The following is a 72,089-nucleotide window of genomic DNA, read 5'->3' on the forward strand; positions in this document are numbered from 1 at the left end:
TGCCGAGCCTGATACTGTGCGGATAACTCGGCCTCCCTGCGCGCTCGAGCCCGGTCCACCACTTCCTGAGCGTTATCAGCACCACCCGCCGGGTTGTTGCCACGGGGTGCTCCACGTCGTTCATTACTTGATACTGCCGGTTCATCCATATGCCTGCTATAGCTCTGGCTTGGACGAGGGGTCGAGTGGATCCGGTCGCGGCTGTACGAGTATGCTTCCTGTTGGACCAAAGCTGTCCTAAGAAGCTCCTTGACCCGTCGCGTCTCTACCGCCTGCGGCGAGTCACCTTCAATTGGAATGGCCTCCAGCCGTGCAGCAGCGGCAACGAGATTGTCCATTGGGTTGGAGTAGTGACCCGGAGGTGTTGAAACAGCCTGAGGTATAACAGTGTTTCGACGAGGCAGATCCATCAGACGGGGCTGAACCGGCGGGCCGGTCCCAGGAGCTTCTGCCCGGTTTACCTCCAGCGGATTACCGGTTCCTGCTCCTGGGGTGTTGAAAAGGTCTCTGGCCTCGAAAACCGAAGGCAAACGGGATCGGTACTTCCTCTTCATGACTTCATGCGACGCGTTCTGGTCCAACATGAGCCTGTAGGCTTGTGCGTCTAAAGCGGCCCGCTCCGTGGTCATCCTGGCATACTCAGCTACCAGGTCCGCCTTGGCCTGGGTGATTTGTTCCCTCACCTTTGCAATCTCCGCGTTGTGGACTTCCTGATCCGCCGGGTTAGCTTCTGCCATAAGCACAACCAATGCATCAAATAGATCTGATAGAACTTGAGCCGGCGGGCGTACAGAGCCTCCTGCCCCGGCAGCCGTCACCGCTACTGAACCGGAGGTTACTGGCGCAGCGTTCGAAGAATGAAGCGCTGCTTGTGTGCCGTCCATGAATATTCCAACTCGGTTGGGTAGATCAGAGGGGTTCGGAATACTATCGCCATCGGAACAGCCCCCAATTCGGCCATCTTGTAGCTGATATAGAGATTCGGTTTCTCCGGTTGATGACTCGTCGCCGGAATAAACGACGGTCTCGCCGCGAGATTCCGATCCATCCTCATAGCTTCCTCCATGGATGACTCCCACCAAGGCACGCTTCACGGCCGGTTTAACCCGGGCGGATCGCGCACGCTGAGCCGTTTCGACGGGGTCGGTGCAGATGTCCGGCTCAGGGCCCGGTTCACCGATCTTGCCGATGAAGACGTGTATGCCACCAAAGGGGACCCGGTACCCGTACTCAACTGAGCCGGCCTCGGGGCCCCAGCCTGCATCGTTGATGTAGATCTTGCCGCGACGACTCTTATCATCCGGCCCACAGCGTAGCCCTCGAGTCCTTCAAAGCGGCCCTCCAAGAACTTGAAACCATCGTGCGATAGCCCCACGGTGGGCGCCAACTGTCGTGGTTTTGTCACGGCAGATGTCCTAGAGAAAGGACTTAGTCGTGGAGCCATCGCAACGGGTTAGCTTGAAGGGGTTAAAGCGGACACAGGGACGCAAGAGAGTTTATACTAGTTCGGCCCCTTCGATGAAGGTAAAAGCCTACGTCTAGTTGTGATGGAATTGATGGGGTTTCGATGACTAGGGAGCAAACAAGCTTCGCCTAAGTCTCGAGTTGTTGTCTGTTGTCCTTGAACCGCCGCCGGGTCGTCCCCTTATATACACGGGTGACGCCCGTCGATTCACAGAGTCCCAATACCGGCTCATAGATGTGTCCGGTTTGGTCTCTACTTATTCCTAACTTACAATACAAGTTACATACCAACGCCGGTTTACGGCTACAGGCCTTGAACCAACTATGGGCCTTGAGCCCTCATCTGCCTTCTTGGGTTTTAACATAGTTAACTACTGACGAAGTTAACCCGGCCCAGATAGGCCGGTTTACGCCCAGTAGTGATATCCCCAACAAGCAGGTTGCCTCGTCATCCCTGGACACCGTCGTCGCCTGCAAGGGATTCCTCTCCTCCAACGGCGTCGCCTTCACCTGCACCACCAGCCGGAGTTGCGGGATCGGTAGCACCGCCGGTCGGCGGTGCGGGAGCGAAGGCGTGGAACCTCTTCAGCAGGGCCTCCACTGACCCTTCACAGCTGCAGTAGCGGCCTCGTAATGCTCGTCTTTCACATGCTCCAGCAGCTCGTCAAGGCAGGCAGCGGGATCGCGAAGGTGGAGGTGGCTAAAGACGCGCGTCACCGTAGTTGAGGAGAGAACGTGGGGTTCTCCCTCCGCCATGGGACCGATGCCGCTCATGACGTCCTCAAGCGCATCAACCAGAAAAGGAACCAGCTAGTTGGGGCCCTCGTCATCAGCAACCAGCGGCTCCTCCAAGCCCTTCTCATAGAGCGACTTCATCGCCGTTCGAGCCTTCTCTTCAAGGAGCTCGAAGGCCGCACGGTCCTCAGTCAGGACCTTCGCCTTGGCGTCAAGCTCGGCCTTCTCCGCCTTCAGCTTCTGCTCCAGCTCTTCCAGCCGGTCGCGCTTCGTGGCCTGCGCCTTCGCCAAGTGCTCCAGTTCGGCGTCATGATCCTTGACGGCGTCCTCTTGGGCTTTCATCTTCTCCTCCTCCGCCTTGCGGTCTCGGGCTTCCTTCACGTGCCCCCTCTGCACGATCTCCAGCTCGTCCACCAGCGATCCTGGGTGGCTTCGGCATCCTTCAGCCCCACCTCACGGGCGGCCACAGCTTGGGCAACGGCCTCCCTGTCCTTCCCGAAGTCAGCAGCAACTTGGCTCAGTGCCACCCGGACGGATGCGTCGGAATGCAGCCAGCCGGAAACCAGTTCCAGGCGTCCGGCCACCAGGCAACGGTCGGAGCCCTGAAGGTCTTCTTGCAGCAGGGCCATCACAGAAAGAGCCCGCTCCAGGACGTCAGGAGAGGCGTGATACGTCTCCAACATATCTATAATTTTTGATTGTTTCATGCTATAATATTATCAACCTTGGATGTTTTATATGCATTTATATGCTATTTTATATGATTTTTGGGACTAACCTATTAACCCAGAACCCAGTGCCAGTTTCCGTTTTTCCCTTGTTTCAGTGTTTCACAGAGAAAGAATATCAAACGGAGTCCAAACGGAATGAAACCTTCGGAAAAGTTATTTTTGGAAAGAAAGCAATATAGGAGACTTGGAGTGCATGTCAGGGGATCAACAAGGAGAGCACGAGGCAAGGGGGCACACCCACCCCCCTGGGCGCACCCTCCACCCTCGTGGTCCCCTCGTGGCTCCACTGATGTATTTCTTCCGCCTATATATATCCATATACCCTAAAACTATCGACGACGAGAATATATCGGGAGTTTCGCCGTCAGAAGCCTCCGTAGCCATCGAAAGCCAATCTAGACCCGTTCCGGCACCCTGCCGGAGGGGGAATCCCTCTCTGGTGGCCATCTTCATCATCCCGATGCTCTCCATGACAAGGAGGGAGTAGTTCTCCCTCGGGGCTGACGGTATGTACGAGTAGCTATGTGTTTGATCTCTCTCTCTCGTGTTCTTGAGGTGATACGATCTTGATGTATCGCGAGCTTTGCTATTATAGTTGTATCTTATAATGTTTCTCCCCCTCTACTCTCTTGTAATGGATTGAGTTTTCCCTTTGAAGTTATCTTATCGGATTGAGTCTTTAAGGATTTGAGAACACTTGATGTATGTCTTGCGTGGGATACCCGTGGTGACAATGGGGTATTCTATTGATCCACTTGATGTATGTTTTGGTGATCAACTTGCGGGTTCCACCCATGAACCTATGCATAGGGGTTGGCACACATTTTCGTCTTGACTCTCCGGTAGAAACTTTGGGGCACTCTTTGAGGTTCTATGTGTTGGTTGAATAGATGAATATGAGATTGTGTGATGCATATCGTATAATCATACCCACGGATACTTGAGGTGACATTGGAGTATCTAGGTGACATTAGGGTTTTGGTTGATTTGTGTCTTAAGGTGTTATTCTAGTACGAACTCTAGGGCTATTTGTGACACTTATAGGAATAGCCCAACGGATTGATTGGAAAGAATAACTTTGAGGTGGTTTCGTACCCTACCGTAATCTCTTCGTTTGTTCTCCGCTATTAGTGACTTTGGAGTGACTCTTTGTTGCATGTTGAGGGATAGTTATATGATCAAATTATGTTATTATTGTTGAGAGGACTTGGACTAGTGAAAGTATGAACCCTAGGCCTTGTTTCAACGCATTGCAATACCGTTTACGCTCACTTTTATCATTAGTTACCTGGCTGTTTTTATATTTTCAGATTACAAAAACCTATATCTATTATCCATATTGCACTTGTATCACCATCTCTTCGCCGAACTAGTGCACCTATACAATTTACTATTGTATTGGGTGTGTTGGGGACACAAGAGACTCTTTGTTATTTGGTTGCAGGGTTGCTTGAGAGAGACCATCTTCATCCTAAGCCTCCTACGGATTGATAAACCTTAGGTCATCCACTTGAGGGAAATTTGCTACTGTCCTATAAACCTCTGCACTTGGAGGCCCAACAACGTCTACAAGAAGAAGGTTGTGTAGTAGACATCAAGCTCTTTTCTGGCGCCTTTGCCGGGGAGGTTAGCGCTTGAAGATATATCTTTAGATCTTGCAATCGAATATTTTTGTTTCTTGTTTTATCACTAGTTTAGTTTATAAAAGAAGATTATAAAAAAATATGGAATTATGGGTACCTCATATGCTTCATCTTTTTAATATCTATCGTCAGTATAAGGATTCCGATAATTGTGGTCAAGTGCTAGAAGAAGAATGCATTAGAATGTTTGGCACTAAATTTTGAATGATGAGCATGATTGCAATGTTGTTAGTATGAATTCCTTGAATATCCATGATGCTAATGATATGCAAAGCCACAAGCTTGGGGAAGCTATGTTTGATGAAGATGATATTTTTTGTCCCCCAAGTTTTGATGAGCAAATTTATTATGATGAAAGCATGCCTCCTATTTATGATGATTATATTGATGAAAGTTGTTTCGGAGAGGTCATGACTTTATTTAGTGATGAATCCACTATTTTGGAAGAGGTCCAATTGATTATGAGAACAAAGTTGCTATCTATGATGATTATTGTGATGACATGTATGCTATAAAGAACAATGATATCCATGAAACTTGTCATCATGATTTTAGTTTTCAATTGGATTATGCCTCACATGATAATTATTTTGTTGGGTTTGCTCCCACTATTATTCATGAGAAGAATTTTGCTTGTGTGGAGAGTAATAAAATGTATGCTTGTAGATCATGAAAAGAATGCTTTAGGTGCTGGTTATATTGTTGAATTCATTCATGATGCTACTGAAAATTATTATGAGGGAGGAATATATACTTGTAGGAATTGCAATAATATCAAATTTCCTCCCTATGTGCTTAAAGTTTCAAAGTTATGCTTGTTTTGCCTTCCTATGCTAGTTGGTTATCGTCCCCATAAATTTTTTGCTCACAAAATTCCTATGCATAGGAAGTGGGTTAGACTTAAATGCTATTCATATTCTTCATGATGCTCTCTTTATGTTTCAATTCTTATCCTTTATGTGAGCATCATTGAAATCATCATGCCTAGCTAGGGGTGTTAAACGTTAGCGCTTGTTGGGAGGTAACCCAATTTTATTTTTGTTCCTTGCATTTTGTTCCTGTTTAGTAATAAATAATTCATCTAGCCTCTGTTTAGATGTGGTTTTATATTTTAATTAGTGTTTGTGCCAAGTAGAACATTTGGGAAGACTTGGGGAAAGTCTTTGCGATCATGCTGTAAAAAACAGAAACTTTAGCGCTCACGAGATTTGCTGCCATTTTTTATTGGAGAGTGATATTTAGTTAATTATTTTTGCAGATGATTAATAGATAAATTCCTCACGTCCAGAAATTTATTTTAGAATTTTTGGGGTTTCATAAGTATATGTTTGATCCAGATTACTGTAGACTGTTCTGTTTTTGACAGATTCTGTTTTCTATGTGTTGTTTGCTTATTTTGGTGAATCTATGAGTAGTATCGGAGGGTATGAACCATAGAGGAGTTGGAATACAGTAGATATTAAACCAATATGAATTTATAATGAGTTCACAACAGTACCTAAGTGGTGATTTATTTTCTTATACTAACGGAGCTTACGAGTTTTCTGTTAAGTTTTGTGTTGTGAAGTTTTCAAGTTTTGGGTAAAGATTCGACGGACTATGGAATAAGGAGTGGAAAGAGCCTAAGCTTGGGGATGCCCAAGGCACACCAAGGTAATATTAAAGGACAACCAAGAGCCTAAGCTTGGGGATGCCCCGGAAGGCATCCCCTCTTTCGTCTTAGTTCATAGGTAACTTTACTTGGAGCTATATTTTTATTTACCACATGATATGTGTTTTGCTTGGAGCGTCATTTTATTTTATTTAGTTTTGCTTGATGTTTGAATAAAATACCAAGATCCGAAATTCTTAAATGTTAGAGAGTCTTCACATAGTTTCATAATTATTCGACTACTCATTGATCTTCACTTATATCTTTTGGAGTAGTTTGTCATTTGCTCTAGGGCTTCACTTATATCTTTCTAGAGCACGGTGGTGGTTTTATTTTATAGAAATAGATGAACTCTCGTGGCTCACTTATATTATTTTGAGAGTCTTTTAGAACAGCATGATAATTTGCTTTGGTTATGAAACTAGTGCTAATATGATGGGCATCCAAGAGGGATATAATAAAAACTTTCATATAAGTGCATTGAATACTAAGAGAAGTTTGATACTTGATGATTGTTTTGAGATATGGATATAGTGATATCAAAGTTGTGCTAGTTGGGTAGTTGTGAATTTGAGAAATACTTGTGTTGAAGTTTGCAAGTCCCGTAGCATGCACGTATGGTAAACGTTATGTAACAAATTTGAAACATGAGGTGTTATTTGATCGTCTTCCTTATGAGTGGCGGTCAGGGATGAGCGATGGTCTTTTCCTACCAATCTATCCCCCTAGGAGCATGCGCGTAATGCTTGGTTTTTGATGACTTGTAGATTTTTGCAATAAGTATGTGAGTTCTTTATGACTAATGTTGAGTCCATGGATTATACGCACTCTCACCCTTCCATCATTGCTAGCCTCTTCGGTACCGTGCATTGCCCTTTATCACCTTGAGAGTTGGTGCAAACTTCGCCGGTGCATACAAACCCCGTGATATGATACGCTCTATCACACATAAACCTCCTTATATCTTCCTCAAAACAGCCACCATACCTACCTATTATGGCATTTCCATAGCCATTCCGAGATATATTGCCATGCAACTTTCCACCGTTCCGTTTATTACGACACGCATCATCATTGTCATATTGCTTTGCATGATCATGTAGTCGACATCGTATTTGTGGCAAAGCCACCGTTCATATTTTTTCATACATGTCACTCTTGATTCATTGCTATCCCGGTATACCGCCGTAGGCATTCATATAGAGTCGTACTTTGTTCTAGTATCGAGTTGTAATCATTGAGTTGTAAATAAATAGATGTGTGATGATCATCATTCATAGAGCATTGTCCCAAAAAAAGGCAAAAAAAGAAAGTCCAAATAAAAAAAGGTGAAAGGCCAAATAAAAAAATAAAAAAATAAAAGGGACAATGCTACTATCCTTTTTCTACACTTGTGCTTCAAAGTAGCACCATGATCTTTATGATAGAGAGTCTATTGTTTTGTCACTTCCATATACTAGTGGGAATTTTTCATTATAGAACTTGGCTTGTATATTCCAACAATGGGCCTCCTCAAGTGCCCTAGGTCTTCGTGAGCAAGCAAGTTGGATGCACACCCACTTAGTTTCTTTTGTTGAGCTTTCATACATTTATAGCTCTAGTGCATCCGTTGCATGTCAATCCCTACTCCTTGCATTGACATCACTTGATGGGAATCTCCCTAGACCATTGATTAGCCGCGTTGATGTGAGACTTTCTCCTTTTTGTCTTCTCCACATAACCCCCATCATTATATTCTATTCCACCCATAGTGCTATATCCATGGCTCATGCTCATGTATTGCATGAAAGTTGAAAAAAGTTTGAGATTACTAAAGTATGAAACAATTGCTTGGCTTGCCATCAGGGTTGTGCATGATGAGAGCATTCTTGTGTGATGAAAATGGAGCATGACCAAACTATATTATTTTATAGGGATGAACTTTCTTTGGCCATGTTATTTTGAGAAGACATGATTGCTTAGTTAGTATGCTTAAAGTATTATTATTTTTATGTCAATATTAAACTTTTGTCTTGAATCTTATGGATCTGAATATTCTTGCTACAATAAAGAGAAATAGATGATGAATATGTTAGGTAGCATTCCACATCAAAAATTCTGTTTTTATCATTTACCTACTCGAGGACGAGCAGGAATTAAGCTTGGGGATGCTGATACGTCTCCAACATATCTATAATCTTTTATTGTTCCATGCTATTATATTATCAACCTTGGATGTTTTATATGCATTTATATGCTATTTTATAAGATTTTTAGGACTAACCTATTAACCCAGAGCCCAGTGCCAGTTTCTGTTTTTTCCCTTGTTTCAGTGTTTCACAGAAAAGGAATATCAAACGGAGTCCAAACAGAATGAAACCTTCAGAAAAGTTATTTTTGGAAAGAAAGCAATACAGGAGACTTGGAGTGCACGTCAGGGGATCAACGAGGAGAGCACGAGGCAGGGGGCGCGCCCACCCCCCTGGGCGCGCCCTCCACCCTCGTGGGCCCCTCGTGGCTCCCCTGATGTATTTCTTCCGCCTATATATATCCATATACCCTAAAACTATCGAAGACGAGAATAGATTGGGAGTTCCGCCTCCAGAAGCCTCCGTAGCCATCGAAAGCCAATTTAGACCCGTTCTGACACCCTGTCGGAGGGGGAATTCCTCTCCGGTGGCCATCTTCATCATCCCAGTGCTCTCCATGACGAGGAGGGAGTAGTTCTCCCTCGGGGCTGAGGGTATGTACCAGTAGCTATGTGTTTGATCTCTCTCTCGCTTGTGTTCTTGAGATGATATGATCTTGATGTATCGCGAGCTTTGCTATTATAGTTGGATCTTATAATGTTTCTCCCCCTCTACTCTCTTGTAATGGATTGAGTTTTCCCTTTGAAGTTATCTTATCGGATTGAGTCTTTAAGGATTTGAGAACACTTGATGTATGTCTTGCGTGGGATACCCATGGTGACAATGGGGTATTCTATTGATCCACTTGATGTATGTTTTGGTGATCAACTTGCGGGTTCCACCCATGTACCAATGCATAGGGGTTGGCACACGTTTTCATCTTGACTCTCCGGTAGAAACTTTGGGGCACTCTTTGAGGTTCTATGTGTTGGTTGAATAGATGAATCTGAGATTGTGTGATGCATATCGTATAATCATACCCACGGATACTTGAGGTGACATTGAAGTATCTAGGGGACATTAGGGTTTTGGTTGATCTGTGTCTTAAGGTGTTATTCTAGTACGAACTCTAGGGCTGTTTGTGACACTTATAGGAATAGCCCAACGGATTGATTGGAAAGAATAACTTTGAGGTGGTTTCGTACCCTACCATAATCTCTTCGTTTGTTCTCCGGTATTAGTGACTTTGGAGTGACTCTTTGTTGCATGTTGAGGGATAGTTATATGATCAAATTATGTTATTATTGTTGAGAGTACTTGCACTAGTGAAAGTATGAACCCTAGGCCTTGTTTCAACGCGTTGCAATACCGTTTACGCTCACTTTTATCATTAGTTACCTTGCTGTTTTTATATTTTCAGATTACAAAAACCTATATCTACTAACCATATTGCACTTGTATCACCATCTCTTCGCCGAACTAGTGCACCTATACAATTTACCATTGTATTGGGTGTGTTGGGGACACAAGAGACTCTTTGTTATTTGGTTGCAGGGTTGCTTGAGAGAGACCATCTTCATCCTATGGCTCCTACGGATTGATAAACCTTAGGTCATCCACTTGAGGGAAATTTGCTACTATCCTACAAACCTCTGCACTTGGAGGCCCAACAAAGTCTAAAAGAAGAAGGTTGTGTAGTAGACATCAAGGCGGAGGAACCTGGGATCAGCAGCGCATCAGAAGGGGGAAGAGGCGACGTCATCACCATGGCCTGGGAGGCCAGAGGCTCCTGAGCCTCGGGGAACCCAACACCCGAGCCGCACGTTGGCACCTCCAGAGCCAGCGGGGCCTCGGGGGCTGACTCCTCCCGAGGATGCTCCACCCAGCCTCGTGAAGATGATCGGGCTGGAGAAGCACGAGCACCATCTCCACCTCTACTCATGGAGAGGGGTGCGGCCGCAGGAGGCGATCTGGGCTCAAGCAGCACCACCTCGCCCTCCCTTCTCCTCTTCGCCGCAGGCGTCGGCCTAGTTGCCCAACAAAGAAGAAGAGTCAAGGACAAGCACCAGAAGCAAGAACAAGGCAGGGCGAGAACACTTACTGGTCCACCGCGTCATAGTCCCTCCGCTTTGGGAGCTTGAAGCCGGAGAGCTTCGCGGCCCGAGGCGCGGGCGCGCCAGCTCCAGGAGCAGAAGCAGGGGCAGCAGCTGGGCCGGAAGCAGCTCCAGGCGGCGGTGAGGCGGGAACGTCGTCCCGGGAAAGCAGCGCCAACCTACCCTTCTTCGGAACTACAGGCGGCTCCCCCTTCTCCGGGAGGATGTCGGCCTTGCCATCATCGTTAGGCAGGAGGCAGAGGATGTCGGCCTTGCGCAAGGGGAGGTCTCCCCCGTCTCCTCGGGGGCTGCCTCTGAGTCGCGCTCCTCGTCCTCCTCCTCCTCTTCGTCCCTGCGGGAATCAGCAGAAGACACGTCCACCGTCGCCGTCACCACAGGAACTTCAGAAGGCGCTGGCGGAACTAGGCCGCGCCCGTCAAAGGTGGGCATGGAGGCTACAGCCTCCGCCCCGTCCTTCCGGAGAAACAAGGAAGTGTGGGGATTCGGCAGATACTCTTGGTCGTCTCCGACCAGGAGATGAAGGGCCACGACCAGCTCCTCGTCGGACAAGGCCTCCGGACTCAAGCACAGCTTGTCTTCTCCATCCACAAGCATCCACAAGGGGCGCATGCGTGCCTGGAGAGGAGCCACCCGCAGCGCCAAGAATTCCCTCAGGAGCATAGTCCCCGTCAGCTTCACCGCCCTCGCGTTGCCGGGCCTCAGGTCGGCATTCATCTTCTCCAGCACCAGCTTCGCCCGGTCGTCGGTAACTTCGCGCAGGACCACCCCTCATCAGGCCGGGGCATCCCCGTCGGCAGCTTCAGCCGTGGGTGGACACACTTGGCATCCATCATAACCCACTTGCTCCTGAAGCCATTGGCCTTCTTCCCGGTCTTGGAAATCGCATTAACCTTGCCGGCTGCGATGAAGTTGGTGCATCCCGTGGTGTGGCCGTCGTCAATCCTGAGGTAGAAGAAGTGGCGCAGCAGTGCCACAGACGGCATCACCCCGACGTACGCCTCACAATAAAAGGCAAAGATGGACAAGAGAAGAACGGAGTTGGGATGGAGATGAAGAGCCTATAACCCGTAGTGATGGAGGACCGCATAGAAGAAGTCGGAGAAGGGGGGAATGAGGCCGGCGATGATGCTGCTCATGAAGAAGGGGTAGAAGGAGCTCTTCGAAGCCTCGGGCATGGTGGAGCCAGCTCGAAGCTCAGTCTCACCCTTTTCGTTGTTCTCCCCTACCATCAGCAAGCGCGTGACGGCAAGGTTCTTCGCCGAGACATTGGGCGCCTCCAGAGCCGGCTCGTACCAGGCAGGCAGCGAATCAACCTTGGGCTGTTGGGGCGCCATTGGTCAGAAGCTCAGAAGGAGATCAGAGCAGATCTGGAGATTTTGGAAGCGAGGAGCAAGATAGGGGATCTGGAGCAAGGCAAAGGAAGGCAATGAAGGCAACCATTCCCCGCACCGGCCTTTTGTCAGTCGGGCAGTTGTCGAGGCTGCGTGGGGAAGCGGAGACGCCCATGTCCAATCAATCGCCATGCGCCAGCCGTAGCCGCAGGCTGATGGGGCCCGCGGCGCTCCGTCCTTGCCCTTTGGCTTCGCCTCGAAGCCAAGCCCGAGCGCGCCTTGGGCCCGGGGGCTACTGTCGGTGTTCTGGGAACTTGCCTGCCTAAGGCCCATCTTCACCAGCAAACATTAAAGACCCTTGCGAGGGGTCAAGCCTTGCGAGGCGGACGACGCAAGATATCTCCAGGGGCGGCCTCACCAGGCTGGCTCGCGATGGGCGGAGAGATCAAGGCAAGGAGCACCTCACGAGGTTTTTGTGATGCAAGCCATGACGACTGGTGCCAGGCAGGCGCCAGCGCATAGTGTCCTCATTTCCTCTTTGGTGCTAAAGGGGCAAGCGCAGACGAGGAGTCCCGAGGCATCATGCAAAGGTTTCCATATCGGTGCAACAAGACCAAGACCAGCAGGATGGCAGGACAGAGGTCACCATGGAGCCCAAGACGGCGTCTCCACAAGAGCCTTTGGCAGGCGAAGACTACTTTTGTCAGGATAGCTTGTACTAGTTGTCTCCCTTCGAATTTGGCCGTTGTGGGTTCCCTTCCCGCTCAATATTTGGGAAGAGGACCAGGGCCTCTATAAATAGGACTAGCCACCACCATAGGGGGACATCTCATCTTGGACGCATCTCATCTCGAAGACATCTCATCTTGGACTTGATCCATTCAACAAAGGCCACTAGACAAGCTCACCGAGCTCAAGAACACCTCTCCTCGCGAGGCTGTTCTTCCTTTGTAACTGTTCATCCTCAGCCTAAGAGGCAATCCACCACACCACACTGGAGTAGGGTATGACACCACAATGGTGGCCCGAACCAGTATAAATCTTGTGTCTCATGTTCTTTGGGTTCATCGAGCTAGGCCGTGAGATCATAGAGTGTGCGAGCTAGAGAGGGGGAGAGATCTTTGTGCGCACCCTAGTGTTCGAACCTCAAGGGTTTTGCCGGAACTCGAAATCCGACACCACTCACCTCCAGAAAAAATCACTCTAGCTCTCTCTCTCTCATGTTCTTGCTCCTAGAGCATAGATTTTCGATCTCTTTGCTCAGAGCTCCGTTTCTGAAACCGATTTGGGGGATTGCTACTTGGTATGTGACTCCTCCATTGCTCCAATTAGTCCTTGCTTTAGTGGTTTATATTTTGAGTAGTTAGCTACTCTTGGTGCTACTGAAAATGAGCTTGCATGTTGAATTCTTTGAGTTCCAAGTAGTTTGAATGCTTGATATAGCCTCTAGACATCCATATGAGTAGTTGCTATCAATCTTGTGAAGTTTTGTTGACATCATTTTGTGGCCCAAAAATTTCAGAAATTTCAGAAATTTGCACCTCTTTAGGAGGAGTTCTTCGAGGAGGAGGTCCTCGGAGGCATGGTCGAGTGAGAGCTCGATACGACGTTCCTATGTTGAGCCAAGGGCAAGACCAATATGGGATGCCAATACCAAATCATGCCTCTAGGTGCGGGTATTAAAGAAGAATTTGATCAGTATGTTCATAACACTGAGCTCGCTCCCTTCATCTCACATAAGTGCACTCAGTACTACAATCTTACCCACTCGTTCACCAAAAAAAATTAATTATCATTCTCGTGAATCTAGAGTCTCATTTTGCCTCTATGATAGAACCTTTAGTATCCCTTTAGAAGAATTTTGTGATGCATGCAAAATTCCTTACTGAGGTTCGCAGGACGAATCACCAAAATTAGAATATGAGATGTTCCTGAGTAGCCTCTGTTGTGGTGAGCATAGAGGAGTTGCACAAGCTAGAATAAAAAGTACACAATTCCCATCCATCCATTACTTTGCACCTTTTAATGGCGAATGCATCGTGGGTAAACAAGATTGCAATGCACTCTGCGCCCCGAACTTGTGCCTCATACACACTGCTTTAACAGGCACTAAACGATATAATCTTGGAGCAATTGTTGCACGGAGGCTGCAACACAATGCTGATAGCGGTCATTTATATGGAGGAATTTATGCCTCCCGCTTGCACCTTTGCCTAATGATCCCATTTTACCTAATAGATATTTATATTTTGATGCAATGCAACATCATAAGTTCATTAAGTATGCAGCCACGAATTACAATTATAACTTGGTGTTCGATAAAAAAACCTATTGTACCTCTTATTTTGACTGCACCTACTCTCTTTGATTACCAGAGTAAAGGAAGATACTACATCTATGAGAGAGAGAGGCGCGTGAGCACAACACAGCAGTAGAGGCTTCTCGCCTGGCTAAGGAGGCCGTACCGAGAGCCTCCATGAGCTATCACTCAGACTATTACACAGGTTACGGATGGTGATTTCCAAGCTAGGCGAAAGCCTATGCTTGGGGGAATATGTATTCCCCACCAACATTACATTCATGTTCACATGTTTCATTCCAGTTGTCTGTGTTCATACTTTTTCATTGTATAATCCATGTTATTTTTATTTTCTCGCTTTCTTCTGTGTGTTTCAAAATCTTTGAAAAAATTGAAAAATATTCTTGCTTCTTTTTGATTTTTCTTTCTAGTCTAAATTAGTTGTAGTATTAAAAGAAAACCCAGAAAGATTCCCCATTTCTTCTTTTGCTTGTTGGGAGCTTTCCCGTGTAAATAGTTTTTCTCGTTTTTGTTTTTCCTTCTTTGATTTGCTTTCTTAAAAAATCAAAAACTCCAAAAATACTTTAATGTGTTTCTCTGAAATTCTTTTCTTTGGTTGACTCATACTGAGGAGAAGACCACGATGAACATATGCATTATTGTTGAGCTCACAAAGAGCCCATATTATTTTGTCTTCTCCTTTGAATAAAATGTTGCATCTTCAAGCTTAGTCCACGACACTCTTGCACTATTATTATTTTCATATCATTCAGTTGTGCAAATGAAAGGCAATAATGATGATATTTGATGAAGTGACCATGGCAAGGAAAAGCGAGTATGAACTCAACTTGGTTTTGTCTTGTAAATATGTTTAACTCACTATCCATGATTCAACATATTTTGATTAAACATGGTTATGATGACAATTAGAGATTATAGTTGCTCATGCCATTCTTAAGTAGCTAGGAGTGGATAATGATTTATTTTAGATATCAACATGCATTAAAATGATAATATGGTATCCTCCTATGAATTTTTCGAGTGGCTTGACTTGGCACATGTTCACACATGTAGTTGATTCGAAACCAACATAGCCTCCACGATATTTATGTTCATTGTTGTCGGCGTTCTGGGAATGGGGGTCCCTAGACTTGCCGTCCTGCGGCCCACAGCGTGGCTCCATCAGCGGCCCTGTACGGCCCATCTTCGCCGCAAACACTCACGACCCTCACGAGGGGTCGAGCCTCGCGAGGCGGACGACGCAAGACCTCCTCAGGGGCAAGCCTCACCAGGCTGGCTCGTGAGGGGCGGAGAGATCAAGGCAAGGGACACCTCGCGAGGTTCCTGTGATGCAAGCCATGACGACTGGAGCCAGGCGGGCGCCAGCGCGCAGTGTCCTCGTTTCCTCTTTGGTGCTAAAGAGGCAAGCGTAGGCGAGGAGTTCCGAGGCATTAGGCAAAGGTTTCCACATCGGTGCAACAAGACCAAGACCAGCAGGACCGCAAGACAGAGGTCACCGTGGAGCCAGCGGGGCCTCGGGGGCTGACTCCTCCCGAGGATGCTCCACCCAGCCTCGTGAAGATGATTGGGCTGGAGAAGCACGAGCGCCATCTCCACCTCGCCCTCCCTTCTCCTCTTCGCCGCAGGCGTCGGCCTAGTTGCCCAACAAAGAAGAAGAGTCAAGGACAAGCACCAAAAGCAAGAACAAGGCAGGGCGAGAACACTTACTGGTCCACCGCGGCATAGTCCCTCCGCTTCAGGAGCTTGAAGCCGGAGAGCTTCGCGGCCCGAGCCACGGGCGCGCCAGCTCCAGGAGCAGAAGCAGGGGCAGCAGCTGAGCCGGAAGCAGCTCCAGGCGGCGGTGAGGCAGGAACGTCGTCCCGGGAAAGCAGCGCTGACCTACCCTTCGTCGGAACCACGGGCGGCTCCCCCTTCTCCAGGGGGATGTTGCCCTTGCCATCGTCGTCAGGCAGGAGGCGGAGGATGTCGGCCTTGCGCAAGGAGGTCTCCGCCATCTCCTTGGGGGCTGCCTCTGAGTCGCGCTCCTCGTCCTCCTCCTCCTCTTCGTCCCTGCGGGAATCAGCAGAAGACACATCCACTGTCGCCGTCACCACAGGAACTTCAGAAGCCGCTGGCGGCACTAGGCCGCGCCCATCAAAGGTGGGCATGGAGGCTACGGCCTCCGCCCCGTCCTTCCGGAGAAACCAGGAAGTGTGGGGATTCGGCAGATACTCTTGGTCGTCTCCGACCAGGAGACGGAGGGCCACAACCAGCTCCTCATCGCACAAGGCCTTCGGACTCAAGGAGAGCTTGTCTTCTCCATCCAGAAGCGTCCACAAGGGGCGCGTGCGTGCCTGGAGAGGAGCCACCCGCAGCGCCAAGAATTCCCTCAGGAGCATATCCCCCGTCAGCTTCGCCGCCTTCGTGTTGCCCGGCCTCAAGTCGGCGTTCATCTTCTCCAGCACCAGCTTTGCCCGGTCGTCAGTAAGCTTCGCGCAGGAACACCCCTCATCAGGCCGGGGCATCCCTGTCGGCAGCTCCAGCCGTGGGTAGACACACTTGGCATCCATCATAACCCACTTTCTCCTGAAGCCATCGACCTTCTTCCCGGTCTTGGAAATCGCGTTAACCTTGCCGGCTGCGATGAAGTTGGCGCACCCCGTGGTGTGGCCGTCGTCAATCTGGAGGTAGAAGAAGTGGCGCAGCAGTGCCACGGACGGCATCACCCCGACGTACGCCTCACAGTAAAAGGCAAAGATGGACAAGAGAAGAACGGAGTTGGGATGGAGATGAAGAGCCTATAACCCATAGTGATCGAGGACCGCATGGAAGAAGTCGGAGAAGGGGGGAACGAGGCCGGCGACGCTGCTGCTCATGAATAAGGCGTAGAAGGAGCTCTTCGAAGCCTCGGGCATGGTGGAGCCAGCTCGAAGCTCGATCTCACCCTTCTCATTGTTCTCCCCTGCCGTCAGCAAGCGCGTGACGGCGAGGTTCTTCGCCGAGACATTGGGCGCCTCCAGAGCCGGCTAGTACCAGGCAGGCGGCGAATCAACCTTGGGCTTTTGGGGCGCCATTGGTCGGAAGCTCAGAAGGAGATCGGAGAAGATCTGGAGATTTTGGAAGCGAGGAGCGAGAGAGGGGATCTGGAGCAAGGCGAGGGAAGGCAATGAAGGCAACCATTCCCCGCACCGGCCTTTTGTCAGTCGGGCAGTTGCCGAGGCTGCGTGGGGAAGCGGAGACGCCCATGTCCAATCAATCGCCACGCGCCAGCCGTAGCCGCAGGCTGATGGGGCCCGCGGCGCTCCGTCCTTGCCCTTTGGCTTCGCCTCGAAGCCAAGCCCGAGCGCGCCTTGGGCCCGGGGGCTACTGTTGGCGTTCTGGGAACGGGGGTCCCCAGACTTGCCTGCCTAAGGCCCATCTTCACCAGCAAACATTCAAGACCCTTGCGAGGGGTCAAGCCTTGCGAGGCGGACGACGCAAGATATCTCTAGGGGCGGCCTCACCAGGCTGGCTCGCGATGGGCGGAGAGATCAAGGCAAGGAGCACCTCACGAGGTTTCTATGATGCAAGCCATGACGACTGGTGCCAGGCAGGCGCCAGCGCGCAGTGTCCTCATTTCCTCTTTGGTGCTAAAGGGGCAAGCGCAGACGAGGAGTCCCGAGGCATCATGCAAAGGTTTCCATATCGGTGCAACAAGACCAAGACCAGCAGGACGGCAGGACAGAGGTCACCATGGAGCCCAATATGGCGTCTCCACCAGAGCCTTTGGCAGGCGAAGACTACTTTTGTCAGGATACCTTGTACTAGTTGTCTCCCTTCGAATTTGGCCGTTGTGGGTTCCCTTTCCGCTCAATATTTGGGAAGAGGAACAGGGCCTCTATAAATAGGACTAGCCACCACCATAGGGGGACATCTCATCTCGAAGACATCTCATCTTGGACTAGATCCATTCCACCAAGGCCACCAGACAAGCTCACCAGGCTCAAGAACACCTCTCCTCGCGAGGCTGTTCTTCCTCTGTAAGTGTTCATCCTCAGCCAAGAGGCAATCCACCACACCACACTGGAGTAGGGTATGACACCACAATGGTGGCCCGAACCAGCATAAATCTTGTGTCTCATGTTCTTTGGGTTCGTTGAGCTAGGCCGTGAGATCATAGGGTGTGCGAGCTAGAGAGGGGGAGAGATCTTTGTGCGCACCCTAGTGTTCGAACCTCAAGGGTTTTGCCGGAACCCGAAATCCGACACCACTCACCTCCAGAAAAAATCAATCTAGCTCTCTCTCTCTCTCGTGTTCTTGCTCCCAGAGCATAGATTTTCGATCTCTTTGCTCAGAGCTCCGTTTCTGAAACTGATTTGGGGGATTGCTACTTGGTATGTGACTCCTCCATTGCTCCAATTAGTCTTTGCTTTAGTGGTTTATATTTTGAGTAGTTAGCTACTCTTGGTGCTACTGAAACTGAGCTTGCATGTTGAATTCTTTGAGTTCCAAGTAGTTTGAATGCTTGATATAGCCTCTAGACATCCCTATGAGTCGTTGCTATCAATCTTGTGAAGTTTTGTTGACATCATTTTGTGGCCCAAAAATTTCAGAAATTTGTTCGTAAAAAATGCACCTCTTTAGGAGGAGTTCTTCTAGGAGGAGGTCCTCGGAGACATCATCGAGTGAGAGCTCGATACGACGTGCCTATGTTGAGCCAAGGGCAAGATCAATACGGGATGCCGATACCAAAACATGCCTCTGACCGTGTGACGAGTTCATGATAGGTGCGGGTATTAAAGAAGAATTTGATCAGTATGTTCATAACACTGAGCTCGCTCCCTTCATCTCAGATAAGTGCACTCAGTACTACAATCTTACCCACTCGTTCACCAAAAAAATTATCATTCTCGTGAATCTAGAGTCTCATTTTGCCTCTATGATAGAACCTTTAGTATCCCTTTAGAAGAATTCTATGATGCATGCAAAATTCCTTACTGAGGTTCGCTGGACGAATCACCAAAATTAGATTATGAGATGTTCCTGAGTAGCCTCGGTTGTGGCGAGCATAGAGGAGTTGCACAAGCTAGAATAAAAAGTACACAATTCCCATCCATCTGTTACTTCGCACCTTTTAATGGCGAATGCATCGTGGGTAAACAAGATTGCAGTGCACTCTGTGCCTCGAACTTGTGCCTCATACACACTGCTTTAACAGGCACTAAACGATATAATCTTGGAGAAATTGTTGCACGGAGGCTGCAAAACAATGCTGATAGCGGTCATTTATATGGAGGAATTTATGCCTCCTGCTTGCACCTTTACCCAATGATCCCGTTTTACCCAATAGATATTTATATTTTGATGCAATGCAACATCATAAGTTCATTAAGTATGCAGCCACGAATTACAATTATAACCTGGTGTTCGATAAAAAAACCTATTGTACCTCTTATTTTGACTGCACCTACTCTCTTTGATTACCAGAGTAAAGGAAGATACTACATCTATGAGAGAGAGAGGCGCGTGAGCACAACACAGCAGTAGAGGCTTCTCGCCTGGCTAAGGAGGTCGTACCGAGAGCCTCCATGAGCTATCACTCAGACTATTACACAGGTTACGGATGGTGATTTCCAAGCTAGGCGAAAGCCTATGCTTGGGGGAATATGTATTCCCCACCAACATTACATTCATGTTCACATGTTTCATTCCAGTTGTCTGTGTTCATACTTTTTCATTGTATAATCCATGTTATTTTTATTTTCTCGCTTTCTTCTGTGTGTTTCAAAATCTTTGAAAAAATCGAAAAATATTTCTTGCTTCTTTTTGATTTTTCTTTCTAGTCTAAATTAGTTGTAGTATTAAAAGAAAACCCAGAAAGATTCCCCATTTCTTCTTTTGCTTGTTGGGTGCTTTCCCGTGTAAATAGTTTTTATTATTTTTGTTTTTCCTTCTTTGATTTGCTTTTAACTCCAAAAATACTTTAATGTGTTTCTCTGAAATTCTTTTCTTTGGTTGAGTCATACTGAGGAGAAGACCAGGATGAACATATGCATTATTGTTGAGCTCACAAAGATCCCATATTATTTTGTCTTCTCCTTTGAATAAAATGTTGCATCTTCAAGCTTAGTCCACGACACTCTTGCACTATTATTATTTTCATATCATTCAGTTGTGCAAGTGAAAGGCAATAATGACGATATTTGATGAAGTGATCGTGGCAAGGAAAAGTGAGTATGAACTCAACTTGGTTTTGTCTTTGTAAATATGTTTAACTCAGTATCCATGATTCAACATATTTTGATTAAACATGTTTATGATGACAATTAGAGATTATAGTTGCTCATGCCATTCTTAAGTAGCTAGGAGTGGATAATGATTTATTTTATGTATCAACATGCATTAAAATGATAATATGGTATCCTCCTCTGAATGTTTCGAGTGGCTTGACTTGGCACATGTTCATACATGTAGTTGATTCGAAACCAACATAGCCTCCATGATATTTATGTTCATGGTTGTCAGCATTCTGGGAACGAGGGTCCCCAGACTTGCCTGTCTGCGGCCCACAACGTGGCTCCACCAGCGGCCCTATACGACCCATCTTTTCCGCAAACACTCACGACCCTAGCGAGGGGTCGAGCCTCGTGAGGCGGACGACGCAAGACCTCCTCAGGGGCAAGCCTCACTAGGCTGGCTCGTGAGGGGCGGAGAGATCAAGTCAAGGGACACCTCGCGAGGTTCCTGTGATGCAAGCCATGACGACCTGATCCAGGCGGGCGCCAGCGCGCAGTGTTCTCGTTTCCTCTTTGGTGCTAAAGAGGCAAGCGCAGGCGAGGAGTTCCGAGGCATTAGGCAAAGGTTTCCACATCGGTGCAACAAGACCAAGACTAGTAGGACCGCAGGACGGAGGTCACCGTGGAGCCCAAGACGGTGTCACCGCCAGAGCCTTTGGTAGGCGAAGACTGCTTTTGTCAGGATAACTTGTACTAGTTATCTCCCTTCTAATTTGGCCGTTGTGGGATCCATTCCCGCTCAATATTTGGGAAGAGGACTAGGGCCTCTATATATAGGACTAGCCACCACCATAGAGAGGGGATCATCTCATCCAGATCATCCCCAACCACACAAGTTCACCAAGCACAAGAACACCTCTCCTCAGGAGGATGTTCTTCCCTTGTAACTGTTCATCCTCAGCCCAAGAGGCAATCCACCACACCACACTGGAGTAGGGTATTACACCACAACGATGGTCCGAACCAGTATAAATCTTGTGTCTCATGTTCTTTGGGTTCGTCGAGCTAGGCCGTGAGATCGTGTCAAGTGCGAGCTAGAGAGGGGGAGAGATCTTTGTGCGCACCCCAGTGTTCGAACCTTAAGGGTTTTGCCGGAACCCGAAATTTGACATTTGGCGCGCTAGGTAGGGGTGCGCCGAAGCTTCGCCTCCCCGACCGGCTCCCATGAATGCCGCCGCTTCTCCGACTGGATCGACAGGCACCCTCCGCAGCGCCGGGGGGCTCCGGGCCTTCACTCCCGCCTTGCGGCGGGTGGGGTGGCCGCACAAGTTCAAGCCGGAGATGTCGCCCCGGTACGATGGTTGGGTGGACCCGACGGCCTTTCTGCTAGCATACGAGGAGTCTGTCCTGGAGGCCGAGGCGACGATAAAGTCATGGCCAACTGGCTCCCGACGGCCCTCGCTGGCGTGTCGTGCGCCTGGCTTCTCAATTTGCTGGAATCTTTTGTGGCCTCCTGGGAGGAGCTGCGCGACCTCTTCATCGTGCGTTTCGAGGGACCAGAACCCCCCGTCGTCGCGGCTCTCCTCTATGGCTCGTAGGCGCCGCCCTCGGACCGTCACGTCAAGCCGTTCTTTCGTCATATCGGCGCCGCCTCAGTGCGGCAGGGGGCTCCCCCGGGTTGGGTGGCGCCCAAGGCCGACCTGGCCTTCGACTCAAGGGATCACCCAGTCACCACCGTCGGTTCGGGCGTGCTTTCGATGCTTTGCAAGCTGACCATCTGCAGCGTAGCCATTACCAAGACCCTCATCGACGGCGGCGCCGGCCTCACCGTGCTCTCCGTGGAGGCTTTCGGCCTCGTTCACGTACCACTTAAGCGGCTCCACCCCAGCAAACCTTTCTTCGGGGTCGGCGGCAACTCCTCCAACCCCTGGGGCAGATCCGTCTCCCCGTGACCTTCAGCACACGCGATAACTACCGCACCGAGCTAATCGACTTCGACATCGCCTGCATCAGCTTGCTGTACAACGCCATCCTCGGGTACCCGGCGCTGGCCCAGTTCATGGCAGCAACCCATCCTGCCTACAACCTCATGAAGAAGCCAGGAAGCAAGGGCGTCCTCACCGTGCCCGGAGACACCAAGGAAGCCGTGGCGGCCCTCAAGCTAGCCTTCAGGGCCATGGCGGCAGCTTGCCCCGCTGACAAGGCCGTGTCCAGAACCAAGGAGGCTGCGCCGACCAAGAAGAAGCAGTTATCCACTCAAGGTCAAGCCAAGACGAAGCAGATACCGGTCGACGCGGACGAAGCCTCTGATGCTACCTTTACCACTACACCACAACACCAGTGCAACGGCATGTAATCTATCGGGAGAAAGCCCTTTAGAGGGCAGAGAAACTGCCGGGATAGCATTTCTTCCGGCAGATAGAACTGCCACGAGAACGGCTGCCGGGGATTACTTGTCCTGGCAGATAAACTATTCCCGGCAGTTTTTCTGCCCTGGCACTTGTATTTCCCAACAGTTAATATTCTCTCGGCAGATTGGTCAAGGCACGAGAGACTACAAATATCGGCAGTGGAACTGCCTGCAGAAGCTTGTTTGCCCGCCAATTAATATGCCATCATGTTAGTTTCACTAGCAAAGGGAAACATATCTCCCAGTTTAGCATCCATTCGCTATGTTCAAGCAATCAGGACGTATCATGCAATTTATATATACATCTCAATTGAAGTTACGTAAAGTCCTCGTCAAAAGTATTGAACTTCATTCAATAATCATAGCAATCATATACAAAGACGTTGTGCCACAAAAGAAGTGCTTCCATTTGTTTTTAGATGTGCCACACAACCAAGCTGAAGTTGTGCCAAAAAAGGAGAAACACATTTATTTCGTGATGCACCACACAACCAACATGAGCATACATTGACTTAACAACCACCAAAATGAGCAGAGCAAGTCTCCAGGTTCAACAAACAAGGCATATTCCATTGTCACTACACTGACTTAATCGTAGGCGTTCATAATCTTCATCAACCTGTAGATCTTCCAAACCTCAATCAACTTGTCAATCTTTGAGAAACCTGCACCAAATCGAAAACTCAAAATGGATCTCTTGTTTCACATTTTCAATTAACACATTAAAGATTTTGACATGCTGCAGTTTAACTGATCCGCATAAATAAAACTCTTCTGAATGTGCAACACTTCATCATCACAGCAAGCAATATTACATAATTAGATCAAGCAGGGAATTATTTGAACTGCGCATACAAAAACTTCCCAAAAGGATTATATACTGCTTGGTTCGAATGCGAAGTTACAACTTACTCCGTACTAGTGAAAACTATGATTAGGGATATGGAATTAATTTGCAAATGGAGTATATACTGCTCAGATTTGTGTCTAGTGTTCACAGAAAGATATTATTATCTTCGGGTAATATACATTGATTGGATGCCAAGTTACAACTTACTAGTATAAGGCTTATTTATTCTTACGAGTGACATAGGATTTAAATGATAGAGAACTATCCTACAAAGAAGTTGCTATAGGATTTGAATGGGATGTAATTTAATTTGGATCAGTGGCCGAGCTACAACAAAATAGCTGGGCGGGCCAGCTTAAAGAAAAACATAGGAAAAAAATTCAAAATTTGAATCATGGTAGTACTAAGGCATTAGTCAACACTCAGTTATTTTGGAAACACATCATCTCAGGCTTGCTGGTCTGCTGTTCTCATAGACTGGGCTGCAGTGGGTTGTGCATTCGGTCTTTGAGCAACAGCTAGGCTCTCATGCATTCAGGCGGGCTGGCAAGAATAGAAGTATCTCATCCAGTGGCGAGTCTAGTAGGGGGGCTACAACAGGCTCTAGCCTACCGTCCAAAAATATTAAAAAATATAGTACTACACATCGCAGCTCAGCAACCCAATATCTTATTCTCTGCCGAACAACACCAACACTCCAACAGCCCACACGCAAGTGGCACACAGGATATCGAGTATGGACATAGCGAGATGACAGAGCCTCACGCTCCACGGCTCAAGACAAGTATATCGATATTTGTTTGCTGTAAAAAATCATATCAATATTTGTCTGTTTAAGTAGGAAAATATGAAATATATAATCAAATTTTCTACTTTTCAAAAACTTCAGAACAACTATAGTAAATACTACATGTTTCCAATACTAATCTGGCTAATTTTGAGCTTATTTGAAGAAAAAGGATTAAGTGATAATGGCTATATTTTGCTAACTAATTCATATTTTGGTGAAAATTTTGATTTTTTAAATCTATCAAATACTACATGTTTCTAGTAGTAATCTAAGAAAGTTTCAGCTTGTTTGGAGCGAAAGGACTGGAGATAATGACTATTTAGCTAGACAGATATAAATTTCCGTTCAAAATTTGATATTTTCAGAAAACCATAAGATGACAGTAATAAGACATATATTTTCAGTAGCATTCTGGCAAATATTAGCTTATTTGGATAAAAAATTAGGAGATAATGCCCTTTTCTCTTTAATTAAAATGATGCTTAGTTCTCGTTGTTAAGTTTGAGCCCACCCTTCATTGTCTTCCTGGATTCGCCACTGATCTCATCTATGCTGCTCACGGAGTATCACTATTTATTTAGGACCTAAGATGAGTTACTTTAACAGTAGGATTTTCTACATTGCTCTACAAATAAGCAACAAGATAATGTGCAAACTTAACATCAACATGCACCTAATATGTGCATGACAAAGTGAACTGCAAAAAGCATGAATTAATATGCATGACAAAGTGAACTCGACAAAGCATGAATTAATGTGCATGACAAAGTGAGCTGCGCAAAGCATGTAACAAGATGTAGTATTATGATAGATGCAATTGTACAATAGATGCAGTAACCAAAGAGATCACCTTCTTTCTTTTACTTTGTCGCTGACTGGCTCGTCCTCCAAAATCATCTTTTAGATTTGAGAATGTAAAGGACCCAAATCGTTCAAAATCATCACTATTCCTTGCTTTAAGTAAAGCTAGCCTCTCATGCTCTTGTGCTTCAGCATTGTCTTCTTCTATTCCTTTTCCATTCTTTTTCCTAAAACGAGAATTCGTGGCACATTAGGATTGACACATTAGGTGTCACGCAGATAAGCATGTAACTGAAAACTGGAAAGAAAGGCACAAACTTTAGTTGCTGAATATCATCATCTATATTATAAAAACATAGCACTTGTTTTTTCCGTCGGATTTTGCAGAACACAAACAGAGAAGCTACTATCAAAATTAGCAGAAAAAACTAGTATGGACGCCTTGCGGATCTTGCCCAACCTCCAACACCTTCAAGATTGTGTCAAACCTTTCAAGACCTAGGTTATAATGCCGAGCTGAAATTTGAGGTTAGTCTAAAACATGAATTCTAAGTTGGTACAAAGCAGAGCAACATCACTCTGACATAGTATTGTCACTTACTGCATGACTATCATTACGACAGGAAAAATAGAATATTCGAAATAAAACAGAGAAAGTTGAACATCACAGCAAGATGGAGGACAATTAACTTCAAGGTCATCTTTAGCTAGAATGAAGACATCCAACAAAAAATCATAAAGTACCTGTTTGGACTGGTTTTAATTTCTTCTTGCATCAGTCTACAAGACCCTATACTTGCTCTAGGTACAAGTCTACCAGTAAGTACAGTTGTCAGTTTTTACTTTTCACTAATGTCACTTTATTGAGCACAGGCATGAAAGTGGGTGATATCTTGTATTATCTTTCTTGCGCACACAGCTGCTACACAGAAATACCATTTACTAGTCAAACATATTTAAAAGGAGATCATTGCTTCATGTTTTTAGTAAATTGAATATGAACCTTCCATAAATGTAATTCTACATCCTCGTGGAGATGATTCAAAGCATATTTCTCTTACCAATATACAACAAGAGCTCAGTAAGAGGTAGATTTTTATATACTACACCCGTTCCTAAATATAAGATGTTTTGGCAGTCTAATTTAAACTTCCAAAACATCTTATATTTAGAAACAGAGGGAGTATATCCTAGTGCATGGAGCACCTGCAGCTAAGAAAGAAGAGGATGTAGCTTGACATGGCATGTAGAATAGGGACATAAAATCATAGGAGAGGAGAAAGAGCAGCATTAGCAGCCAGATATCATAGCAAGCATAGGCAGCGGAGGGAGCACGGTAGGAGCAACTTGTACCTTGCAGAACTGTACAGTCTGACGGCTTGTGGAAGCGGCGGAGAGAGCATCGATGGAGGTGACCTTCCAGCATCTTGGGGAGGCAGCAGAAACACTTCCAGCAGACTGGAACAGGGTAAGAAACTGCTTCATTGTTCTAGTTTTATCAGACTTCACAGAAGTTTGCAACACTTATGTTCATAGAATAAATAAATATCCACATACAGAAACAAAAATGTACTAGTGAACAAAGGGACTTCAGACCCAGACAGCTCACATGAAACATCTAGTAATTCATGAATCTGGTCTGATGATCAAGATAAAATTCAAGCAATACTTTTTTCCCAGGAACAGAACCGTTATTCTAAACCAATAAGACGATACCTGCGACCTAAACAATGTATAGAAGATTTGCATAAATCGGATCTTATCACTAGATTGAAAATAGTTACGAGATCAAGATAATTCATTGAATGAAGAGAGCCCCATCAATTAGGTGGACAAGAATAAGGGCTTACAAGCTAGCATAGGCCATCGTCAACCTGGTTGTTGACGAGGAGCCATCACACCAAGGCAGACCGTTGAATCAGTCGAGCTTGCACCCTTAGTGAAGAAGGCTTGAAGCCACCGTGAGCGGCGGGTTGGGAAAAAGGCTTGAAGCCCCCTGCCCCCATATATAAATGAGCCATAAAATTGTGCCTCTAGGGCCAGTTGGGAACAAGGCTTGAAGCCACCGTGAGCGGCGGGTACTCCTCCAAATCTCCGTCCAGAAGCGGAACTGCAAGGCGGGGGCGCAACGGATAAAGGCGGCCGTGGAAAGGAGGGAGGAGGAGATGCGAATCCACGTCGTCTCAGCCGGCGCTTGTGGAGAAGAGGTGGAACCGCGCCATCCCATCCGCCGCTGGTGGAGGAGAGCCAGATCCGTGGTCACAGGCGGCTCCAAGCAGGAGAGGGAGGAGCGGTGGGAGGAGCCATATCCGTGTTCACAGGGTTCGGAAGGAGGGTAGAAGCCGTTTCCTCTAGAGACCAACCGGAGGACGACCAGGAGGGACGGCGGCGTCAAACCCTAGCCCGCCAAGGTAGTCAGGAAGGAAGCCAGGTGCGGTAGGGGTCGGGGGTGGCGAAGGGTGAGGCCAGGGTCGGGGACGGCGGAGGGTTATCGACTGCCGCTGTGGTTAGGAGCGGCGAAGGTTGGTCGGCGGCGGATGGGATCGGGGGTGGAAGGCTGCCTGATTTGGTGGCGTGACTTGGGGGAATAGAAGAAGTGAGGGTGAGGTGCGAGGGCTATTTCTTTTATCTTTTGGCTGAAATGTCTCGACACACACAGTACCGGCAGATAAAAAGTCGGGTTCAGTTCTCCTGGCAGATAAGGTGACCTAAAACGTGGACATCGTTGCCGGCAGTTTATATGCCTGTGTTGCTCAACTTCTACCGACAGTTCACCCGCCCTTAAGTATTTCTGCCGGCAGTAATGAGATTCCTAGCAGATAGTTTGCCGTTCACCTGGTATTTCTCTCGGCAGTTGATTTCCCCCAATTAAGTGATGTGGTGTAGTCTACCATAGGTGCCGACCTCGCCCTAGATCAAGAAAAGGAGTTGGTGGACTTCTTGCGAGTGAACAAGGAAGTATTCGCCTGGGAGCCCAAGCAGCTAGTTGGGGTTCCGAGAGGAGTAATTGAGCATCATCTGAGGGTGCGCCCCAATGTGTGCCCTGTGAAGCAGAAGGCGAGGCGACAATCCACGGAGAAGCAGTCTTTCATCGTTCAGGAAACCCGCAAGCTGGAGGTAGCAGGTGTCATTCGCGAGGTCCAATACCCAAAGTGGCTGGCAAACCCAGTCATCATGCCAAAGAAAGGAGGGAAGGAATGCATGTGTGTCGACTTCACCAACCTCAACAAGGCTTGCCCTCAAGATCCGTTCCCGCTGCCGCGCATCGACCAGATTGTTGACTCCACCATGGAGTGTGATCTACTGTCCTTCCTGGATGCGTTCGTAGGCTACCACCATATCAAGATGGTAGTGGAAGACATGGAGAAGACGACTTTCTTGGCCCCATGCGGGGTATACTGCTACACTTGCATGCCATTCGGACAGCGCAACGCAGGAGCGACCTTTCAGCGGCTGATGCACATCGCCTTGGGGCAGCAGCTCGGGAGAAACGCTGAGACCTACATCGACGACATTGTGGTGAAGTCTTGGGAGGTGAGAACTTTGATTCAAGACCCGGAGGAGACCTTCGCGAGCATGCGCCAGGTGGACTTGCGGCTCACCCGGAAAAAGTGCGTGTTTGGTGTCCCTTCCGGCAAGCTGCTTGGCTTCCTCATGTCCTACAGGGGGGATGGAGGCCAACCCGGAGAAGGTCAAGGCAATCGAAGACATGAGCCCACCACAAAACCTCAAGGAGATGCAGAAGCTTGTAGGCTACGTGACTTCGCTGGGGCGCTTCATCTCCAAGTTGGGGGAGCGCGCCTTGCCGTTCTTCAAGATGATGAAGAAGAAGGGTCCGTTCGAGTGGACCCCCGAGGCCGACCTGGCATTCCAAGACCTCAAGAGATACTTGACCAGCTCGTCGGTGATGGTGGTGCCTCGTCCTCATGAGTCCTTGGTACTCTACTTGTCTACCACACCCCATTCTGCCAGCGCGGTGCTGCTGGCCTTCAGAGAGGAGCCCCAAGTCAAGGGCAAGCCAAATGAAGCCGCCAAGCCGGATGAGGCTGCACAACACCAAGGCGATGCTCCTGAGACAGCGGCTGCCCTAGCTAGTCATCAAGCCCCAGGAGCTGGTGATCCGCAGGAAACACCTCAGTCCCTGGGAGCCAAAAACTTCGTCAGCTCTCACACCCCTGTCGAGCACCCAGTGTACTTCGTCAGCACAACGCTACAAGATGTGAGAGGATGGTACCCCATGCCTCAGAAGCTCTTGCTCGTGCTCTTGGCAGCCTCTCGTAAGCTGCACCACTACTTCCAGGGTCACCCCATCAAGGTCATCTCAGCTTACCCATTGGAGAGAGTGCTCCGAAGCCCCAATTCTGCAGGAAGGGTCGCTGAATGGAATATCGAGCTGCAAGCGTTTGACCTGGAGTTCAGCACAACTAGGGTCGTCAAGGGGGTTATGCTCGCTGACTTTGTGGCAGAATGGACCGATAACCCAGAGCTCGAAGCAGGCGAGAACCGGTCCCTCTCGCCAGGGAATGAAGCGCCGGACGGCTGGGTCATGTACTTCGATGGCGCGTTCGCGCGCCAGGGTGCATGGGCTGGAGCCGTGCTCATCTCGCCCACTCAGGACAAACTTTACTACTACGCCGTGCAGCTCTGCTTCAAGCGGGGTGAGAAGGTCTCCAACAACATCGCAGAGTAGGAGGGTCTCATCGCCGGCCTCAAGGCTGCGGTTGCCCTGGGGGTGAAACGCCTCACCATCAAGGGAGGCTCGCCACTCCTCATCAACTTCTCCAACAAGGTGTACGAGCCAAAGGATGAGCACATGGTGGCATACCTCGCAGAGGTACACAAGATGGAAAAGCAGTTCCTAAACCTGGAGCTGCAGCATGTGCCTCGTGGCACCAACAAGGAGGCCGACGACATCGCCAAAAGAGCATCCAAGCGGCTACCCCATGAGCCTGGCGTCTTCAAGGAGCGGCTCTTCAATCCTTCGGCAGCACCTCCGCCTGCAGAGCCGACGCCACCTCAGGAGGAACTCCCCCAGCCACCAGCCTCGGGAGCCCCTATCTGCGGCCAGACCTCAGGAGCGCGCCTCCTCTTAGCGCTCGAGCCTCAGGAGGGGTGCTGGATCAAGAAGTTAAAGGTGTATCCGACGCAAGGCACGTTGCCGGAGAAGCAGGAAGTCGCAGAACGTGTGGCCCGGTAGGCTACGGCGTACTGCATTCAGGACGGTGAGCTATACAGGAAGCGGCCGAATGGTGTTTCTCTACGATGCATTTCCAGGAAACAGGGGGTGAGCTGTTGGCTGACATACACGGAGGAGACTGCGGGGACCACTTGTCGTCGTGCACCCTAGTCGGCAAGGCTTTCCGCAGCGGGTTCTACTGGCCCACGGCACTCAACGACGCGACCGAGCTGGTGAAATCCTGCGAGGCCTGCCAATTCCACGCCAAGCAGATCCACCAGCCTGCTCAGGACCTCCAGATATCCCGCTCTCATGGCCGTTCATGGTCTGGGGGCTGGATATCCTGGGCCCATTTCCTCGAGCACCTGGAGGCTACCGCTACCTCTATGTCGCCATCGACAAATTCACCAAGTGGGCAAAAGTGGAAGCCGCCCGCACCATCCCAGCCGGGTCAGCGGTCAAGTTCATCAAGGGCCTCGTAAGCCAATTTGGAGTCCCTAATCGTATCATCACTGACAATGGCTCACATTTCACCAGCAATCTCTTCAAAACATACTGTGCTAACCTTGGAACGCAGATCTGCTACGCCTCCGTGGCGCACCCCAAGAGCAACGGCCAGGCTGAACGCGCCAATGCAGAGGTCCTGAGGGGTCTCAAGACCAGGACCATCAAGAAGAAGCAATACAAAGCAATATTAATCAGTTGGGGCCACCAGTTGGCGACAAGCTTAGAGGGAACACCCTAGGGGTGGGAAGGCTTGTGGGCCCTCTGATGCTCCTCTAACCCTAATCTTTGTTCTATAAATACCCAAATATTCCCCATATACCAAGGGGCACACCAAAAATACTTTTATGTCGCTGCAAGTTTCTGTCCTCATGAGATCCCATCTGGAGGCCTGTTCCGGTACTCTCCCGGTGGGGGATTTGACCATTCTACATCAACCTTTTTCTCCCTCCGATGAAGTGTGAGTAGCTTACCAGAGACCTACGGGTCCATAGCTCATAGCTAGATAGCTTCTTCTCTCTCTTTGATCTTTAATACAATGTTATCCCTGATGTTCTTGGAGATCTATTCGTTGTAATCTTCTTTTGCAGTGCGTTTATTGAGATCCGATGAATTGTGGGTTTATGATCAGATTATCTATGAATATTATTTGAGTCTTCCCTGAACTCTTTTATGCTTGATTAATATTGCTTTGTATTTCTCTATGATCTATTGATTTGGTTTGGCCAGCTAGATTGATTTTTTTTGCCATGGGAGAGGTGCTTTGTAATGGGTTCAATCTTGTGGTGCTTATTCCCAATGACAGAAAGGGACATGACACATATTTGTATTCTTGCCATTAAGAATAAAAATGTGGGGTTTATTCATATTGATTGGATCTATCCCTCTACATCATGTCATCTTGCTTAAGGCGTTAATATGTTCTTGTTAACTTAACACACTAGATGCATGTTGGATAGTGGTCGATGTGTGGAGTAATAGTAGTAGATGCAGGCAGGAGTCGGTCTACTTGTCACGGATGTGATGCCCATATTCATGATCATTGCCTTACTATCGTCATAATTATTTGCTTTTCTATCAATTACTGAATAATAATTTGTTTACCCACCGTATGCGTTCTTTCAAGAGAGAAGCCTCTAGTGAAAACTATGACCCTCGGGTCTATTTTTATCATATTATTTTCATATCTATAAAACCAAGAACCCAAAAATACATTGCTGCAATTTATTCACCTTTACTTTATGTTGTACTTTTATTTATCTTTTATACATATCTCTATCAGATCCCATTGTTGCAAGTAACCGTGAAGGAATTGACAACCCCTTTATCGCGCTAGTGCAAGTATTTCTTTGTTTGTGTAGGTGAAATCATAGGAGACTTGTGTGTTCACTAGATTGATACATTGGTTCTTAACTGAGGGATATACCTATCTCTACTTTACTGCATCGTGCTTTCCTCTTCAAGGGAAAAACCAACGCAAGCTCAGGAAGTAGCAGGAAGAATTTTGGGCGCCGTTGCCGGGGAGGATGTACATCAAGCCTACCAAGTACCCATCATAAACTCTCATCTCTTGCATTTACATTATTTGCCATTTTCCTCTCGTTTTCCTCTGCCCAACTTCTAAAACACTTTTAGAAAAATACAAAAATATTTGCCTTCTTTCTGTTTGCCTTTATGTCTTACTTGCTTTGTTTGCTTGTTCGATTGGCATAATTGTGTGTTTATTGAAAATCAGGAAAAAAACTTATGGATCCTCATCCACTTGCTAATATTTTTAAAATATGCAATTATGACGAACCAATTGCTAGTGAATTGAGTGCACTAGATTATCTTTATGAAATTTTTCTTGAGATCCGTGAATCTGAAAATTGTGACGAAGTGTTAAAAGAGCAAATTTATGAAGTGATTCACGATAGCTCCTTGAATGAAAAGCCGATTGCAATGGTGTTATTATAAATTCTATTAATGTAAATTGTGCTAATAATATGCAAAACGCCAAGCTTGGGGATGTTAATTTTGCTATGTCCACTACTTATTGTAATGATCATGATCGAGGTGATTCTTGTTTTGATCTTGAAAATTTATTCAAGCCTCATGATGAATATGTTTGCGATAATATTGAAAGTGGGTTTGTAAGAGTGTCAATTCTAGTCAGTAATGATCCCATTACTTTGGAGAATGATCAACCCTATGAGATTTTTGATAAAAGTGGGCTTGGAGAGGTCATGACTTTATTTGATAATAATCCCACTATATTGGAAGAGTGTTAACTTTGCATGCATGTGGATCATGTAGAGAATTTGTTATGTGATAGCTATATTGTTGAATTTAAATATCCCACATGTAATTATTATGATAGAGGGAAAATGGTTGTTGAAATTCTCATATTACTAAATTACCTCTCGTTATGTTGAGATTGCCACTGCTTCTTTCTTCTTCCTTGCATATGCTAGTTTTTGCTTGCCTTAATAATTTGTTTGCTTATGAAATGCCTATGCATAGTAAGTATGTTAGACTTAAATATGTTCATCACATTTTTATGATGGTCGCTTTGTGTTTCAATTATTATTTCGTGTGAGCATCATCGAAATCTCAATGCCTAGTTAAAAGGCTTTAAAGAAAATCACTTGTTGGGAGACAACCCAATACTTTTCCTTTCCGTTTTGGTGAGTTTATGCAATTATACTTCTGTTATGTTGTTTTAATTAGTGTTTGTGCCAAGTAAGACCTTTGGGATGGTTCAGAAGATTGTTGATTTGATTCTGTGGAAAAAGAAGAAACTTTTGCGCCTAGTTCTGGAATTTTTTAAATTCATAGAAACATGTTTTTGCTCTGAATTTTTTACACAAGATTGATGTAAAAATTGCCCAGACCATCCTAACTTGTCAGAATTTTTTGAGTTACAGAACTATGAGCAATATTTGGATCATTACAGACTGTTCTGTTTTTTGACAGATTCTGTTTTCGTTGTGTTGTTTGCTTATTTTAATGAATCTATGGGTAGTATTGGGTGGGGGGGTATGAGCAATAGATAAGTTAGAATACAGTAGATATAATAACAATATAAAATTGGAATGAGTTTACAATAGTACCTAAAAGTGGTGATTTGCTTTATTATACTAAAGGATCTCATGAGTTTTCTGTTGAGTTTTGTGTTGTGAAGTTTTCATGTTTTGGGTGAAGTTTCGATGGACTAGAATAGGGAGTAGAAAGAGCCTAAGATTGGGGATGCCCAAGGCACCCCTAGGTAATATTCAAGGACAACCAATCATCTAAGGTTGGGGATGCCCCGGATGGCATCCCCTCTTTTGTCTACAATCGATCGATAAATTACTTGAGGCTATCTTTTTATTTACCACATGATATGTGTTTTGCTTGGAGCGTCTTGTATTATATGATTCTTTGCTTTTTAGTTTGCCACGATTATCCTTGCTCTACATACCTTTGAGAGGGACACACATTAATCATGAATTTATTAGAATACTCTATGTGCTTCACTTATATGTTTTTAGAGCGCGGCGGTGGTTTTATTTTGAATAAATTGATGAACTCTCATGCTTCACTTATATTATTTTGAGAGTCTTATCAATAGTATGGCAATTTGCTTGTGTTATGAATTTAGTCCTAATATGATAAGGTATTCAAGAGGGATATAATAAAAACTTTCATGAAGATTATTGAATATATGAGAATTTTGATTCCTTGCATTTGTTTTGAGATATAATGATGGTGATATCATAGTCATGCTAGTGAGTAATTGTGGTTTAGTAAGAACATTTGTGTTAAGGTTTGTGATTCCCGAAGTATGCATGTATGGTCTCTCGTTATGCGATGATATTGGAGCAGGATTTATTATTGATTGTCTTCCTTATGAGTGGCGGTCAAGGACGAGCAATGGTCTTTTCCAACCAATCTACCCCCCCTAGGAGCATGCGTAGTAGTACTTTGCCTCGAGGGCTAATAAATTTTTGCAATAAGTATGTGATTTCTTTATGACTAATGTTGAGTCCATGGATTATACAAACTCTCACCCTTCCGGAATTTGCTAGCCTCTTCGGTACCGTCCATTGCCCTTTCTCACCTTGGGATATGGTGCAAACTTCGCCGGTGCATCCAAATCTCATGATATGATACGCCCTTTCACACATAAGCCACCTTATACCTTCCTCAAAACAGACACCATACCTACCTATTATGGCATTTCCATAGACATTCCAAGATATATTTCCTTGCAACTTCCACCATTTCATTTTATTATGACATATACCATCATTGTCATATTGCCTTGCATGACCATATAGTTGGCATAGTATTTGTGGCTTGGCCACCATTCATATTTTTTATACATGTCACTCTAGATCATTGCACTACTGGAGGCATTCATATAGAGTCATATCATTGTTCTAGTATTGAGTTGTAATTCTTGAGTTGTAAGTAAGTAAAAGTGTGATCATCATCATTATTAGAGCATTGTGTCATGTGAGGAAAGGATGATGGAGACTATGATTCCCCCACAAGTCGGGATGCGACTCTAGACTAAAATAAATAAACAAGGCCAAAGAGCCAAAAAAGAGAGGCCAAAGAGCCCAAAATAAAAAATAAAAAAGGTTAAAAAAGAGAGAAGGGACAATGTACAATCCTTTCTCACACTTGTGCCTCAAATTAGCACTATGTTCTTCAAGATAGAGAGTCTCCTATTTTTTTCACTTTCATATATTACTAGTTGGAATTTTTCATTATAGAACTTGGCTTGTATATTCCAATGATGGGCTTCCTCAAATGCCCTAGGTCTTCGTGAGCAAGCAAGTTGGATGCACACCCACTTAGTTTTGTTTTTCAGCTTTCATACACTTATAGATCTAGTGCATCCGTTGCATGGCAATCCTTACTCCTTGCATTGACATCAATTGATGGGCATCTTCATAGCCCATTGATTAGCCTCGCCAATGTGAGACTTTGTCCTTTTTTCTTCTCCACACAACCTCCAACATCATATTCTATTCCACCCATAGTGCTATATCCATGGCTCAAGCTCATATATTGCGTGTGAGTATAAAAAGCTGAAGCATGTTAACTAGTATGAACCAATTGCTTGGCTTGTCATCGGGGTTGTGCATGATAAATACTTTGTGTTAAGAAGATGGAGCATGACAAGACTATATGATTTTGAAGGGATAACTTTCTTTAGCCATTATATTTTGAAAAGATATGATTGCTCTTTCGTATGCTTGAAGTATTATTGTTTTATGTCAATATTAAACTTTTGTTTTGAATCTTACGGATCTGAATATTCATGCCACATAAAGAAAGGTTACATGATAAGCATGTTAGGTAGCATTCCATATCTAACATTCTGTTTTTATCATTTACCTACTCGAGGACGAGCAGTAATTAAGCTTGGGGATGCTTGATACGTCTCCAACGTATCTATAATTTTTTATTTTTCCTTGCTATTATATTATCCATCTTGGATGTTTTATATGCATTATTATGCTACTTTATATCATTTTGTGGGACTAACTTATTAACCTAGTGCCAAGTGCCAATTGCTCTTTTCCCTTGTTTTTGTCTTTTACTGAAAATCAATACCAAACAGAGTCCAAATGGAACGAAACTTTTTGAGGATTTTTTTGGACCAGAAGACACCTAGGAACCTTTGGCAGGAGGTCAGAGGGGTCACCAATTGGCGACAAGCTCAGAGGGCGCGCCCCCAGGCTTGTGGCCCCCCTGATGCTCCTCTAACCCTAATCTTTGTTCTATAAATACCCAAATATTCCCCGTATACCAGCAGGCACAGCAAAAATAATTTTCCGCCACCGCAAGTTTCTGTCCTTGTGAGAGCCCATTTGGAGGCATGTTCCAGTACTCTGCCGGAGGGGGATTCGACCATGGAGGGCTTCAACATCAACCTTTCTACCCTTATGATGATGTGTGAGTAGTTTACCATAGACCTATGGGTCCATATCTAGTATCTACATGGCTTGTTCTGTGACGCCCGGGTAATTAAGCAAACAGTGATCCTTTGCTAATGATGCCACGTCACCTCGTTTATAGTTGCTAATCTCGAGTTAGTTCAAAACCGATTCAAATTCAAATTCAAAAATAGGCAGACAATAAAAGTTTTCAAATGTTAAAACTAAAATGTTCGAAGTGAATCAAATAATGCATAGGTAAATATGGTGGAGAAACCACACTTTTATAAAATATTTAAATGCCCAAATGGGAATGAAACAACAACATAACAAATTTATTAAATGCCTTTTGTTAATTATAAAATGTTAAAATATTTTACTTAGGGGTTTAAACTTTTTGTAGTAGAGGTATAATTAGTGATACAAATTTAGGCACAACTGTTGTGATTTATATAACTAAAATAAAACAAATAAGAACTAAAAGAATAAATAAAAGAAAAGAGAAAATAAACAACAAAAAAATAAAAGAGACAGAGCCCCCCCCCTCCCCTGAGCTGGGCCTCGGCCCAGCAGGCTACCGGGCCGCCAGGCCGGCCCAACCGCGCCCGCTACTAATCCCCTCGGGCGCCAGAAACCCTAACCCATCCATCCCGTCACCCCCCACTCCCTACGCCTCTCCTCTCCCCTTCCCGATCCGATCTGGATCGGGGACGAGCCCGCTCCCCCCCACCTCGCGACGCCAGCGCCCCAACCCAGTCGTCGGGCACCCCATCGCCTCGACCCCGCGTCGGCCCCCCCTCCTCTCTCCCGATCTGGGTCGGGATCCAGAGGAGGCCACCGCCGCCCGGAACCCCCTTCGCCGGACCACCTCGCCGGCCTGCTCCACCACGCCGGACGCCATCGCCGCTCCTCCCCTGCGTCGCCGCGTCCCCGTCCTCCTCCCCAAAGGCTCCACTGAGCCTCGCCGACCCTCGTCTCTGCAACGCCGGTGAGGCCACGGCCTCCTCTTCCTCTTTGCGCCCTCTCTGCACGTCTCCCCGTCGCCAATCGCACCGGCCTCCCCTGCTCGACGCGCCACCGCGCGCGCCCGGCGCTCATCGCCGCGGCCACCGCGCGCGTGCGCCCCGTGCACGCCTCGCCATCCCACTCGTCGCGCCCGAACGCCCGCAACCCCGCGCTCTCCGTGCGCTCACCGCAACCGCCGCCCTCACTCCCCTGCTTGGCCGCACGCACTCGCGCGCGCGCCCTCGCCGCGGCCCCCCTGTACCGCCCCAGTCATCGCCCCCCAATCACCGCGGCTAACGCCCGCCTTCCCTCTTCCCTGCCTGTGGTGATTGACCAAGGCCGGTCGCCGTTCGCTCCGGCCGCACCTCTCCACGGCCCCGGCGCCCTCCTCCGGTGGCCGCCGCTTCACCACGGCACCGCTCCGCCCGTGGCCTCCCCATGGCCACCGGCCCCCCTGCTCCGGCGCCCTGCTGGGAACGCCCGCTCGGGCCGCGTCCAGCACCCGTTAGCCCGAACCGCTGTGGCCCCTTTGGCCCAATGACACAGGGGCCCACGCCCCAGAACTTTATAAAAAAAGAATTAAAAATAAATAAATAAATAATAATTACATTAATTAATTAATCAATAAGTGATTTAATTAAGTTAATTAATCATGCTTAATTAATCTAATTAACTAGTTAGTTTAATTAAATAGTAATTAGTTTAACTAAGACCTAATTAACCTAAGCAGTGTATCACAGGTGGGTCCCACTGGACCCACATGTCAGTTTGACCCAGTCAACTCTGTTGACTGCTGACGTCAGCATGACATCATGCTGATGTCATTAATTTATTTTCGAATTAATTTAAATAATTGATTAAATACCAGAAATTAATAAAATCTTTAGAAAATCATATCTTTTAATCCGTAACTCGGATTAAAATATTTTCAACATGAAAGTTGCTCAGAATGTCGAGACGAATTTGAATACGCAGCCCGTTTATCCGCCACGCATCCCTAGCATAGCGAACACGCAACTTTCCCCCTCCGTTTCATCTGTCTGAGAACGCGAAACACCGGGAATACTTTTCCGGATGTTTTCCCCCTTCACCGGTACCCCCTCGTACCGCGTTAGGGCACACCTAGCATCACGTTTTGTCATGTCATGCATCTTTATGCATCTGTTTGCATTATATTTATTGTTTCTTCCCCCTCTTCTCTTGCTAGACACCGAGACCGACGCCGCTGCTACCCAGTACGACTACGGTGTTGACGACCCCTCTCTCTTGCCAGAGCAACCAGGCAAGCCCCCCTTTGATCACCAGATATCGCCTACTCTTCTCTATACTGCTTGCATTAGAGTAGTGTAGCATGTTACTGCTTCCCGTTAATCCTATCCTGATGCATAGCCTATCCTTGCTACTACTGTTGTTACCTTTACCTGCAATCCTAATGCTTAGTATAGGATGCTAGTTTATCATCAGTGGCCCTACATCCTTGTCCGTCTGCCATGCTATACTATCGAGCCGTGATCACTCGGGAGTTGATCACGGGTATATACTATATACTTTATACATGATACATGTGGTGACTAAAGACGGGTCGGCTTGAGGAGCACCCGCGAGTGGAGTTTTGAGGCGGAGCGGCAGGGCAGGTTCCGACCACCTAGGAGAGAGGTGGGCCTGGCCCTGGTCGGCGTTCGCGGATACTTAACACGCTTAACGAGATCTAGGTATTTGATCTGAGTCTGGCCATTTGGTCTATACGCACTAACCATCTACGCGGGAGTAGTTATGGGTATCCCGGCGTCGTGGTATCAGCCGAAGCCTTCGTGACGTCAGCGACTGAGTGGCGCGCGCCGGATTGGACTGGAAGGCCACTAGGCTAGGTCTGCTTTCGGCCGCGTTCGCAACGTGCAGGTGTGCTAAGGGCGATGGGCCCAGACCCCTGGGCGCTTAGGTTTAGACCGGCGTGCTAACCTCTCTGTTGGTCTAGGTGGGGCTGCGACGTGTTGATCTTCCGAGGCCGGGCATGACCCAGGAAAGTGTGTCCGGCCAAATGGGATCGAGCGTGTTGGGGTATGTGGTGCACCCCTGCAGGGAAGTTAATCTATTCGAGTAGCCGTGATCTTCGGTAACAGGACGATTTGGAGTTGTACCTTGACCTTATGACAACTAGAACCGGATACTTAATAAAACACACCCTTCCAAGTGCCAGATACAACCGGTGATCGCTCTCTCACAGGGCGACGAGGGGAGGATCAGCGGTTAGGGTTATGCTATGCGATGCTACTTGGAGGACTTCCGTCTACTCTCTTCTACATGCTGCAAGATGGAGGTTGCCAGAAGCGTAGTCTTCGAAAGGACTAGCTATCCCCCTCTTATTCTGGCATTCTGCAGTTCAGTCCACATATGATACCCTTATTCCATTTGATACCCATGCATATATAGTGTAGCTCCTTGCTTGCGAGTACTTTGGATGAGTACTCACGGTTGCTTTCTCCCTCTTTTCCCCCTATCCCTTCTACCTGGTTGTCGCAACCAGATGCTGGAGTCCAGGAGCCAGACGCCACCTTCGACGACGACTCCTACTACACCGGAGGTGCCTACTACTACGTGGTGCCCGCTGACGACGACCAGGAGTAGTTAGGAGGATCCCAGGCAGGAGGCCTGCGCCTCTTTCGATCTGTATCCCAGTTTGTGCTAGCCTTCTTAAGGCAAACTTGTTTAACTTATGTCTGTACTCAGATATTGTTGCTTCCGCTGACTCGTCTATGATCGAGTTCTTGTATTCGAGCCCTCGAGGCCCCTGGCTGTAATATGATGCTTGTATGACTTATTTTATTTGTAGAGTTGTGTTGTGATATCTTCCCGTGAGTCCCTGATCTTGATCGTACACGTTTGCGTGTATGATTAGTGTACGGTCAAATCGGGGGCGTCACATGTTCTCTCTCTTTGATCTTCAATACAATGTTCTCCTCGATGTTCTTGGAGATCTATTCGGTGTAATCTTGTTTTACGATGCGTTTGTTGAGATCCGATGAATTGTGGGTTTATGATCAGATTATATATGAATATTATTTGAGTCTTTTCTGAACTCTTTTATGCATGATTAACATATCTTTGTATTTCCCTCCAATCTATTGATTTGGTTTGGCCAACTAGATTGATTTTTCTTGCCATGGGACAGGTGCTTTGTAATGGGTTCAATCTTGCGGTGCTTATTCCTAGTGACAGAAACACTACTAGAAAAAGGCTGTTAGTGGCACACCGGTTTTTGCTATTAATGGCGCACTATAGGTGCGCCATTATTAACACGCCACTAGTAACAAATAGTAATGGCGCACCTCTGGTGTGCCATTAGTATCCCAGATAATAGTGGCGCACCACATAGTGCGCCATTACTATGCCTAGAAGTGCGCCATTACTATCTGACTTAGTAATGGTGCACCACATAGAAGTGCGCCATTACTATCTGACTTAGTAATGGCGCACCACATAGAAGTACGCCATTACTAACAATTTTTTTCAAAAAACAAATTCAGAAAATATTTTTTCAATTTTTTCAGAATTTTTTTTTCTGCTTTTTTCTTAATCTTGGGTCACTATGGCTTAATCTCGGGTCAATATGCTTAATCTCAAGTCAAATCACACTCCGTGGTCAAACTTCCCGGAAGGTCACCCATCCTCACACTACTCCAGCCCGAGCATGCTTAACTTCACAGTTCTATCCAACCCCAGCACCAGCTCACTTAACAGGCACTTGTTGATATATCTATCATATCAATCCTATTAAACCTTGTTGATGTCTAGGACTTTGTTCATGTTCATGAGTGTGATGAAATTTTGAAAAAATATTTCAAACTTCCCGATCATATTACGTATCATATTTTGAACATTTTTCCAAAAAAATTTGAAACCAATTTTTTTTGTTACTAGTGGCGCACCTAGCAAATGGTGCGCCATTACTAAGTTTGATTTTTTTCATTTTCCCCCTCTAGATCTTAAAAGCCCCGTATATTTTATTCTGTTAGGTTTTTGGGGATTCTAAAAATCTTCAATGGGGTTCCCCCTGGTTGAATTCAGATGTAACTTTTCGAGTAGATGATTTTTCATGTAGAAACTTTTTAATCCGAGTTCGTATGCAAAAGTTATGCCCATTTTACTAAATTCCAGAGAGACTTTGCAAATAAAGTTGAAATTCATATTTGTAAATTTTCCCAACAACTAGACCACATATCACATGGGAAACTTATTTTCTTTTATTTTTTTGACATTTCCATCATTTTCTTTTATTTTTTAAAAAACTGAAAAGGCGGTCCACCGGGGGGGTGGGTGGGTGGTGGAGTTAGTAATGGCGCACCTTCACAAAGTGCGCCATTACTATGTGTATGACTGGGTCAAACCTTACTAAGTTTGACCAAGGTTTGACCCAGTCATACACATAGTAATGGCGCACTTTGTGAAGGTGTGCCATTACTTTGTCAACTTAGTAATGGCGCACCTATACAAAGTGCGCCATTACTATGTGTATGGCTGGGTCAAACCTTGGTCAAACTTAGTAATGGCGCACTTTTCACGTGGTGCGCTATTACTGTTTTGGTTACTAATGGCGCACCTATATCTGGTGCGCCACTGCTATATCACAGTGGCGCACCACATACATGGTGCGCCATTAATGTCCATATTAGCTATAGCCATTTTTCTAGTAGTGAAAGGGACATGACATGTATTTTTATTCTTGCCATTAAGGAAAAACGCGGGGTTTATTCATATTGATGGGATCTATCCCTATACATCATGTCATCTTGCTTAAGGCGTTACTCCGTTCTTGTTTACTTAATACACTAGATGCATGTTGGATAGTGGTCAATGTCTGGAGTAATAGTAGTAGATGCAGGCATGAGTCGGTCTACTTGTCACGGATGTGATGCCTATTGAGGGAGTCCTAGAGTAGGGGGTCCTCGGGATGTTGGCCTATCTCACATGGGCTGGACTGGTGGGCCGCACAGTATCTGGACCGTAGACCTTTGTTCCCTATTACAGAGTCAAGATGGAAGAACCGGCGTTTCCTTGATGTAGGGACTATCTATAAAACCTAGTACCCCTGGTGTCTATATAAACCAGGGTTTAGTACGTAGATGCTATGAGAACAATCTCCATCCTACTAGTTAGGGTAAAGTTCCTCCGATCTCGTGGTAGATCGACTCTGTAATCCCCATATACACAAGCAATATAATCAAGCAGGATGTAGGGTTTTACCTCTTAGAGAGGGCCCAAACCTGGGTAAAATCGTGTCCTGCGTCCCTTGTTCCCCATTGATCGAAGATCCATAGTTCGGGGCCCCTACCCGGGATCTGCCGATTTTGACACCGACATTGGTGCTTTCATTGAGAGTTCTGCTGTCGGATCGGCGGAAGGATCGATGGCCACCTACGTCAGGGACGTCTCATCCCCTGGCCAGGATCTTCTGCCCAGCGGCATCAAGCCACATACTGACCCATCTAGCCATCCAGGCCAGGATGGAATCTTCGTCCTCAGTCAGAAAATCAGGTTCGGGAGCCTAGAGTTCACCGCCGATTCTCGGGGAGATCTTACTCTTGTTGAACCACCAGTTCCCCTCATGGAACCCGCCGATCCCGACGTTTTGACTTCGAAGACGGAAACTGATGATATGCGAAACCTAGCATTAGACCCGGATTCCATCAATTCATCGTCCATAAGCCGTCCAGAGATTGTCTCAAACAAACCCGGAGCAGCCACACTTTGAGTCAGCCACGAACACTTGGGCAGCAAGGACCTGGCGGACCTCACGTCCACAAACAATATGCTAGATTGGATTTGGGCCATGGGAGTCTCTAATGGTCAATCCTCGGTCTATGACGGATCGGGCTCAAACCCGACAACAAGGAAATTCACACCCCGCCTGTCACACACCTCGTCACCGCCATTGAAGAATTTGCCGAAGGTTCGCTATCGCCGAAGCTTAAAACAACCTATGTCCGGATCAATGATCGAGCTTGAAGCCCCGAAGAAGGTTCGGAGCGAAGCTCTAACCTAAAACATGACTTTAAGTCCCCTTCACCATCCGCTAACAGTGCGGACGCCAGATTCAATACGTCAAGTGCTTCAGGGGTCGCGGATACCGATGTTAGAGTTCCGGACACACGACCTGGGGAAATACGAAATTTTCTCCCACCCACCCCCATGTAGCATATTCGCCAGACAATTCGGATCTTCCGGACATCTGGGATTTGATGTACATGAAGAAATAGCCTAGAGAGATGGCCCACCACTACTAGGCTAGATTCCTCTTGGTAAAAGAAAAACTCACAAGCTATTGTGACCAAGACATAATTATGACCTTTTAGTCTAACTACCGAGACGAATGGATCCTGAATACCCTCGCCCATCGCCACGTACAAAGCCTCACTGAGTTATCGGGCCTGGTTCGCAAATACTGCACCATGGAGAGCACCTGGAAGGAACAACAAATGCGCGTGGAGTCAAACCATGCCGAACAGTCAGGTACAATCTGGGACAAGCGTGCATATGCACAGCGGTCGCCCGAACATGAGCTCGCTGAAAAAAGAAACAGATCCATTGCCAGACCCAGATCGGTCGTGGATGGCTGCTAGACAAACCATGCCCCATACACTCAGCCTTGTTAAACACAAATCCAATTCAGAGGCTTCGAGCTTGTTGGGTTGTTAGACAGGTCGCCAAGAGTGGCAAAGCAATAGTTCGCCTTCAAACTCCTAGTAGAGAATCAGAAACACCCTCATCCAATGACCATAATGTCTTAACCATCTACGAAACCTTCCCCTTGAACAATCAGAGGAAAAGAGCCCTTCGAGAGCTCAGTCAAGTCCACCAAGTCACAGCAGCAAGCTCCTGGACGGACACCCCAACCACCTTTGACACGGAGGATGAATCAAGGGCGTGACCCATCCGACCACCCGCCGCACTAGTCCTCGACCCCATCGTGGATGACTTTACATTAAGCAATGTGCTTATGGATGGAGGCAGTGGCCTAAACCTCATTTACAAGGATACCCTCGACAAGATGCAATTCACCAGATCTCGAGTTGAACAAAGTTACACTATGTTTCGGGGAATCATCCCCGGCGAAGAGGCACTCTGCTCCGGACGAGTCACTCTGGACGTAGCGTTCGGCACTCTGGTGAACTATAGGACCAAAGAACTAATCTTCCACACCGTGCCCTTCCATAGATGATACCATGCCCTATTGGGGTGTGACACATTTTCAAAGTTTCAGGCTATACCCCTTTACGGGTACATGAAACTCAAAATGCCAGGGCCCAATGGTGTGATCACAATAGCCCGTGACCCAGATAAAGCCCTCCGAGCCGAAAAAAAACAGCATCCTTGGTGAAAGTGCGTTATATCGACTAGAGGGGGGTGAATAGGCAATTTTTATGAAAGTCTCCAAAACGTGGAAGTTTCGAAGACAAACGATAGAAATAAACCGATTACCATGCAGCGGAAGGTAGACTACACTAGGCAAATCATAGTCAAGTATTCAATGAAGTGAAAGCACAAAGACTAATAGCAGCTAGGTAGTAAGGATCATGTAGGAAGATATTATGAAGCCAAATAGAACATGCAGTCACTCACTGAAGACAAAAGATAGTGCAATCATACAATGACTTCACAAGGAGTAACAGTAAGTAAAGGGAAGGGAAGATGAAACCAGTGACACGCTGAAGACAATGATTTGTTGGACCAGTTCCAGTTGCTGTGACAATTGTACATCTAGTTGGAGCGGCTAGGTATTTAAACCATAGGACACACAGTCCCGGACACCCAGTCCTGAACACGCAGCTCAGGACACCCAGTCCTCACCGTATTCTCCTTGAGCTAAGGTCACACAGACCTCGCCCAATCACTCTGGTAAGTCTTCAAGGTAGACTCCGAAACCTTCACAGACTTCGTTCACCGGCAATCCACAATGTCTCTTGGATGCTCAGAACGCGATGCCTAACCGGCTGGAGGATGCACAGTCCTCAAGTGTAATAAGTCTTCAGATCACACAGACAAGAAGACTTAAGTGATGCCCAATTCTCTCTGGCTCTGGGTGGTTAGGGCTTTATCCTCGCAAGGAATTCTCCCTCAAAGGCTTCAAGGTGGGATGCTCTCAAACGACAAAAGCCGTACTCTCAATCTGAGCAGCCAACCGTTTATGGTTGTAGGGGGTGGGCTATTTATAGCCACTTGGCAACCCGACCTGATTTGTCCGAAATGACCCTGGGTCACTAAGGAACTGACACGTGTTCCAACGGTCAGATTTCAAACTCACACGGCAACTTTACTTGGGCTACAAGCAAAGCTGACTTGTCCGACTCTGGACAAGATTCGCTCTCAAAGTCTTCACTCGAAGACATAGGTTTTGGTTAGGCATCACTTCAGTCATTCTGACTGGTTCTCTTGGACCCCACTTAACAGTACGGTGGTTCCTATGACTCAACACAAAAGAAAAGAACTACGAAAGATCTAAGTCTTCGAGCTCCATAGTCTTCATGTGGTGTCTTCTCTTGTCATAGTCTTCAATGTGAATATCTTCATATACCACCTTTGACTTCAATGTCTTCATACATTTTTAGGGGCATCTCTGGTAGGAAAACCGAATCAATGAGGGACTTCTACCTGTGTTATCCTGCAATTCTCACAAACACATTAGTCCCTCAACTAGGTTTGTCGTCAATACTCCAAAACCAACTAGGGGGGCACTAGATGCACTTACAATCTCCCCCCTTTTGGTGTTTGATGACAAACTAGTTGAAGTTTTCAATGGGGAATATAATCTGTGAAATTGTAAAGGATAAGGAATTGTCTTCATAAGTTGCAAGGGCTCCCCCTGAAGTTGTGCATATAAGTTAATTTGCTTTTGGAATGCAAATGCACATGGCAGGTTGTACTTGTGGAGATCCACTTCAACTTATGATAACAATCCACTATGCATGTGAAAGTATATGAAGATTATGACATGCATAATGGAAAATGGACGTCCGCAGAATGATCTAAGTGCGGAATTTATCATCGCACATGCGGAATTTATCTTCGCAAAACAAGGTGGCAAATAAGTAGCAGACGACCATCTAGTTTAAGTGTTACAACTCATAAGAACCGAATGTAGCAAAAACGAGAGTTGTAAGCACGAAGCAAAATATAAAGCACCCGCCCATATGGACCCGCTTGAAGACTATCAACCTCATATGCTTCTCCCCCTTTTGTCAGCAAGGACCAAAAAGGTTTGAAGACATAGAGCATCTACTCGTTCCCATGCGGAGTAGTTGTAGTAGCAGGGTCGTCGGTGGTGTTTGGCGGTGCTGAAGAGCTTGGCGGTGCTGAAGGAGGTGGCGGTGAAGTAGCATCGTCTTCATCTTCGATAATTCTGGCAGTCACTGTTGCAGCTGAGGAAGAGAACTCAGTCTTCAAGGGATGGAGTTCCTAGCAGCACAGCTCTTCGAGGAGGTGTGGAGTCAAACTTGAATCGCTCAGTGAATCCATCCTCTTGAAGATCAGCTTCAGAACACATCATCGTGAGCCCTTTCCATGTGCGGCGACAGGTTTCATGGGCAACGAAAGCATTCTTGGTGGCAAGATTTCGAATGCGATTAACATCCACCAAGAGGCTTTTCATCTGACGCTTCAGCCAGTCATGATGCCTATCCTGTTTTTGATGTAGAGCCACAAGAAGCTCTCGGTCGTTGAGAACACGAGTGCGCTTCTTGGGTCTTGGAGCAGTTGTACTATCAGTGGCTTCAGTGGAAGCAGGGTGTGGTGCACATGTAGTGCCAGCCAAAGGATACACCCGAGAGACTGCTTCAGCACCTTCAATGTTCTGAGTGAAGCTCTGATGTTCTGCATTCTGAAGACTTAGAGGTTCCTTGGCAAGCTCAGAATATATGGCTTCAGTAGACATATCCACATCAGGCAAGAAGATCCGATGGTTGCGGGCTGAGGGCTGATACGAGATAGCGGAGTGCAGCTTGATCAGCCACATGACCCAAGGGGCGTAGAATTTCAAACCAAACAGATCAGTGCCTGATGCAGCAAGTTGGGGTATGAAGAAGTCTTGTGCATTGAAGCATTTTCCATGAAGTATATAGAAGACCAAAGTCTTCATTGCACCCTGAAGCTTGACATTTGGAGAGTGCCCTTTGATGGGCCAGAGAGTTCGTATGATGATGTGATAGATGGTTCTTGGCAGATACTCAAGGTCTTCAACGAAGAACTCTGTGGGATAAGCAGCATCTTGGGGCAATGGCTTCATCATGATGAGCATCTGACTCATATCAGGTTCAGGCCTCTGAAAGATGCTTTCAATAGCTTCAGTATGCAGCTGACAGCCTTGCTCGAAGAGATCGCCAGGAGTGGGCAAGCCAGTGAGCTCAATGATGTCAAATGCATTGGCTTCGTGATGAACGTTGCCTGTCATCCACTCCAGGACCCAAGTCTTCAGATCTCTGCTGTACCCGCGGATGTGTAATGTGGCATAGAATTGGAGCAGCAGCTCTTCATTCCAATGCTCCTGGTCAGTAATGAACGGCAGCAGTCCAACTTGCTTGAAGCAATCCAAAGCTTCTTCCAGACAGGGCAGACCAGCTATAGCTTCAATGTCAAGGCGCTTGTGTGGGAAGATGCGACCTTGGTTGTAAAGAATGCATGAGTAATAGCTTCGCTAAGGATAGCTCCAGAACCGATCAGATGATATCCTTTCCCTTGAGTAGGGGTTCCTGGAGCTATTGAAGAAAGTGTTGTCTACCCTGAAGCCATTGATGTTGAAGGAGCCAGGTGCTGATGCAGGACCTGGGAACCTTGGCAATCTTGGGATTGGCTTCTGTACCTGAGGCCTGTGCTCCACATGATAGTCGAACTGGGGACCTGCAGCAGACTCAGGAACAGAAGTGGCAGGATCAGTGGCTTCGCTGTCTTCTGAAGCTTTTGTTGGGGAGGGCTCCACATTAGCTTCATTGGTGGTTGTGGCAGCCGCAGGATTTTCAAGCACGTTCTCCTGGAGAACTGCTTCTTGGTGGGACGGGGAAGTGGCAACTTGTGGTACTTCTTCTTCCGCGGCTGATGCAGCCGAAATGTCTTCAGCAGAGACTTGAGGCCTTGGACCTTTGCGAAGCCTGCGGAACGCAGACGACGCCTGTGGAGTTGGAGTGGGCTGGGCCTCATTGTCTTCTTCCTCTTGTGGGCGATCCGCCCAAGAAGCATCCTGTGCGATTGGCGTCAGTGGACGACCAATGCTGATGAGTTCGCTATTTTCAAGCTGAGGAAGGACTGCACCATCTGCTACATTGTCATGTTGGCCAATGTCTTCAGCAGCAATGGGATCAACTGCTGGAATGTCTTCAGCTTCATGAGCCTCTGTGGAAGCAGGCTCATGGATTGTCAGTTGACGTTCAGCTTCAGGATAGACCATAGAAATGGGTTCAACTATCAAGGGCTCTGTGGGAGCAGCCTGATCTTTCTTGGTCTTCCTCTTCTTCTTGGTGGGGACAGTAGGAGAGGCTTCAGAGTGTTTCCTCTTCCTGGTTTCAGCCTCAGCAATCCTTGTCTTCTTGAGCTCTGAAGCGGTTGACCGGCTTTTTGGCTTCGAGCCAGTCAGTCTAGTTGGGAAGACAATCAGAACTGCTTCCTGCCTTGGCGCATCAAGTTCAGCCGTAGCAGGCTTCTTCTTCTTCTTCTTCTTCTTTGCGGCCATCCTGGGGTCGATGCCAGGACGCCCAAGTGCCTTGCGCTTCTCAGCCTCATTATAGGCTTGCACACATCTGTCAGCCAAAGTCTTCATGCGCTCACGCGAACCCTGAGCTTCTGCACGTTTCTTCAGAAAGGCTTCTTTGAGCTCGTGCATCATGATCTTGAAGTTCTTCACTTCTTGCACACTGAGCTTGGCCATATGCTTCTTGAACTGAGCCTTTTCATAGTCAATCTTTTGCTTCAGTTCAACAATGCGCTGGGTAATAGCGAGCTCTGAAGCAATGGCGCCTTGGAAGGCGACACTAAGGCCAATGGGTAGCTGCAGATCTTCAAAGCTGATGTTTGGCGTGTCAAACCACTCGTCAATGAAGTTGTGGATGATGGTCACATCAAAGAGAGGCAGATCATTGAAGATTTCTGCTTCTTCTTTGCTCTTGATTAGTTGCTCAAGAGTGTCATCTGCAAGATCTTCATCACTTGACAGATCAATGTCGTCATTGCGCAGAATGGCAGCAGCTGTTAGCTCTTGGCCGGTGTGTGGCAGAGGCATCCTGACCTTCTGGGGCTTGGAGATGCGAGATAAGTCTTCGGACTGCACACTGTCTTCAGGAGGTGCAGTTGCCAGTGGCTTCGCCCGTGAGATCTTTGGTGAAGGGGCAGGCTTTGAAGCTTTAGGCTTCTTCAGCTTCTTTGTCTTCAGCGCTGCAGGAGCTTCTTCTGATTCAGCTTCAGCTGCAGGCTCATTCACTGCAGTCCCTTGAGCTAGGATGCGGGTGGTGAGGCCTTCAAGGTTGTCGAAAGGACCGATGACATTTGGTTCTGCATCTCGTGTGCCATCTGCCCTTGGTGCTGAGGGACCAGGGTTGAAGTCTAACCCGAAAGTCTTCTTGTTCTGCTTCGCAGAGTTCTGGGCAAATTGGAAATTGCGCTTGAACAGATTGTCGTCATGACACCATAGTAGTGACGATGGGTGTGCGTCAGCTGGCTGTGGCCCACAGACCATGCATGGATAGAAGCCTTGAGCAATGGCTTCATCTCTGGACCTGGGTAGAAGATTCTTGTATAGGATATCTCCCCATGGTCTCTTGATGGCGTTTTTCTTAGCATATTCCTGGGTAACAAATCTGTATTTGAACCATTGTTCTGCCCAATATCTTCGAATCCATTGGATTCGGGTCTTGCGCTGATTGTAATCCTCTTCAGGATCTGTCTTGTACATTTCTAAGAGTTCATCTGGCAGATCTCTGGATGTTTCACCATGACGCTTTCTGCCACCCTTCCTTGCTGCTTTCTCTGAAGCCATAAACTTTAACTTGAAAGGCTTCAAGACGTTCAAAGGCTTCAAAGGTTTTCGCTTGCTGGACCAACAGGAACTGGCTTCGGGAGAATTTATGTGATGCTGTAAGAATTCTGCAAATGAATGCAGACTATGAGAACCAAAGGATTCTCCCACGGACATGTACCTGTGACAGCATTAAGGTGCGAGGGAAGGGGAAGAGGTCATATGCATTCTCAGAAGATTTTGAAGATAAATCAGTTTAGAAGACATTGACCTCATCGTGCGAAGACATTCACTCATAGATAAGAAGTTGGTTCCAGATTTGTACGAATCCATAGATCAGTACAAGTGAGGAATCTAACTACTTTGTGAAGCACAAGTGAATATACTAGGCATGTTATGAGATGCAGTATGAGAGAGATCTAACTTGTGTGAACAGAAACTGCTTGTGGTAGAAAGTGACAAATCCATAGGATCAACGGTGCTGTAAAAAGGAAGTTTTATTTACCACACTAAGAACTGCTAGACGGAGTTGAAGATGAGGCCGAGCAGTTCGATCTTCCGTGCCCTAACTTGGCGACGGAGGACACCTACGGCGACGGCGGAGAGGACGATGTCCGCGGTCGGCGTGAAGACGGCGTCGGAGAGGTTGCGGCAGCGAAGCGCTTCGTCGCCCGCGTCGTCGAGGGCTAGCGGTGGCGCTAGGGTTCGTGCAAGGGTGGAAGAAGAGACAATGACCGTTGTGAGTGTGTATTTATAGGTACAGGGGTGGCACTGTGCTATTACACAGGTACCCCTGGCGATTCGCATCTAAGGAACACGTGGCCATTATGCGGAATTTTGGGGTTTGTTCCATGTCCCACACACGCCTGGATTGTAGGGTGGTCGTTCCTACTTCTCCGGATTTCATGTGGATGAATGAGCATTGAAAACGGACTTAATGGTTGTCTGTGTATCTTCTGCTGACAAGGACGCAGAGAAGACATTCGACAGTTTCAATAGAATGCATATGACTTGGAGAGATAGAGTTTGAGATAGAAAGCATAGAGAGGTTAGGGTCCGATCACATTCACTTAGTTCAAAAGATTCAACACGAAGACATAGCTATAAGTGAATGCTGTAGAGGACAGAACACTAGTAGATATATATATATAATCAACATAGTGAAGATAATCATGAAGATATGTTGAGATCGAAGCCAAACCAAATGTGAAGACATTGCAAGGTAACGCCATGAGTGAAACACTTCAGAATAGAACGTTTGGTGGTGGCGTTACCCACCGTATAGGAAGTATTAGACCCAGACACGGCGCACAATTATCGTGGCGCTCCGAAGTCAAATTCCACATTAATGTATTCACACTTAGAATGTATGTCTTCATTGATTGAAGATATACTTTACTTCGTGTGTTGCACATCTAAGTCATCAATATGCATAAGGGTTAGGATGTGTGCCTGATCATAGGACATTTGAGGATTCCAGGATATTTAGCTCACACCGTAATTTGCAAAATCTCTTCTCATCCAAGGGCTTGGTGAAGATATCTGCCAGTTGCTCTTCAGTATTGACGTGTATGATATCAATGTCTTCCTTCACAACATGATCTCTGAGAAAGTGATGACGAATTTCAATGTGCTTTGTCTTCGAGTGCTGAACTGGGTTGTTGGCAATCTTGATGGCGCTTTCGTTGTCGCAGTAAAGTGGCACTTGCTTCAGATGAATTCCATAGTCCTTGAGTGTTTGCTTCATCCACAGAAGCTGAGCGCAGCAAGATCCAGCAGCAATGTATTCAGATTCAGCAGTGGAGAGAGATACACAGTTCTGCTTCTTTGAAGACCAACATACAAGTGATCGTCCCAGAAAGTGACATGTGCCTGATGTAGACTTGCGATCAACTTTGTCACCAGCATAATCAGCATCCGAGAATCCAACCAGATCAAACTCTGCGCCCTTTGAATACCATAATCCTAGAGTTGAGGTGTGAGCCAAATATCGAAGAATTCGCTTCATAGCTAAGTGATGCGACTCCTTTGGTGCCGCTTGAAATCGAGCACACATGCAAACACTAAGCATAATATCTGGCCTAGATGCACATAGATAAAGTAAAGAACCAATCATGGAGCGGTATACCTTTTGATCGAACTCTTTACCATTGTCGTCGGGACCCAGATGATGTTTGGCTGGCATTGGTGTTGTGAAGCCTTTGCAGTCTTGCATACCAAACTTCTTCCGGCAATCTTTGAGATACTTCTCTTGAGATATGAAGATGTCGTTGCGTTGTTGTCGTATTTGAAGACCGAGGAAGAACTTCAGCTCCCCCATCATGGACATCTGATATTGCTCTTGCATCATATATCCAAACTCTTCAGTGTACTTCTGATTGGTGCAGCCGAAGATGATGTCATCCACATATATTTGGCACACAAACAGTTCACCATCATATGTCTTCATGAAGAGAGTGGGATCTAGGGAACCAGGTATGAAGCCTTTGCTCTTCAGGAAGTATTTGAGTGTGTCATACCAGGCCCGAGGGGCTTGTTTGAGGCCATACAGTGCCTTGTTGAGCTTGTATACCATGTCAGGATGTTTTGGATCTTCAAAGCCAGGCGGTTGTGCAACATACACTTCTTCTTCAATCTTGCCATTGAGAAAAGCACTCTTCACATCCATTTGATATAGAAGTATGTTATGATGATTTGCATAGGCCAGCAGTATGCGTATGGCTTCAAGTCTAGCCACAGGAGCAAATGTTTCATCGAAGTCAATTCCTTCCACTTGAGTATATCCTTGAGCAACGAGACGAGCTTTGTTTCTGACAACTTGACCATGCTCATCTTGCTTGTTGCGATATATCCATTTGGTGCCTATTATATTGTGCTTCCGTGGACCAGGACGCTTAACTAGTTCCCATACATTATTCAGCTCAAACTGTTGAAGCTCTTCTTGCATAGCTTGAATCCATTCAGGTTCCATGAAGGCTTCTTCAACTTTCTTGGGTTCTGTTATTGAGACGAATGCGAAGTGCCCACAGAAATTTGCTAGCTGAGTTGCCCTTGAACGAGTGAGTGGACCAGGTGCATTGATGCTATCAATTATTCTTTCAGTCTGCACTTCATTGGCAACGCGAGGATGTACAGGGCGAAGACTTTGCTCTTGCTGTTCATTGTCGTTGTTAGAAGGAATGCCTTCAGGCTGAGCATTGTCTTCATGTTGATCAGGTGCTGAGATGATAAGTTCCTCTTCAGGATGAGCTTCAGAAGGTATAATTTCTCTAGTTCCCATTAGCTTGATTGATTCACTGGATGGAACTTCATCTAGCACATTTGGCAGTTTCTCTCTTTGTGAACCGTTGGTCTCATCGAACCGCACATCCACTGTTTCAACCACTTTGTAATGAAAGAGATTGAAGACTCTGTAGGAGTGTGAATCCTTTCCATATCCAAGCATAAAACCCTCATGTGCTTTTGGTGCAAACTTTGAGGTGTGATGTGGGTCCTTGATCCAGCACCTTGCGCCAAATACTCTGAAGTAACTGACATTTGGCTTCTTGCCAGTAAGGAGCTCATAAGATGTCTTGTTCAGAAGCTTGTGAAGATAAACACGATTGATTGTATGGCATGCAGTATCAATGGCTTCAGGCCAGAATTTTCTTGGGGTCTTGTATTCATCTAGCATCGTTCTGGCCATCTCAATTAGTGTTCTGTTCTTGCGTTCGACGACGCCATTCTGCTGTGGCGTGTACGGGGCTGAGAATTCATGTGTGATGCCCAAGGTATCAAGATATGTATCAAGGCCAGTGTTCTTGAATTCAGTGCCATTGTCACTTCTGATGTGCTTTATCTTGGCGCCAAAATTGTTCATAGCTCGATTGGCGAAGCATCTGAAGACATCCTGCACTTCAGTCTTGTAAAGGATTATGTGCACCCAAGTATATCTAGAATAATCATCAACAATAACGAAGCCATAGAGACAAGCAGTAGTAGTAAGAGTTGAGTAATGAGTGGGACCGAAAAGATCCATGTGAAGTAGTTCGAAGGGTCGAGTAGTGGTCATGATTGTCTTCGAGGGATGTTTGGCCCTCGTCATCTTCCCTGCTTCACAGGCACCACATAAGTGATCTTTCTTGAACTTGACGCCCTCGATGCCTATGACATGCTTCTTCTTCGCAAGGGTGTGGAGGTTCCTCATGCCAGCATGCCCAAGCCTCCGATGCCAGAGCTAGCATTCTGAAGCCTTTGCTAGAAGACACACTGCAAGCTTGGCCCTGCTGAGAAATCTACCGCGTACAAATCATCCTTTCGATACCCTTCAAACACTAGAGACTTGTCAGATTCCATTAGTACAAGGCAACGATATTTTCCAAATATTACGATCATGTTCAAATCGCAAAGCATTGAGACAGACATTAAGTTGAAGCCAAGGGATTCAACAAGCATGACTTTATCCATGTGTTGATCCCTTGGGATTGCAACTCTACCTAGACCCAATACCTTACTTTTACCAGTGTCAGCAAATGTGATGTGACTCTTGTCGGATGGACGTAAGGTTGAGTCCATAAGAAGACTTCTTTTGCCAGTCATGTGATTTGTACACCCACTATCAATAATCCATTCTGAAGACGCTGGTGTCGTACCCTACAGTGCACTTAGGGGGATAGGCTTCACCAAGAGCATTGTGAAGCAAAAACATTTGACGAACCAGTGGGTTATGAAAGCTTAGATCCAGATTAGGACTAATAGGGAGAGTAGCAAGCGATTCAGGTACGAAGTACATAGTAAGACCATTTGGGCATTTGATCTTGCGCCCTACAAGATGTTTAAGGTCCCCAGCAATAGCGTCAGACGATTTTGGTTTTCTGCTGGAGACCTTCCCCTGCAAAAGAGAGTTAAGCTTTCTTAGCCACCCACATCTTCAAGGGTGGCTTAGAAGCAATAAGTCTAAGTGCAGCATCTGAGAATTTTGGCCTTGAAGCCCTAGCAAACAGTCTTGCAGGCGGACAATAGTACTCATAAGAATAAGCAGAATAGTTCTTGGTCTTATGAACATGGCGGTTTGATGAACCGCTCTCATATTCATATGCCTGAGTATGGTTTCCCTGCAAAACATTTGCGTTAGTGCGACTCAGGTGAGTCCTCTGTCTGTATGAAGCCTTTGGACCGTATGAAGCCTTCGGTCTGAGGTTTGTCTTCTTCATGTGAGGTGTCATGATGACATTCACAGGAAGATTCTCCAGACACCTTTTCAGAACCCAGATCTTCTTCATAGGCGGTTCATTCATGCAGTTAGTACCAATGTACCTGGCAAACACTTCACCATTCTGATTCTTAAACAGTATATAGTTTGCATCAAAGGATTCATCAATGATAATGGGGTTAGCACAAGTGAAGCCAGATAGATTGGATGGATCTGCTGAAGGTTCCTTTGCAGCAACCCACATGGTTTTGGGGGTACTGCTCAGGTTTCCAGTAAGAGCCATCTGCATTCATTTTTCTTACGAACCCAACACCCTCTTTCCTAGGGTTTCGGTTCAGAATCTGCTTTTTGAGGACATCACATAGCGTCTGATGCCCTTTAAGACTTTTGTACATCCCTGTTTCAAGCAATGTCTTCAACCTGGCATTCTCATCAGCAATAGCGGTGGTGTCCTCAGCAGAGGGGTTAGTTACCACATCAACAGTTGAAGATATCGCAACAGCAGTAGGAGTAGAACATTCAGCAACAGAAGTAGCATTATCACGCTCAATGCATTTAAGACATGGTGGTTCAAATCCTTCCTGAGCGGGACTGATCTGTTTGGCGTGAAGTGACTCGTTTTCCTTTTGAAGATCTTCATGAACCGCTCTCAATTTCTCAAGATCTTGCTTCCTTTGAAGATAATCATAGGAAAGCCTTTCATGAGTTGTTGAGAGAGTTTCATGACGACTTTCAAGTTCCTGATACTTAACATGAAGATTTTTTATGTCTTCAATTAAGGATTCAGATCGAGTCATTTCAGCACCTAACAGATCATCGCTTCTGTCTAACAGTTTTTGAATATGTTCCATAGCTTTCTGTTGTTCAGTTGCAATTTTAGCAAGTGTTTTGTAGCTGGGTTTTGAATCACAATCAGAGTCATCGTCACTAGATGTTTGATAGTGAGTAGTGCGTGTGTTTACCTTGGCATCGCGTGCCATGAAGCGGTAGGTAGAAGCGGAGTAGTCCTTGTCATTTGCATCGGTGTCGGTGATGAAGTCATTGTCTTCAGTGTTGAAGATGGACTTGGCAACGTATGCTGTAGCCAGACTTGTGACGCCTGAATCGGACTCCTCCTCAGACTCCACCTCCGCCTCCTCAGAAGCAGACTCCTCCTCTGAATCCATTTCCTTGCCAACAAACGCACGTGCCTTGCCAGATGAGCTCTTCTTGTGTGATGAAGACTTTGATGAAGACTTGGAAGAAGACTTTGAGTATTTCTTCTTCTTCTTCTTCTTGTCGTCAGAGTCATATTCCTTGCTCTTCTTCTTCTTTTTGTTCTCATTGTCCCACTGTGGACACTCAGAGATGAAGTGGCCAAGTTTCTTGCACTTGTGACATGTTTTCTTCTTGTAGTCATGAGCAGAAGCTTCATCATTCCTTGAGCTTGATCGGGAAGACTTTCTGAAGCCTTTCTTCTTGGTGAATTTTTGGAACTTCTTGACAAGCATAGCAAGTTCCCTTCCAATGTCTTCAGGATCATCAGAACTGCTGTCAGATTCTTCTTCAGATGAGGAGACAGCTTTTGCCTTCAAGGCACGAGTTCGCCCATAGTTTGGACCGTAGATATCTCTTTTCTCAGAAAGCTGAAACTCATGTGTGTTGAGCCTCTCAAGTATGTCAGACGGATCGAGTGTCTTGAAATCAGGACGTTCTTGAATCATCAGGGCTAGAATGTCAAACGAGCTATCAAGTGATCTCAGTAGTGTCTTGACGACTTCATGTTTGGTGATCTCAGTAGCGCCGAGGGCTTGAAGCTCATTTGTGATGTCAGTGAGTCGGTCAAATGTGTGCTGGACATTCTCATTGTCATTTCGCTTGAAGCGATTGAAGAGGTTGTGAAGGACACTGATTCTCTGATCTCTCTGGGTTGAGACGCCTTCATTGACCTTGGAGAGCCAGTCCCATACCATCTTAGATGTCTTCAAAGCACTCACACGCCCATACTGTCCTTTGGTCAGATGACCACAGATGATATTCTTGGCAGTAGAGTCCAGTTGAACGAATTTCTTGACATCAGCAGCAGTGACACCTTCTCCAGCCTTGGGAACGCCGTTTTCGACGACATACCATAGGTCGACGTCAATGGCTTCAAGATGCATGCGCATCTTATTCTTCCAGTAGGGATATTCAGTTCCATCGAAGACGGGGCACGCAGCGGAGACCTTAATTATCCCTGCAGTCGACATAGCTAAAACTCCAGGTGGTTAAACCGAATCACACAGAACAAGGGAGCACCTTGCTCTGATACCAATTGAAAGTGCGTTATATCGACTAGAGGGGGGGTGAATAGGCGATTTTTATGAAAGTCTTCAAAACGTGGAAGTTTCAAAGACAAACGATAGAAATAAACCGATTACCATGCAGCGGAAGGTAGACTACACTAGGCAAATCATAGTCAAGTATTCAATGAAGTGAAAGCACAAAGACTAATAGCAGCTAGGTAGTAAGGATCAGGTAGGAAGATATTATGAAGCCAAACAGAACATGCAGTCACTCAGTGAAGACAAAAGATAGTGCAATCATACAATGACTTCACAAGGAGTAACAGTAAGTAAAGGGAAGGGAAGATGAAACCAGTGACACGCTGAAGACAATGATTTGTTGGACCAGTTCCAGTTGCTGTGACAACTGTACGTCTGGTTGGAGCGGCTAGGTATTTAAACCATAGGACACACAGTCCCGGACACCCAGTCCTGAACACGCAGCTCAGGGCACCCAGTCCTCACCGTATTCTCCTTGAGCTAAGGTCACACAGACCTCGCCCAATCACTCTGGTAAGTCTTCAAGGTAGACTCCCAAACCTTCACAGACTTCGTTCACCGGCAATCCACAATGTCTCTTGGATGCTCAGAACGCGACGCCTAACCGGATGGAGGATGCACAGTCCTCAAGTGTAATAAGTCTTCAGATCACACAGACAAGAAGACTTAAGTGATGCCCAATTCTATCTAGCTCTGGGTGGTTAGGGCTTTATCCTCACAAGGAATTCTCTCTCAAAGGCTTCGAGGTGGGTTGCTCTCAAACGACAAAAGTCGTACTCTCAATCTGAGCAGCCAACCGTTTATGGTTGTAGGGGGTGGGCTATTTATAGCCACTTGGCAACCCGACCTGATTTGTCCTAAATGACCCTGGGTCACTAAGGAACTGACACGTGTTCCAACGGTCAGATTTCAAACTCACACGGCAACTTTACTTGGGCTACAAGTAAAGCTGACTTGTCCGACTCTGGACAAGATTCGCTCTCAAAGTCTTCACTCGAAGACATAGGTTTTGGTTAGGCATCACTTCAGTCATTCTGACTGGTTCTCTTGGACCCCACTTAACAGTACGGTGGTTCCTATGACTCAACACAAAAGAAAAGAACTACGAAAGATCTAAGTCTTCGAGCTCCATAGTCTTCATGTGGTGCCTTCTCTTGTCATAGTCTTCAATGTGAATATCTTCATATACCACTTTTGACTTCAATGTCTTCATACATTTTTAGGGGCCATCTCTGGTAGGAAAACCGAATCAATGAGGGACTTCTACCTATGTTATCCTGCAATTCTCACAAACACATTAGTCCCTCAACTAGGTTTGTCGTCAATACTCCAAAACCAACTAGGGGGCACTAGATGCACTTACACTTGGCCATTGAGGCACTATCTAAAGCTCTCACAGCCGAAGAGTTGACCACAGTACATAAAGTAGTGGACAGGGATGATGTCACCCTCGGTAAAAGACCCAAGTCTGCATCCTTCAAGCCAGCTGAAGAAACTGTGAAGTTCCAAGTGCACCCGACGGACACTAATAAGACATCGACCATTGGAGCGTAGCTGGACCCGGAGATCGGCGAGGCACTGCACGCATTCTTGCATGAAAATTGGGACATGTTTGCCTGACACCCTTCAGACATGCCAGGTATCCCACACAGGTGAGCAGAACACAGTCTGAACATAATTGAGGGCTTCAAGTCAGTTAAACAGATGTTGCGCCAATTATCCGAACCCAAGCGTCAAGCCACGGGAGAATAATCAGCCAAATTACTTGAAGCCGGATTCATCAGAGAAATCAAACACCCCGAGTGGCTAGCAAATCTGGTCATGGTACCCAAAAAGACAAATCGTGGCGGTTATACATGGACTTCAAAGACCACAACAAGGCTTACCCCAAGGATTCCGTTCCTTTGCCCCGAACATACCAGATCATTGACGCCACCGCTGGACATGACTCGCTATGCTTCCTCGACGCTTACACGGGGTATCACCAAATCAAGATGAAGGAATTCCATCAACCAGCAACCGCGTTTATTACACCCTACAGACCATTCTGCTTTAACACAATGCCCTTCGTGTTGAAAAACATAGGTGCAACATATCAGTGCATGATTCAAACATGTCTGGAAACCAAAATTGGTAAAATAGTCGAGGCATATGTGGACGATGTGGTCATCAAGACCAAACATGTTAGCTAGTTGGTCGACGACCTCCGCTCGACCTTTGAAAACTGGAGAACATATGATATATGGCTAAACCCGGATAAGTGTGTGTTCGGGGTTCCCGCCGGAAAACTGCTCGAATTCATTGTCTCCCATAGAGGGATAGAGGCCAATCCGGCTATAATTCAAGCTCTGTCCTAGTTGGCCGTACCCACCGTGCTCAAACACGTCCAGAAGCTGGCCGATTGTGTTGCTGCCCTAAGCTATTTCATCTCCCATCTCGGTGAAAAGGCCCTGCCGCTCCACAAACTACTGAAGAAGACAAAAAAAAATCAAATGGGCAGATGAGGCAACCTCCACTCTAGAGGAAATAAAAACTCTACTAGCAGGCAATCCCATCTTGACAACACCAGGTTTAGGCGAGCCTATGTTGCTATACATCTCAGCCACGAACCAGGTCATGAGCACTGTCCTTGTGGCGGAACAAGAGGCGGAAGGACATAAGTTCAGGGTGCAGAAACATGTCTATTACGTATCAGAAGTGCTCACCCCGTGTAAATCCTGATATCCGCACTATCAGAAGGTTGCCTACACAGTTTTTATGGCACCCCGCAAGCTCCGACACTAGTTTCAAGGTGTTCGGTCGCAGTGGTATCCGAAGTACCCTTAAATGACATCATCAATAATAGGGATGCCATGGGTTGCTGAAAGTGCAACTAATCCCCGGGTGGTTTTGGTAATTCATAACAACATATAGCTCATTGAACTAATATCCATTCAAGTTAAATATTTCAGAAAGTTCATTGGCATGGCATGGACTAGAGATGTGGATCCCTCAAAATGCTAAGGACAAAGATTGGCAAAAGCTCAAGACACTTCATTTCTATTTTAGTGATCCAAGATCACATTGAGTCCATAGGAAAGCCAATACTATTAAAAGGAGATGCGGTGTTGCTTAATGGTCTACTTGCTCAAAGTGCGTAGTGATATTGCTCCAAAATCCACAACCACTTTCTCATTTCCACATATGTCCAAAACTCAAAGTCAAACTCGGCCCCACCGATTTGACCTATCCGGCGCCACTGAGTTCATTTGACATAGCCACTGCCAAAAACCCGACAATTTGGTCACACCGACACGGATATCGTTCTCACTGAGATGGCCCTGCAAACTCTCTGTTGACTGTTGTAATTATTTCGGTCTCACCGAAATGTGCAATCGGTCCCATAGAGTTTGCTCTACCAACTCTTTGTTTGCTCTTTGGTGAAATCGTTCTCACCGATTTCAAGCAATCGGTCTCACCGAGATGAGGTTTTGCCCTAGCCCTAGCACATCAGTCCCACCGAGATTCCAAATGTTCACATTTTGAACTAAATCGGTCTCACCAAATTCTTCTATTCGGTATGACCGAGTTGGGTCAAATGTGTGTAACGGCTGGATTTTGTGTGGTGGCTATATATACCCATCCATCCCCTTCTCCATTTAATAGAGAGCCATCAGAACGTGCCTACACTTCCACTACTCATTTTCTAAGAGAGAGCCACCTACTCATGTGTTGAGACCAAGACATTCCAATCCAACCACAAGAATCTTGATCTCTAGCCTTCGCCAAGTTGCTTTCCAATCAAAATCATCTTTCCACCATAGCCAAATCTGTGTGAGAGAGTTGAGTGTTGGGGAGACTATCATTTGAAGCACAAGAGCAAGGAGTTCATCATCAACACACCGTCTATTACATTTTGGAGAGTGGTGTCTCCTAGATTGGTTAGGTGTCGCTTGGGAGCCTCCGACAAGATTGTGGAGTTGAACCAATAAGTTTGTAAGGGCAAGGAGATCGCCTACTTCATGAAGATCTACCTGAGTGAGGCAAGTCCTTCATGGGCGATGGACATGGTGGGATAGACAAGGTTGCTTCTTCATGGACCCTTCGTGGGTGGAGCCCTACGCGGACTCGTGCAACCGTTACCATTCGTGGGTTGAAGTTTCCATCAACGTGCATGTACGATAGCACCACCTATCTGAACCACGCCAAAAAATCTCCATGTCTACATTGCGTTTGCCTTCTCCAAACCCTTCCCTTTACCTTCATATGCAATGCTTTACTTTCGATCTGTGCATGTGTAGGTTGATTGCTTGACTTGAGCTAAGTTGCTAAAAATCCGCCAACACTTAAAATTGGGAAAAGGTTAGATTTTTATTGGGTCAAGTAGTCTAATCACCCCCCTCTAGACCTACTTTCGATCTTACAAGTGGTATCAGAGCTTTGGTCTCCATTTGCCTTGATTTCCATACTTTGGTGATCATAGCCTTGGTTTCACAACCTAGGAGAGTATGGCGTCTAGCTAGAGAAATTACCACCATAGAGGTCCTTACTTTGATGGTACTAATTTTGCTAGTTGGAAGCATAAGATGAAAATGCATATTCTTGGCCATAACCTCGCTATTTGGGCTATTGTGCGTATTGGCTTGCAAGGTGAATAATTTGAGGATGGAACAGAACCGGATCGTGAAGCGTTTGCGGAAGAATTGAAGATGTTGCAATACAACGCGCAAGCTTGCGATATTCTCTTCAACGGATTGTGCCCGAAAGAATTCAACAAAATCAGTTGCCTTGAGAATGCAAAGGAAATTTGGGATACTTTGGTTGATATGCACAAAGGTACCAAGTCCGTCAAGGAATCCAAATTGTATGTGCTTCAAAGTCAACTTGACAAGTTCAAAATGAAGGATGGTGAAGGAGTCGCCGAGATGTACTCTAGGCTTGCTCTCATCACAAATGAGATTGCCGGCTTAGGAAGCGAAGAGAGGACCAACAAATTCATCATCAAGAAGACCCTAAGAGCCTTGGATGGAAAATATGATACTGTGTGCACCTTGATCCAAATGATGCCCAATTACAAAGATCTCAAGCCAACAGAAGTCATTGGTAGAATTTTTGCTCATGAGATGTCACTCAAGGGTAAGGAAGAGCTCCACAACAAGTATAGTGGTGCTTATAAAGCTTCATGTGATGCTCCTACAACATCAAGTGAGAAACAAGTCTTCAATGAAGAACTGAGCTTAGTGGTAAAGAACTTCAACAAATTCTACAAGAACAGAAGCAAAGAGAGAAGTTCAAGTCAAGGTCCTACAATGACAAAGGATTTTCTAGTCGTGATCGCAATTGCTACAATTGTGGAAGAACCGGACACTACTCCAATGAGTGTACGGCTCCCTACAAGAGAAGAGAAGATTCACCTAAAAGGAGATGTAAAATAGATGAATCACCACCAAGAGAGAGAAGGAGTAGAGATGATCATTATGAATGAAGACCCTCTCGTAGAAGCAAGGATTCGAAAAGGAAGGACATGTCACCAAAGAGCTAGACAAGACGAAGACATTAAGCTCACGTTGGTGAATGGGTATCCGGTTCCGACTCCGAAAACTACTCCGAGAGAAGCTATCACTCCGACTCCCAATATACTCAAGATGAAGGTGTTGCCGGTCTTGCACTTGTGTCATCCAACTCCTACGACATATTTGACTCACCAAATGAAGGAATTGGAAGATGCTTCACGGCTAAAGGTCGTAAGGTATCACACCTCGAGTATGTTGATTTCAATAGTGATGAAGATGATTTGCTAGGTGACGATGATTTACTTGTTGACAACACTAGTGATGAAAACTACGATGAAATTGCTATTAATCATGATAATCAAGTTGAAACGAATGACAATGATAAGGATATTGAGCGTGTAACTAAAGAACTAAACACTCTTAAGTTAGCTCATGAAACAACTCTAGAGGATCATCGAGAGCTTCTAATGACTCATGAGAAGCTACGCTTCGAGAAGCTAAATTTAGAGCAAGAACATGGGTTCTTAAAAGCAATCAATGATGATCTTTAAAGAAAGGTTCTTCTTACATTGCCAAGCGTTCACTCTTGTCTACTTATATGCTACAAGTAAAATCTAGCAACAAGAGCAAGAAAGGTTCTTCTTCTAGTAGTAACAATAAACATGTTAAATCCAATATTGTTGCTTCTAGTAGTTCTCTTGATTCCACTAATGATTCTCCTAGCCAAGTTACACTTGAGCAAGAAAATAGCTTATTGAAGGGAATTATAGATTTTTACAAGATCCTTGCCGGAAGTAAGCAATTTGAGGAAATTGTACACCAGCAAGGAAGGCACTGGAAGAATCAAGGTGTTGGTTTTGAACGAAAGTTCAATGCCAATGGAGTTGAGTGGGAAGAAGATCAATACCCCAAGATGAAGTTTATTCATCAACAAGAGAAGTATGACACCACTTATTTCAATGGAACAGAAGCTCAAGATGATCTTCCACCACAAGACCACAAGCTAAAAGGCAAGGAGAAGCTTCAATAAGAGATTGATTCATTTGAAGAAGCTCCTAAGGCCTTGGTCAAGTGGGTTCCCAAGACTACATCAAGTTCTACTTCATCAAGTACGACTACAAGTCCAAGGATTCCCAGCAAGTTGATGTGGATCCCAAAGAAGAAGAACTAGAGAGTTCTTGAGGGTGACTCCACCGACATACTTCACTCATATTCATTTTGGCAAGAACAAGTGCAACCAACTTCCATATCACTAGTTCATGGAGTCACAAACCCTCTTGTTGGTAAGAAAAGGGACAAGGTAACGAAATGCTTTCATGGACATCATCATATGTGTGCTTTACTCTATGTCTATGGATATCCTTGTGTGTTCCTTATGGGACTAACCCATGTAGGTATCGGAAGTGCAACTCACTCCAATGGATTGCTCCAAATGATCTACATCAACATTGAGCATCCACATCTTCAACACCTACATGAAGTCATCATCGACAAAACACAAGGTTAGTTCATCCCTCTAAGGGGGGATATCACATCTAGGGGGAGCTTGGCTCTAAGAATTGAGCGAAAGCAACTCTAATGGTGTGAACACAACAATGCTTTATGTAAAACTGGCAACCCCACTTGTGCTTAAACGATGAGTATGACCTATGATCAAATGTTTGCATTTGACTCCTCAGTCAATATACTCATATATAGATGACCTAGTCATCACCAATTGCTTGATAGATGCTAGTGTTTGTGCATGCTTTGCCACATGTTTTATTTGCCATCTTATTATGTGAGCATGTTGGTTGCATAACTTTCTCCATTCGAGGACATCCATTTGTTGCTTGGATTGTTTGGTTTTTCTTTTTGACAAATGGACGGACAAGAATGCCTAAGTACTCTCTCTATCTATGCTTTTTCTCGTCTCAAACTCTATTCATGCTACATCACAAAGTTTGGACAAGTTGAATTCGGACCCTCCAAGTGAGGAGCACTCGGAGCCACCGATCCGTCAAGGGCTTAACTTCCAAAACGTCTTAATGCCTTTTGGTTATACCAACTCACTCCTACTCGGTCTCACCGAACTCATTAAGTTGATCTAGGTTTTCATCCCAGTGCAACCGATTTGAATAATTCGGTCACAATGAGTTGCAACAACTGCTAGCGGTTTTCCATCTCGGTGCCACCGAGTCATACCACTCGGTCACACCGACAACGTCTGGGTATATATACCATGGGTTGAAACTTTGGAAACTCCTCCAAACACTCGATTGCGCCTCCCAGCACTGCCGCCCCCTTGGCCCTTGGATTTTCGCCAGTGACCTCCTGCCGCTAGTCTCCGCCGCCGTCAATAGAATCCTCACCGTCGTTGCCGCCGTAGGAAGTCCGTCGCCAAGTTAGGGTATGAATTTGACCCTTTGTGCTTTTCCATAATTTCGATTCTTGCACAAAATTCATTGCCTATGTTCTTTCCATGTATGAGATTGATCTATCCACCAAAAGAATTCCAAAGAATAGATTTGATGCAAAAAATTAGGGTTAGGTTTCTATCGAACTTATCTCGGACCGACCGATCTGAGGATCTCGGTCACACCAATTAGCCTTGGCCATTGCACAAGTACAACTCGGTCTGACCGAAGTGTACTGATCGGTGCGAACGAAATCACTTTCTCTGTGAAACCCTAGCATCTTGGAGTCACCTAACTGCATTTTGGTCTGACTGAAATTGTGTGTTTAGACTCTGTTAATGCTTCGGTGTCATCGAGTTTGTCAAATCGGTAGCTCCGAAATGCTTTCTGCAGAAAACTAAAATTATATTTTTGTCGCAATATTTTTGCAAAATAAGCTGCACTTCGTGATGCTCATCCACTTTGTCTATACCCAACTATTCACAGGGCCATTTTCAACAATGTCAAAGGGCAGTGTGGCACCCCGACTGAGAGAAACCGGAACGCCCCGTATTCCAGCCCAGAGATCGAGGTGAAGTCTTCTGGAATACGGCACTTCTTAGCATAGAACAAACCAACTCTCTATTACAACACGAATGCGAATACAAGGTCTCCGATATTATAATGAAAAACACCGACATGGCGACGCTACGCCAACCACAGTTGCTCTATGCAAGCAGCATAACAACTCGAGGCAACAGAACCTCTACTGGCAGCGGAACAGTGAACAACGATGATGGACTCCAATCCACAAGGACTCTGGCTGGAACGTTTATCCTAGCTCGCGAACACAGGAACCACACCAAACAAGCAAGCAACTAGGCACGACATGCAAACTGGCATGACATGCCAGGTTAGTACATTGAATGTACTTGCAAGCTCACAATTAACCAAAAGCAGTCAAGACAAAAAACAGCATGGCATTAGCAGGTTAAAGCAATCATGAACATGATACATGGCATACACAAACTGAACATGATACAGCTAAAACAACATTAGCATGGCATGAGCATCTGAACATGATGATACTACATGCAACAGGTAAACCATATCATGCACCAACTTACTCTTATTTGGCGGTTACCTCGTAACCATCTCATGCATCAACTTACCAACATCGGTATCCACGATACCTCCCTGATCATCTCAAGATCACATAAAGATGAACCAACTTTGGTATCCACGATACCTCCGTGATCCTCTCTCGATCACAACCAACCTCTTTCTCATCATCGAACCGGGGTTATTATTATTCAAGTTATTGTTATAGTTGTCTCATAGTGTGACCGACTACAAACTGGGCCCTATCCGCAGGCGCGGCTATCGATAGATTTAAACACACACTTTGTAGAGGTTAGTACATTATACCTACACCATGGAACCCATGGCCTTGTGCTCCCATTCGGGCAGACCAACGGCATTCCGATAAAAACTATCTATTGCCATCACACTCTCTCAGCCACTCCGGCAAACTCCCCTTTGGGCTAAGTCCTGGGTGGCCCCGATGTCAACTTGTGACATCCAACGGCCACCATCGTGGCAAAACATAAACGGTCCCAAACGGGGACAAGGATCCTTACAACAACACACAAGGTTTATGTCCGCCTACCTGATCAGGGTAGCGCGCGCCCATAACCTTCCCTTTTTGGAGGCACCAGCGAGATGCATGACAATAGAACACATTAGGGCCTTCCCATAAAAGGCAAATGTGGCTGCACTAGTTAGCTCAATTTGGTGGCACCATGACTCAACCAACAATTGTTCAAGTTCATTATTATCCGGTTAAACTTGAATGCAATGAGCTGAGCCATAATAAAATATGATGCAACTATCACTACAAAAAAAGACACATTCGTGACATTTTGGGCCGAACGGATTTTTTTCTGTCATGCTTATGACACTTCTATGACGATAATTGTGACAAAACCCGGTATCATCATAGATGTGGTGGGCTCCTACTTCTATGACAGAAAATCATGAAAAAATGGGCTTTTCGTCCTGGGCGGGCCGCAGATGCAGCTACATGACATTCTTTGGGCCGTCCATGATGGAAAAAAAATCGTGGTAGAAGCGAGGGCGAGGAAAATATCGAGGAGTTCCCGGTTATGGTGGGTGGTCAAGGCCGAGCGATGCATGGAGGTTTGCACGATTCTCTCGTACACGTATGTGCGTGTGTGCGAGGCATTGCGCTCTAACTGAACCTGAGCGAGGCATTGGGCTCTAACTGAACCTAAGAGATTGCACTAGCTATGTTACTGAACCCCGATCAATTCCTTGTTGTTAACTAAACCCGAGTGATTCCTTCGCTACTACTGCTAACTGAAGCCGATCGAAGCTGCCTCTTGATGAATAGTTCCCGGTAGGGGTTGGATGAACAGTTCCCAGTGGGGATTGGATGAACAGGATCCCGTGGTAGTAAAGGCCGTTGCCGCTGGATGAACGGTACACCGATCGAAGAGGCGTGGGGGTGGATGAATAGTAGCTGGTGGAGGCACCCCATATGTGGAGGGCTGGTTGAACAGGACCCCGTGGAGGGGCTGGTTGAATAGGACCCCGTGGAGGGCTGGTTGAACAGTAGGCGGTGGAGGCTGGATGAACAGGACCCCGTGGAGGGCTGGATGAACAGTAGCTGGGGAGGCTGGATGAACAGGACCCCGTGGATGAACAGTAGATGGTGGAGGCTGGAGGAAGTCGATGGTGGATGAACAGTAGCAGGTGGAGGCTGGAGGAAGTAGACGGTGGATGAACAGTAGCCCATGGAGTCCCATTTTGAGGTACGCCACACCCCTCTCGATCAACAAGACCCCGTTTCGACCGTAGGCGCTCCAACACTAGTCTGTTTCCTTTGTTTTGCGGTATGCCACACCCCTCCCGATCATCATGACCCCATTTCAACCATACGTGGTCGAACACAAGTCCGTTTCCTCCATTTTGCGGTACGCCTGGCCCTTCCCGATGAACAGGACCCCGTTTTGATCATACGCGGTCGAACAGAAGGCTTGTTTCCTCCGTTCTGCGGTACGCCAGACCTTGTTTCGGCTATTCCGTCCAAGCCGGTTGGCTCCCAATGAACACGACGTATTCCGTTGCCTCCCGATAAACACGACGCATTACGTTGCCTCCCCATGAACATGATGCGGGTTTTCCATTCTGACCTAGCCGGTTGGCTTCCGATGAACAGGACGTCGTTGCTGTCGTCCGTGGCCTCTCCATGTACACGATCCCTAGCTGTACGTATGAGCGAGTACGCGTTCGAGACCCGGCCCGTATGTACGTACGTGGCCGTATTTTCTGCATCTGGCTATAGGTACGTGTACACAGTTTTGGCTGGACTATCTAAACTGCTGCCGCTCGTTACTCGGCCACGGTTCATCGTGGCAGACAGACCGATCGACCGGTATGGACACAGACAATGCTACGTACGCTTCGACCGGGTGGGTCCCAGCCGTTAGGGAGGATAAGGATGCACTTCCTTGCATGCGAAGATATAGCTGGTGGGTCCCAGCTATCAGGGGGAACAATCATTTTTTGCTCGTAATAAGGACACACTTCCTTGCATGCGAAGATGTAGCTGGTCGGTCCTACCTGTCAGGGGGAGAATTTTTTTTAGTGTAAAAAGGATGTAGTTGCATTTATGAGTCCATGGGCGTGGTGTGTCCCCACTGTCAGCCTGTCCACGTACAGTCATCTTCCGATGACTCTCATTTGTTGACCACGTTGACCACACCCCAAACCAAGCCGATGGACGAAGGTGAGGCCCCAGACTAGAATGCCACGGAGATGGGAAAGATGCGGCAGTGCAGTCACAGACGGAGAGGAGTGGGAAACTTGACTGGTTCGGGTGCAGGGTGGGCCTACACTCGGCAAAGAATAACAAGAGGTGCGGAGGAGTGGAGGGATGGCCTGGCCGTCGGCAAGGTAGCGTTTCGCTACGAGGCGCGCAAAACAGCGCCGCTGGACACCGGAGGCTGGAGCAGGCGGTCCCGACAGCGCTGGGGAAAGAAGACGAGAGATTGAAGAAGAATGCCGGCCGTTGGATGTAAATCCAACGCCTTGCTTAGGCTTCGACCTTTGTATTTTTATTTTTTGCGGAAGTGTTTAGGCTTCGACCTACTGGCCCACATGTCAGCCAGTCCATTTGGTGGGCTGGATGAAACAATGATGTAGCATTTATGCAGCCCGTTTATATATAATGGTAGAATTTAAAACCCATTTGCATTTTTCTCGAAATCCACGGACTTGCTGGGCTGGGTGAAAATATCATGTTGGCATGGACGGAGAAATGTTACAAAAACATATACACATGATTGCACGTCTATTACTGCATTGGTCAGTAAAATCTTTGCAAGCTTATGTATGCAATCACTAGGAGTTTACTTGCCAAGTTATATATAAACAATTATTATTATTATTATTTTGCAAGAACTTTCGATTTACGAAATAAAATATATATTTAATTTGATGAGTTAATAGGACATGGGGTATTATTATTTTCTAGGCCAGACATGGGATAGTTGAGTTGGTTCTAGGGAAAAGTACTGGGAGAAAACTCAGATTACATCGAAAAAGAATGTGCGACAAAATTCAGATATAGGATTAATGAAAACGAAAAATAAAGGAAGTGGGAAGGTCTATAAAATGGTTGGATGAACAACAAGTTTAATGGAACCTTATGTTGTTTCTATTATATATGTATATATATGTAATAAAATAAGATATAAATATATGTATATATACTATTATAGAAGGGAAATTATAGGTTCAGTTTTGCATTCTTATAGAAATATAGAACTGAGCTGTGCATCGTCTTGAAAAAACAAACATAACTTGGGCTGCTGATGTTGTAGACAAGCTAGGCTGGGAGGCCCAGAGGCCACTTGTTACCTGCTGGATCCATAAAAATTTGAAACATGTCGTGGGCTGCCCATGTTGAACAACAAAAACCTAGGTCATGGCCCTGGTGGGCCCGGGACTGCCAGCCTCTCGACGAACAGTCGTCTCCCGATTCCTCTTGTTTTGCTGACCATGTTGGGAACGACTTACGGCGGCGCCGCAGCGAGAGCACCAAGGCGTAGGACGACTCGAGACCTCGGACCGAACAAACCAGAGCGGGTGAAGACACAGGCGGAGGGGAGTACGAGGATTGACTTGTTTGGGTGTAGGGTGGGCCGGTGGAGCTGCCACCGCTGGACAATGTGTGGGAGTAGAGGGATGGCCTGGCCAACACCATAGGCTATGATGGGTCACCGAGGCGTGCGCCGCCAGCCGCTGTATAGGAAGACGACGAAAGATTGAACAAAATAAAGAAATACAAATGGATAGGTGGTTGGTCCCATATGTCTGTGTACGAGACCTGCTGGGTCCACCTGAGAAGGGGAATATGTTGGGAGGAAGGAGATTCAAAGCACGGCAACCGAGTGAACTAGTTACATACATAAGCAAATAGCCACTAAAAAAAGCAAACAGGTTAATGGGTTCTTACAAGAAATATTTCGGACAAAACAGATAATTACGACACATAGGCTAATGTATGAAACACTCAGATGATAAAGGTGCTTAAACAGATAAAGTACAACATCTGGACCTTCCTGGCACACTTGATCATGACGCTGAGGCTGTCCATGTAGTTGTCGGTTATGGGAAGCAGACACGCCCTCATGTCCAAGATCTGTCTATACATGTCGTAGCATGCATATGTGTCCTTGGCTGCGTAGGTTATGTAGGCTAGATTCAGAGGTACCTCCCACGTGTTCAGGTCCTTGGTATCGTTGTTTTCTTTCATGTTGGCATAGCAGGGGTCGATGATGGTCTCGGTGAGCTCAACCACGGAGTCCTTCTCCATCCCGTTGCTGATGATCTTGTATTGCTTCTGGATGTCGATAAGCTTGTTTCACCAGATGGCCGAATCTTCGCGTTCTTCCTTCTCTCCACCGTAGTG

At 46.4% G+C, this 72,089-nt stretch overlaps 1 protein-coding gene across 2 annotated transcripts; it reads right to left on the reverse strand.

Annotated features, from left to right (window-relative positions):
• Window positions 1-23,030: 23,030 nt before the first annotated feature.
• LOC125512595 lies at window positions 23,031-27,755 on the reverse strand. Of its 2 annotated transcripts, none has more exons than XM_048677692.1 (4): window positions 26,993-27,755; window positions 26,496-26,618; window positions 25,192-25,369; window positions 23,031-23,366 (listed from the first exon to the last, which is right to left on the reverse strand). In XM_048677692.1, the coding sequence occupies exons 1-4, from the start codon at window positions 27,007-27,009 to the stop codon at window positions 23,343-23,345; spliced, it is 342 nt and encodes a 113-aa protein (XP_048533649.1). In that variant the 5' UTR covers window positions 27,010-27,755; the 3' UTR covers window positions 23,031-23,342. The 2 variants fall into 2 exon arrangements, with proteins under 2 accessions (XP_048533649.1, XP_048533650.1); XM_048677693.1 differs by having other exon boundaries at window positions 26,496-26,600; window positions 26,993-27,753.
• Window positions 27,756-72,089: the final 44,334 nt, after the last annotated feature.

Source organism: Triticum urartu, chromosome 6 (assembly GCF_003073215.2).
Source record: "Triticum urartu cultivar G1812 chromosome 6, Tu2.1, whole genome shotgun sequence".
In the NCBI taxonomy this organism is placed as follows: domain Eukaryota; kingdom Viridiplantae; phylum Streptophyta; class Magnoliopsida; order Poales; family Poaceae; genus Triticum; species Triticum urartu.

Coding starts and splice junctions, on each gene's coding strand:
- LOC125512595 (XM_048677692.1), bottom strand. Junction 25,370..26,495: donor AGACTGTACAGTTCTGCAAG/GTACAAGTTGCT, acceptor TTCTCGTTTTAG/GAAAAAGAATGGAAAAGGAA. Junction 23,367..25,191: donor GACAAAGTAAAAGAAAGAAG/GTGATCTCTTTG, acceptor GATTTGGTGCAG/GTTTCTCAAAGATTGACAAG.